General features: G+C 38.1%; 1 long non-coding RNA gene across 1 annotated transcript; it reads right to left on the reverse strand.

The window, feature by feature from the left end:
- Positions 1-41,944: 41,944 nt before the first annotated feature.
- On the reverse strand, positions 41,945-48,742 carry LOC130856525 (uncharacterized). The gene is made up of 3 exons (XR_009054605.1): positions 48,559-48,742; positions 44,140-44,226; positions 41,945-41,993 (listed from the first exon to the last, which is right to left on the reverse strand). It is a non-coding gene; the product is annotated as an uncharacterized LOC130856525 (long non-coding RNA).
- Between the last annotated feature and the right edge of the window lie 23,347 nt (positions 48,743-72,089).

Here is a 72,089-nt window from a genome sequence, read left to right on the forward strand (position 1 = left end):
CCATACAACCAAACCATCATGGGGCTAAAGCATAAACCCAGGTTCAATTCCAAAGTTACAACTTCTTTTCACTCTTTTATTGATTGAGCAACTGAGGAATGCTGACAGAGAGAGGGTTCAGTTAACATTTATTATAGGGATGCTATAAGTTTAAGTCAGTACCAAATGGAGAGTGGAAGGTATTGCTATAGTTTAAGGATTATCCATAAGGAGAAGAAGATGATCATATTCTTTGGGGTTAAAAAAAGTCATACTTATATGGTCATTTAATCTCTTAAGATGAACTTATTAATTATCAAAACTAAATGAATATGATTCGGCATTAGTCCTATGGAAGCCTTTTCGATTTCTTCTTTGCTTTCCCACAAAGCTGGCATAAGTGGAGGCTGCAATTTTACTTTATCTTATTTCTGTTTCTGACAATATTAACATGGGATTTCTCAGGCTAAGCTACTGTCCAATGCAACCTCCAAGATCAATGGTATACCGATATGCAATTGCAATCTTTATACATTTTTACCTTTTGTTAGAATAAGAATTTGGCTGGTGTTTAAGTTATGACTTTTCTCACAAATTCCCTTTATGTTTTTAATTGTGTAGCAAGTCAGTGAGGTAAAAAGCATGCTGAACTTGAAGTGAAAGGGCTCTGTTAGCTTTGGCTCATCCTGGTTGGGTTAGTTGCTTTATAGCTCTAAGCTTCCCTTTGCTGATCTGTGAATAGAATGATCTAGAAAACCTCATTAGACTCTAAATTCCATCACCACTAGGAAATTTTGCTTTTGGAAAATGTATTCTGTGAATATATAATCCAAAATATGTTCATGAATGATAACTGAAAGCCTAATCCCTTAAAGTTCGACTCTTTATTATGCAGAGCCCATGCCTATTATTTTTTATACTTTAATGGGCTTTAATGGGATGCACTACTTAAATTCAGCACCAGCTCTCTGAATGTGATTTTCATAATGGTTTTTATTTAGACAAACTGAATTAGGAATATCTACTCAGCACTATACTCTTCTGAAACAAGCATTTAAAAAAAAAATAAATGCAAGGTTTTTCTGGGGTTGGCAGGCTCATTATGTTTATATTATGAGTTCCACCTACATGAGGAACTAGAACACATCTTCCCAATATGAGATGTTGACATTTCTTCTGCTGTTCCCAACTTCTAAATGACTTCAGATTTTATTTTGTTTATGCTCACTTTCTGGTGATCTCACCCCACCTTTTTTATACCATTTATAATGCTGATGACTCCCACATTCTTGTTTCTAATCCAAACCTCTCTCCTAACTTAAAACTACCTCATTGACATCCAACTGTTTACTAGACTTCTTTACTTGGAAGCTGTTATGGGTTGAATCATCCCCCCAAAATGATATGTTGAAGTACTAAACCCCAGTACCTCCGGATGTGACCTGATTTGGAAGTGAGGTCTTAACAGAGGTCATCAAGTTAAAATGAGATCATTATGGTGGACTCTAAGCCAATATGACCATTTCTCTTTTGAAAAAAGGAAATTTAGACACAAACAGGCATACACACAGAGATAGGATGATGTGACGAGACACAGGGAGAAGATAGTCATGTGACTGGAATGATGTATCTACAAGCCAAGGAACACCAAAGATTGCTGGCAACCACCAGAAGCTCAAAGATGTCATAAAGCATTCCTTCCTAGAGCCATCACAGAGAATATGCCAACACCTGCTTTCAGATTTCTAGCCTCCATATGTGTGAGAAAATAAATTTCTATTGTTTTAAGTCACCCAGTTTTTGGTATTTTTTACAACAGCCTTTGAAAACTAATGCAGTTGCCCAATAAGCATCTTAAACCTAAAATGCTGCAAACAGAGCTCCTGCCTCATCCCCCTCTCCTGCCACTTCTCTTTCGATGGGAACTGTATTTTACCAGTTGCTCAAAGCTCTTTGGAATCATCCTTTTTAATTATCATTTTTATTAAAGTATAGTTGACATATGATTTTATGTTAGTTTCACACATTAAAAAACCATCACCACATCTGTCACCACACAAAGTTATTGCAATATTATTGACTATATTCCCTATGTCATACACTACAGCCCTGTGACTTATTTCGTAACTGCAAGTATGTACTTCTTGATCCCCTTCACCTATTTCAGCCAACATCCCTCCCCGCTGATGACCAACAGATTGTTCTCTGTACCTATGAGTCTGTTTCTGTTTTGTTTCGCTTGTTCATTTGTTTTGTTTTTTAGACTCCACACATAAGTGAAATAATACAGTATTTGTCTTTCTTTGCCTGAATTATTTCACTTAGTATAATACTCTCTAGGCTCATGTAGTTTGTTGCAAATTGCAGTGTTTCATTATTTTCTGTGGCTGAATACTATTCCATTGTGGATAGACAGATAGATAGACCACATATTCTTTACCCATTCATCTTTTGATGAACACTTAGATTACATCCATAACTTGGCTATTATAAATAATGCTGCAATAAACATAGAGTGCATATATCTTTTCCAATTAGAGTTTTTGTTTTCTTTGGACAAATACCAGAAGTAAAATTGCTAGATCATATGGTAGTCCTGTTTTTAGCTTTTTAAGAAAGCTCCATAATGCTTTTGATAGTGGCTGTGCACCAATTTACATTCCTACCAACAGTACACAAGAGTTTCCTTTTCTTCACATCTTCACCAACACTTATTTCTATTCTTTTTGATAGTAGCCATTTGGCAAGTGTAAGATGATATCTCACTGGCTTTGATTTGCATTTCCCTGATGGTTAATGATTTTGAGCATCTTTTCATATGTCTGTTGGCTATCATGTCTGTCTTCCCTGGAAAAATGTCTATTTCAGTCCTCTGCCCATTTTTTAATTAGAGTGGTTATTTTTATATTAAGTTGTGTGTTCTTTATATATTTTGGATATTAACCCCTTATTGAATATATCATTTCAAACATCTTCTCCCATTCGGGACATTGATTTTTTGCTTTGTTGATGGTTTCTTCACTGTTCAAAAAAGCTTTTTAGTTTGATGTAGAACCATTTCTTTATTTTTGCTTTCAATGCCTTTTCCTAAGGAGACAAAGCCAAAAATATATTGCTAAATCTGATGTCAAAGAGTGTATTGCCTATGTTTTCTTTTAGGAGTTTTATGATTTTGGGTCTTATATTTAAGTCTTTAATCCATTTTGAGTTTATTTCTGTATGTGATATGAGAGTGGTCCAGTTTCATTCTTCTCCCTGTAGCTGTTTTCTTTTCCCCACACCATTTATTGAAGAGACTATCTTCCCCACTGTATGTTCTTGGCTCCTTTGTCATAAATTAATTGACTGTAAAAGCATGGGTTTATTTCTGGGCTCTCTATTCTGTTCCATTGATCTATGTGTCTGTCCTTTTTTCTCTCCTTCCTCCTTTTGGGATCCCTATAATGTGAATGTTAATAAGCTCTATGTTGTCTTAGAGGTCCCTTAAACTATCCTCACTTTTTAAATTCTTTTTTCTTTTCACTATTCTGATTAAGTGATTTCCACTATCCTGCCTTCCAGATCACAGATCCATTCTTCCACATCCTTTAATCTGCTATTGATTCCTTCCAGTGTATTTTTCATTTCAGTTATTGTATTCTCCAGTTTTGATAAGTTGTTTTTTGTACTTTCTTTCTGTTGATGTTCTCACTGAGCTCATCCATTCTCCTCCTGAGTTCAGTGAGTCTCTTTATAAATATTACTTTGATTTCCTTATCTGGTAAATTGTTTATCTTCATTGTGTTTAGTTCTTTCTCTGAGGTTTTGTCTTGTTCTTTGAGAGGTATTCCTTTGTCTCCTCATTTTGCCTAACTCACTCTATTTGTTTCTGTGTATTATGTACGTCAGCAACATTTCCAGTTCTAAAAAAGTGGCTTTATGTAGAGGGTGTCTTGTGAGGCCCAGTAGCACAATCCCCCCAGTCACCAAATCCAGGTACTCCAGAGGTATCCTCTTGTGGGCTGTGTGCACTCTCCTGTTGTGGTGGGGCTGTGATTGCTGCAGGCACACTGGTGGGTGGGGTTGGCCCCCACCACCACCACCAGCCAGCTGGCTGTGAAGCTCAGCCACAACTACTGCAGGTATACTGATGTGTTGAGCTGGTCCCGAGCAAGACTACCTCTGAGGCCCAGCCATGACTGCTGTAGGCATGCAGGTATGCTGGGTTGGCATCCCAGAGCAGGAGCTTCTTTGGAGGGGTGCCAGGTCCAGCCAGGGCCACTTGCTAGGTAGAGTGGGGCAGGGGCCACTCTGGAGAGTTGCCAGGGCAGAAAGCAAGGTGTTAGCCAGTTGTGGAGAGTGACAGAAATGGTGCCTGTGAGCACAGGGCCAGCTAGGTGGAAGGAGAGTTTTAAAAAAAATGACGCTCATTAGTGCTTCCATCAGTGGAGGAAATTCCACCAGATCTCTGCCTCTTTAATATATGCCCTAAAATTAGTCAAAGAATCTCCTTCTCGTGTGACCCAGGCACTTCTCAAGCTGCTGCCTCTGTGCTGAAACTCAGAGCAATTGAGTTTGTGTGTGAGCCCTTCAAGAGAGGAGTCTCAGTTTCCCACAACCTTCTATTTCTCCCACTGATTTTGAAAGCCAGACATCATGGGGGTTGTCATCCCAGCACAGGTCTCCCAGGCTGAGGAGCCCCATATAGGGCTTGGACCCCTCATTCCTCAGGAAGGACCTCTTTGGTTGTGATATACCTCTCACTAATAGGTCACTGCACTGGGGGGTGTGTTCTGACTAGACCACATATCTGCCCCTCCTACTCTTCTCAATATGTCCTTTTCTTTATACCTTTAGTTATGGAAAATCTGTTTTGCTAGTTTTCAGGTCATTCTCAGAGATTCTCAGAGATTCTCAGCTCTACATTTAGTTGTAGTTTTGATGCCTCCATGGGAGGAGGTGAGCTCAGGATTTTCCTACTCCACCATCTTGATCCAGACAAGAATCATCCTTAATTCCAATTTTCTTCTCACTGTCCTCATGAACCTACCTTCAAAATACAGGTATTTTATAGAACCTAAGATGCCTTCAATTGTGAGATACATGATTATGGTATTCATCCATAAGAAAGAAAAAAATCTGGCAATATTATGACTCAATGGCATTGCTTAGATTTTTTATTTTATACTTAAAGACCTCCAAACTTACATAGACTTTTTACCATACATAATTCTTGGTAACACTGGGAAAGGAAAATGTATGTGAAATAAGTTGGTTAAGACATGAAAGGAAAATGTATGTGAAAAAATTCAGTTAAGTTTTCAAAAAATATTATAAACTTCAGAACCCATTTTCTTAATTGCTTTGGCTCAGTCACACAAATACATGTTTTTCCACAATACATCATCCATGGTGCCTCTAAGAGTAGAAGTGATGCAATGCTCTACTTCCTGCAGATTTAAAATAGAATCTGCCAAACTGCTAGTAACCTATGACTCAAATAAGGATTATAAAAGCACTAAACCAAGTGTGTTCATGTGCAGATAAATGGCAACTACATCTCTATGCCTCCTGGCCTGTAGAGATGATCGGAGGCCATCAGTTAAAAGACATATCGATTTCAAAGGCATTAACATGTAAAAAAGGTGGGCAAGAATCTTCAGACAAAAATATACATACTCTCTACCACTATCCTCTTGGTCCAAGCCACCATCATCTCCTGCCTGCCGGCTTCTCACAGCCTCATAATTAGTTCTATACTTGCCCTTCTATAATCTATTCTCCTTACAGCAGGCCATGTGACTCTTTCACAATGTGAATTCAATTTCCTGAACACACCAAACATAATTCTCCCTCAAGGTCTTTACTTGCTGGTCCCTCTTTTAAGTCACTGCTCAAATACTGCCTTGTCAGCAAGGCCTTTCCTGACCATCTGATTAAAAATTCCTCCCCCGAACATACTGTTTCCTTGCTTTTGTTTTCTATAAAGGGCTTATTACCATAGATATTTAAATAAATGTTTATATACACACATATGTAAATATTTATGTTTATACAATATATTTATGTGTTGTATCATATTGTATCACATTCTACTCTTTAAACATTGATGATAGATGATAGATAGATAGATAGATAGATAGATGATAGATAGATGATAGATAGAAAAGACATTTGTTTCTGCCTCGTCTCCTCCCACCATAGAATAAGCTCCAAGAGGACATGAACATTGTCTTTTTTTTTTTATTTTTGTTCTCCATGCCCCTAACACTGACTTGCACATAGACAATACATAGTAAATATTTGCTACATTTTTAAAAGTAATAAAAATGAATTAAATATGTGAACTAACTAACTAAATTGCCATAGAAACTGATGAGTGTGGTAAGAGACACTGGGTATATTTCCTTGAATAAACTCTGTTCAAACTGCAACCATGCTATAGAACTAGTGTTGGAGGAGAAAATAAGATGACCATAAAAAAAAAAGGAAAGAAAGAAAACACATCTCCACGTGCTCTTCCCTGCTACTGATTGTTATTAAGAATCTAAGGAGAATAGCATAGGGGAAAAACAGAAATGAATGCTACTATTTCTGGGTATACTGTATTTCTTGTATGATGTTCAGAATGAATGGCTGACAGGGTGTCAGCATTCAGAGTGCTCATGGTAATCAGAAATCTATCAGCACACCAGAACATGCCAAGTATCAGCTTTTCTAGGAAACTTTTCTTGGTCCTTCCAGCTCACAACTTTCTCTTTTTGTGGATTTCAATGGGTTACAGAATACTGCCCACTTGATTCTATTAATTCTCTACCTGCAAATCTTTCTCTCCACCATACTGAACATTTCTGAAGAGCAAGAACCTCACCACCCATCTGTAGAGTGTCTTCCACCACACCTAGCACAGAGCTATATCCATTTGGAAAGGAATAAAGTTTTGGAGAAAAATGGAACATATTAGCATTTAATGAGAGGGTCAATTAGACAGGTCTCACAGAGGAGATAGAGTCTTCACAAGGATAAGCCTTAGACAGGGTATTTGGAAAGTTTACTTGCCAAGAATCTCATTGATTGGAGGCCATAAGCTCTTTAAAAGAAGTAGTGAATGTCAATAAAATTACTTGTGAAGAGTTAAGTCTATCCACATTTGTCTCCCATTGTAGGGTGTTGAGCAAGAATAGAAGCACCTACCTTCAGCACACTTAACTTGGAGGTACTCTGTAGGAGACTATAATTTATGGCTATGGAATAAAGTTGGGTAGGTATTCAATGAAATTTTATTTGCGGGATGCTGTGTATAGCTGATCATTCATTATAGGTAGAGCCAACTTCATTTGGACAATACTATCAACCATAATTCTAGCTCTAGTGAACTTCTCTTTTTTTGGCTTCAGGCTATACACTTAGAGAAATTTCCTAAAGTCCTTCCTGGAACAAGCATCTATTAGCAGTTGCTTACTTTAAGGTACTATTAGCAGTTGCTTACTTTAAGGTAATTTAAGTCATTATCAAAATGAAATATAACTGACATATGTTATTTAATTTTCATTGTTCACTCTTAGTTCTATATTTTATTTTGCTATTGTGCATTTTACCCACTTTTTAAGGATAAAAATATTACAGTTTTAGAAATTATAAACAAAATAAAATTTTTAAGTAATAAGGAAATTATTTGAGAGTCCTATTTGGCTGGAACCTTCCAAAACAATTTCCTTCCTTTATTATGCAACCATATATTTACCTGACACTCAGTGGTTGTACTGAATAGAGATCATCAATTTAAATAATTCATATCCTTGTAAAGGGGTTGGATGATTTGCGATATAAAAAGACGTTGTTTCAATGGTTCAGCTGTGCAGTGACTGAACGCAGGATTAATGTGATCTTTGAAAAAGGAGATTGGCCGATGCAACTATTGTTTTATTCATTCTAAAAACTTTAGAACTCAGTGTACCATCTTTGCAAGGTGGGCAGTATCACTGTTGCACAACTTCAGGGATCATTATTTATATTTACTATTGTGTGTGAATGAAATTCCTGGAGCAGTTGCTTTCTGACATTTACACAGAACACAATTTTGAATAGTGCTTCTTGAAGTACGGCAGCCCAAAGGAATACTGAGGTGGGTTTGAAAAGCCAATTAGAGAGAACGAGAGGGGGAAAGTCTTCCAGCCACCCTGGAATGTGTAGAAAGTTCTCATAGATGCTACCCTCCAATCAGTGATTCTTGCTTGCAATTTTAAAATAAGCTAAATATAAACACAAATAATAAAATCATTATATTCAAGATTGAACACACATGACAAAAATTCTCTCACATGGAAAGGTTTTTTTTTCCAATTTTAAAGTAAATAATGGAAAACTAGATGGCATTAAAAATAAAAGCAAAAGTTCCACATGACCAATAAAATGATAAAGTCAATAACAGTAAAAATAAGATCAACAAGCAGTATCAACATCAAATGGTAAACTAATTAAATGATTAATTAATTAATTTAAAAAGTAGAGTATTGGCCAGCTCGTGGTTCAGGAAGCTCCTAGATTTTGGATTGGCGGCTAGAAGGAGTGGTGACTCATGCCCAGAAAGTTTGCCATACCAGTTTCCTTTTCCTGTCCTGTCTATCTTTTCTCCTTCTCAGCAAATCAGGAAAGGCCAGGATGGAGGAGAAAGCAGTGAGCACTTCTGCACAATCTATTTTACATGTACATGAATTTTTTTTCATGACCATGAGACCTAGGCTTTGAAGTTCAAAAGCCAGAAACTGAAAAAGAAAAAATATTTGACAAAGCTCAATAATATTTATGGGAATACATGCATATATGATAAGCCTTTCAATAAACTAGGAGTAGAAGGGAAGTTCCTCAACCTGATAAGGAACTACTAAAAACCTATAGTGAATGACATTGAATTCTGAAACAGTACAGGTTTTTCCTTTAAGATCAGGAACAAAACAGGGATGCCCACTCCCACCACTTCTACTCAACATATTATATGAGGTTCTAGCTAGTTGAATATAGCAATAAAAGGAGATAAAAAGCATCCAAATTGGAAAAAAAGAAATAAAACTCTCTTTATTAGCAGATGACATGAGTCCCTGTATAAAATCCCATGAAGTCTCCTAAAAAGCCAATAAAATCAATAAATGAGTTTAGCAAGATTGCAGTTTATAAAACAAAAATCAATTGTATTTCTATAGACTAACCATGAACAATCAGAACCTGAATTTTAAAAATTAATAATTTAAATTAGCATCAAAGTGTGAAAAACTTAGGGATACATATGAAAAATTATATGCAAAACCTATAAACTAAAATTGACAAGACATGACTGAGAGAAATTAAAGAAGACCTAAGTAAATGGAGAGATATGCCATGTTTGTAAACTGAAAGACTCAATATTATCAAGGTGAAAATTCTCCCCAAACTTACCTATAGATTCAATACAATCAAAATCAAATCCCAGCAAAATTTTGTAAGAATTGGTCAACTGATTCTCAAAATCATATAGAAATGAAAGTACATAAAATAGGCAATGCTTGTGCACAAGCACACAGCCCTCTGAGCTGAAGTGCCAACACAGCCATTGCGCACTAGGAGCTCTGGTCTGAAGCACCAGGTGCAAGCCCTCTGCGTGTGGCACTCTATGAGCAAGTGAAACTGAATGAAGCATGAAAGAAAAAAAGACTGTTTGGAACTTTGCACATCAGCAGTATGTGGAGTGTAAGTGGTGAAAGAGGACATCCTTCCCTTTTTATTGATCTTAAAGGAAATGCTTTCAATAATTCACCATGAAGAATGGTATACAGAGTTATTCAAATCTTCTGCTTCTTGAAACAAGTTTACACTCAAAACATCTAACTAGAGGCTGGAGAAAAAAAGATGGCGGAGGAGTAGGATGTGGCGATCACCTTCCTCTACACAAATACATCTGTTGGGGGAGTGGCTCCTGGAGAACACCTTCTGAATGCCAGCAGGACACCTCAAGCCATCAAAAAGGCACATATACAGAATCTAAAAATGGTAATGATGAACTCAGTGACAAGAACAAGGATGCAGATACAGAGAATGGACTGGAGAACTCAAGGTTTGGGAGGGGGCGGGGGTGAAGGGGAAGCTGAGACGAAGTGAGAGAGTAGCACAGACATATATATGCTACCAACTGTAAAACTGATAGTCAGTGGGAAGTTGTTGTATAACAAAGGGAGTCCAACTCGAGGATGGAAGATGCCTTAGAGGACTGGGGCGGGGATGGTGGGGGGGACTCGAGGGGGGGGGAGTCAAGGAAGGGAGGGAATATGGGGATATGTGTATAAAAACAGATGATTGAACTTGGTGTACCCCCCCAAAAAAATAAAAAATAAATAAATAAAAAGGCAAGAGAATTTCCACATAATTGGGTAGCACAAAGGAAAGAAGGGAAAAAGAAAGACAAAGAACACTGAGGAGGCTGGCCCCTCTGGGAGGGAGCTGTGACTGGGGAAGGCTCCCACACACTGGGGAGCCCCCTCACTGGTTGGGAAGGAGAGGGGGAGCCTCTGAGACCCCAGGAGAGAGAGCGACTGCAGGACTGCTGAGGGCAGAGTGGAGAGTTCCCCACACAGAAGAGTCAAACAGCACTCCCCAGCCTGAAAAGCTAATCTGCTCACCTGCAGTGGTGGCAGTGGGGGCTGGGCACCAAGGCTTGGGCTTTGGAGAACAGACACCAGGGAGAGAGCTGGGGCTGGCTGCATGAAAACAGCCTGAGGGGGCAGGTGTAAAAGCAAGCTAGGAGGGAGTTTGGGGAAAACCCTGGGCCAAATGAGAGGCAAGGCACTTTTGTTTCAGCGTGCTTGGGAGGAGTTTCCCTCTCCAGGAAATCATGGGCTGTGAAGCAGCACGGCCCATGGCTGCTGGATCAAAAACCCACCTCCTGCCCTGTGCCCCTGACCAGCAGCTCCTGGATCAAAAAGCCCACCACCAGTGGCTGCTGGATCAAAAAGTCTGCTGCCCCACACCCGCACCCCACAGCCATGCCACTAGCCTGCAGCCCAATCACCTGCAGCCACCAAGGGTCCTGTGTGTAAGGCAAGTTATTGGCCACACCCTCCCAGCAGCAGGGGAAGCCCACCAATACCAAGGGTCCTGCTATCAGGACCAGCTTCCTTGGGAGAAGGCACAGCACACATCAGGCTCATGCTGACCTCTGCTGCTGCAAGCACTCCCACAGATTTCAGTTAGACTGCCATATCCCTCCCTACCCACCAACCTGAATTTGCAAGTGAGCTCCAATCACCTACTTTCATTCCCTCTTGCCTGGGCAGAATTGATTCCTGAGAGCAATCCACATGCAAAGTAAGGACCAAAACCGATCCCCGAGGACTGCAGGACCAAAGAAGAGAATGAGAAACAGCCACAGAAGGAGCAGATTTAATGCCCAGAATAGGCTTGAAAGAACCTGCATCTGTGGATCACCTGAATAGAAGAGTGTTTCTACAATAGAAACTGTAGACAAAGGGGACAACTGGGGACTGTGGGGACAAATACACACAGAACTAATACCAGATCACAGTCTGAGCGCTCCACAGTCCTCTCCACAGCAGGGGTAGAGCCATACCTAGAAGTGTTGGAGGACTTCTTGGTATGCTTATCTTGTTTCTGGTTTTAGGTATTTGTTAGTTAAATTTTTACTGTATATATTTGTATGTGGATTTGCTTGTAATTAGTATGAGTACTCACTTCCTTCTTTTCTTTGCTATCTCTTTTTCTCTTCTCTTTGGTTTCTTTTCCTCTTCCCTTTTTGCAAGTGCATGTGTGCACATCTCCTTGTGTGTGATTTTGACTGATTAGAATTGCTTTTACCACCAATCTTTGGGATCTGTCTGTCTTTTCCCCTTCTTCCCCTTTTTCCTTCCTTTTTCCTTTGCTCTCCTTTTACCTCCTTTTCCTCCATGCCATACAGCTTCCAGGGTCTTGGTGCTCCAGCCAGGGGTCAAAACTGGACCTCTGAGACAGCAGAGTGGAGTCCAGGATATTGGACCAACAGAGAACTCCTGACCCCAGGGAATATTAATCAGCAAGTGCTCTCCCAGAGTTCTCATATTCAATACCAATCTCCAAATTCAACCAAAGGCCTGCAAGCTCCAGTGTTTGAAACCTCAAGCCAAACAGAGCAGAGATAAGAGGAATTTCTACTAGGCAGCATAGGGAAAGGAGACGGCAAATACTATAAATTAGACAAAATGAGAAAACAAAGAAACACTTTGCAGGCAAAGGAGCAAGATAAAAAAAACCCACAAGACCAAATAAATGAAGAAGAAATTGGCAAATTGACTGAAAAAGAATTCAGAGTAATGACAGTAAAGATGATCCAAAATCTCAAAAATAAAATAGAGAAAATAAAAGAAACATTGAATAAGGACCTAGAAGAAATAAAGAGCAAACAAACAGTAATGAACAACACAATAACTGAAATTAAAAATACTCTAGATGGTATAAACAGCAGAATAACTGAGGCAGGAGAAAGAGTAAGTGAGTTGGAAGATAGAATGGGGGAAACAAATGCCACAGAGCAGGAAAGAGAAAAAAGAATAAAAAGAATGCAAGACGGTCTCAGAAACCTCGGAGATAACATTAAGCATACCAACATTCAAATCATAGGCATCCCAGGACAAGAAGAAAAAAAGAAAGGATCTGAGAAAATATTTGAGGAGATTATGGTGGAAAACTTCCCTCACATGGGAAAGGAAATAGTAAACCAAGTCAAAGAAATGCAGAGACTCCCATACAGAATAAACCCAAGAAGAAACACAGCATGGAACATATTAATCAAACTAATGAAAATTAAACACAAAGAAAAAATATTAAAAACAGCAAGAGAAAAGCAACAAATAACATTTAAGGGAAAATCCATAAGGATAACAGCTGATCTCTCTGCAGAAGCTCTGCAGGCCAGAAGGGAGTGGCAGGAGATAATTAAAGTCTTGAAAGAGAAAAGCCTACAGCCAAGAATACTCTAACTAACAAGAACCACATTCAGATTTGATGGAGAAATCAAAAGCTTTACAAACAAGCAAAAGCTAAGAGAATTCAGCACCACCAAACCAGCCTTACAACAATTGCTAAAGGAACTCCTCTAGGTAGTAAACACAAGACAAAGAAAAGACCTACAAAAACACAGCCAAACAATTAAGAAAATGGTAACAGGAACATACATGTCAATAATTACCTTAAATGTAAATGGATTAAATGCTCCAACCAAAAGACACAGACTGGCTGAATGGATACAAAAACAAGACCTTACATATGCTATCTACAAGAAACCCACTTCAGACCTAAGGACACATACAGACTGAAAGTGAGGGGATGGAAAAAGATATTCCATGCAAATGGAAGTCACAAGAAAGCTGGAGTAGCAATACTCATATCAGACAAATTAGACCTTAAAGTAAAAACTGTTACAAGAGACAAAGAAGGACACTACATAATGATCAAGCAATCAATCCAAGAAGAAGACATAACAATTGCAAATATCTACACACCCAACATAGAAGCATCTCAATACGTAAGGCAAATACTAACAGCCATAAAAGGGGACATCGAGAGTAACATGATAATATTAGACTTTAACACCCCACTTACACCAATGGACACATCATCCAAACAGAAAATAAATAAGGACATGCAAGATTTAAATGACACATTAGACCATCTCGACTTAATTGATATTTATAGGACATTCTATCCAAAAACTACAGAATACACTTTCTTCTCAAGTGCACATGGAACATTCTGCAGGATAGATCACATCTTGGGGCATAAATCAAACCTTAGTAAATTCAAGAAAACTGAAATCATATCAAGCATCTTTTCTGACAACAATGACATGAAACTAGGTATCAATTACCTGAAAAAAAAACTATAAAGATACAAACACATGGAGGCTAAATAATACACTACTAAACAACCAAGAAGTCACTGTGGAAATCAAAGAGGAAATCAAAAAATATCTAGAAACAAATGACAATGAAAACACAATGACCCAAAACCTATGGGACACAGCAAAAGCAGTTCTAAGACGGAAGTTTATAGCAATACAGTCCTACCTCAGAAAACAAGAAACATATCGAATAAACAACCTAAGCTTACACCTAAAACAATTAGAGAAAAAAGAACAAAAAAACCCCAAAGTGAGCAGAAGGAAAGAAATCATAAAGGTCAGATCAGAAATAAATGACAAAGAAATGAAGGAAATAATAGCAAAGATCAATGAAACTAAAAGCTGGTTCTTTGAGAAGATAAACAAAATTGATAAACCATTAGCCAGACTCATCAGGAAAAAAAAGGGAGAAGATGCAAATGAACAGAATTAGAAGTGAAAAAGGAGACATAATAACCAACATTGCAGAAATACAAAAAATCATGAGAGACTACTACAAGCAACTATATGCCAATAAATTGGATAACCTGGAAGAAATGGATACATTCTTAGAAAAGCACAATCTCCCAAGACTGAACAAGGAAGAAATAGAAAATATGAACAGACCAATCACAAGCACTGAAACTGAGACTGTGATTAAACACAGTCTCCCAAGGAACAAAAGCCCAGGGCCAGATGGCTTCACAGGCGAATTCCATCAATCATTTTGAGAAGAGCTAACATCTATCCTTCTCAAACTCTTCCAAAATATAGCAGAAGGAGGAACACTCCCAAACTTATTCTACGAGGCCACCATCACCCTAATACCAAAACCAGGCAAAGATGTCACAAAAAAGAACATTATAGGCCAATATCACTGATGAATATAGATACAAAAATCCTCAACAAAATACTAGCTAATGGAATCCAACAACACGTTAAAAAGATCATACACCATGATCAAGTGGGGTTTATCCCTGGGATGCAAGGTTTCTTCAATATATGCAAATCAGTCAATGTGATACACCATATTAACAAATTGAAGGATAAAAGCCATATGATCATCTCAATAGATGCAGAAAAAGCTTTTGACAAATTTCAACATCCATTTATGATAAAAACTCTCCAGAAAGTGGGTATGGAAGAAAGTTACCTTAAAATGATAAAAGCCATATATGACAAACCAACAGCCAACACTGTTCTAAATGGTGAAAAACTGAAAGCATTCCCTCTAAGGACAGGAACAAGACAGGGGTGCCCACTCTCATCATTATTATACAACATAGTTTTGGAAGTTTTAGTCACAGCAATCAGAGAAGAAAATGAAATAAAAGGAATCCAAACTGGAAAAGAAGAAGTAAAATTGTCACTCTTTGCAGATGACATGCTATTATACATAGAAAACCCTAAAGATTCTACCAGAAAACTACTAGCACTAATCAATGAATTTAGTAAATTAGCAGGATATAAAATTAATGCACAGAAATCTCTTGCATTCCTATACACTAACCACAAAAGAGCAGAAAGAGAGATTAAGGAAACTCTCCCATTTACCATTGTAACAAAAAGAATAAAATACCGAGGAATAAACCTCCCTAAGGAGGCAAAAGACCTGTACACAGAAAACTATAAGACACTGATGAAAGAAATCAAAGAGGATACGAACAAATGGAGGGACATACTATGTTCTTGGATTGGAAGAATCAACATTGTGAAAATGACTATCCTACCCAAAGGAATTTACAGATTCAATGCAATCCCTATCAAATTACCAATGGCATTTTTCACAGAACTAGAAGAAGAAGTCATGATTTGTACGGAAATGCAAAAGACACTGAGTAGCCAAAGCAATCTTGAGAAGGAAAAATGGAGCTGGAGGAATCAGGCTCCCTGACTTCAAATTATACTACAAGGCTACAGTAATCAAGCCAGTATGGTACTGGAACAGAAACAGAAATATAGATCAATGGAACACAATAGAGACCCCAGAGATAAACCCACATACATATGGGCACCTTATCTTTGATAAAGGAGGCAAGAATATACAATGGAAACAAGACAGCCTCTTCAATAAGTGGTGCTAGGAAAACTGGACAGCTACATATAAAAGAATGAAATTAGGACACTTTCTAACACCATTCACAAAAATAAACTCCAAATGGATTAAAGTCCTACATGTAAGGCCAGACACTATAAAACTCCTAAAGGAAAACATAGGCAGAACACTCTATGACATAAACCAAAGCAAAATCCTTTTTGACCCTCCACCTAGAATAATGGAAATAAAATAAAAAATAAACAGATGGAACCTAATGAAACTTAAAAGCTTTTGCACAGTGAAAGAAACCATAAACAAGACAAGAGGACAGTCCTCAGAATGGGAGAAAATATTTGCTAATGAAGCAAAGCACAAAGGATTAATCTCCAAAATATACAAGCAGCTCATGCAGCTTAATACCAAAAAAAGCAAATAACCCAGTCCACAAATGTACAGAAGACCTAAATAGACATTTCTCCAAAGAAGACATGCAGATGGCCAACAAACACATGAAAAGTTGTTCAACATCACTAATCATTAGAGAAATGCAAGTCAAAGCCACAGTGAGTTATCACCTCATACCAGTCAGAATGGCCATCATCAAAACATCTAGAAACAATAAATGCTGGAGAGGGTGTGGAGAAAAGGGAACCCTCCTGCACTGTTGGTGGGAATGTAAGTTGGTATGGTCACTATGGAAAACAGTTTGGAGGTCCCTTAAAAAACTAAAAATAGAACTACCATGTGACCCAGCAGCCCACTACTGGGCATATACCCTGAGAAAACCATAATCCAAAAAAGAAACATGTACCATAATATTCATTGCACCACTATTTACAATAGGCAGGATGTGGAAGCAACCTAAATGCCCATCAACAGATGAATGGATAAAGAAGATGCGGCACATATATGCAATGGAATATTATGCAGCCATAAAAAAGAATGAAATGGAGTTATTTGTGATGAGGTCTGTCATACAGAGGGAGTAAGCGAGAAAGAGAAAAACAAATGCTGTATGCTAACACATATATATGGAATCTAAAAAAAAAATGGTACTGATGAACCCAGTGGCAGATCAAGAATAAAGATGCAGATGTAGAGCATGGACTTGAGGACACAGGGTGGAGGGGGCAAAGGAGAAGCTGGGACAAAGTGAGAGAGTAGCACTGACATATATACACTACCAAATATATAATAGATAGCTAATAGGTAGTTCCTGCATAACATAGGGAGATAAACTCAATGATGGGTGATGACTTAGAGGGCCAGGATAGGGAGGTTGGTAGGGAGTCGCAGAAGGGAGGGCATATGGGGATATATGTATAAATACAGCTGATTCACTTTGGTGTACCTCAAAAATTGGCACAACTGTGTAAAGCAATTATATTCCAATAAAGAGCTTAAAACAAAACAAAACAAAACAAAACAAACAAATGAACAAAAAAACAAAGTACATAAAATAACCCAGACAACCTGGAAAAGATAAAGTTGAAGAATTTACAGTACCTAACTTCAAGATTTATTCAAAAGCTCTGGTGATTGTGGCATTGACATCAACATAAACAAATGGGTCATTGGAAAATAATTAAGAAATAAGAAATAGACAGCTTATACAGTCAATTATTTTCAACAAAGGTACAAAGGGAATTCAATACAGAAGGATAATGTTTTCAACAAATGGTGTCAAAACAATTGTATAACCATTAAAGAAACAAATTCTTGATCAATATCATTTATTGTTAACTAATATTAACCTGAAATGGGTCATAGGCCTAAACGTAAAGTCTAAAACTTCTAAAGAAAAAAAATAGGAGAATATCTTTGTGAACTTCGTTGGCCAAGATTTCCTAGAAATAATACCAAAATATAATTCACTAAACAAAAATTTGATGAATTGGGCTTCATTAAATTAAGAAATTCTGTTCTTTGGAAGACATTGTAAATGAAAAGATAATACACAGACTAGGATAAAATATTTGCAAATCACATATCTGAAAAAGAACTTGTATCCATAATATAAAAAGAACTCTCAAATTTTATAGTTTAAAAAAATCAAATAAATACTCAATAAAAAAAATGAGCAACAGATTTGAACAGACACTTCTCCAAAGAAGACATATGGGTGGCAAAACACATGAAAATGCTCAACATCATTAGTCATTAGAAATGCAAATTCAAGCCACAATCAGATACTACTTTACCTTTTAAGATGGCTAATATTAAAAAAGGGAGATCTTGTCAAACATTGGCAAATATGTAGAGCCACTAGAATTCTCATACACTACTGGTAGAATGTAAACTCATACAACCAGTTTAGAAAACAGTTTGCCAGTTTCTTAAAAAGTTAAATATACACCTACCACCAAACACAGCCTTGCCATTCCTAGGCATGTATCAAGAGACATGAAAGCATATGACTAGGCAGAGACTTATACATCAGCGTTCACAGCAGCTGTATTTGTAATAACTGAACAACTAGAAACTTATGTGTCTATCACCAGGTGAAGGAATCAACAAATTGTGGAATAGTACTGAATAATAAAGAATATTAATCCATGCAGCAACATGCATGAATCTGAAAATAATTATGCTGAGTGAGAGATGCTAGAGAAAAAAAGAGTACACATTGTATGATTCCATTTATATAAAATTCTAGAAAATACAAATTAATCTATAGTGACAGAAATATGTCAGTGGTTTTCTGGGAATTGATGGGAGATAGGCTAAGGGGTGGGGCTGGAGAGGGGTTAGAATGAGAAATCAGGAAGGAACACAAGGAAACTTTTGGAAGTAACGGATATGTTCATTAACTTGATTATGGTAATGATTTCACAGGTGTATACATGCCAAAAATTATTCTATACTTCAAATATACGCAGTTTATTTTGTCATTTATACTCCAATAAAGCTGTTAACATTTTATAAAAGATATTTAATTAGAGAAGCAGTATGTTCAATTCATTCAGTGAAAACTGATTGGATTCTAACTATAGATCTGGTTTTTAAAAAGGGGAGTTTAGAAAAATTATCTAGATTTGTTACATGCAGATAAATTCGAAGCTGAAGAAACCAGAAAAAGAGTAACTAAAGGAAAAAGCATAGGTTCTGGAGTTAGATGGACATAGGCTCAGATCCAGGCTCTTCTGCTTAACGCCTGTGTGAGCTTTGGAAATTTGACTAACCTCTCTGAGTTCAGTTACTTCATCTGTAGAAGAAGAAAGTGTATATCTGAGAGTCATCGTGATGTTTAGAAATCATGTACACAAAGTAACTGGTGCAAAGAAGTCACCCCTTACAGGAGAGCAGGTATTAATTATATTTGTTAATAAATAAGAGATATATTGTTGTTAGACATGAAGTTATAGAGGCCAAAACTGGGGAAGGGAGACAAAGTGAAGGATGAGAAATACCTTGGATTTTATATAAAAAGACAAGATGTTGTGATTAAGTCAGATTTATAAGCATGGGAAAGGCAAGTATCAATCACTAGAAGAATGATAGCTCCATCACTAGAAGATTTTCTAGTAATCAGGCAGGAGGGTCAAGTCTGTAGGAGGATGATTAGGATAGTATAGACTAGTATACACCCACACAGGTAAATCCTGAAAGTGGTTTTTGATGCAAGTCTGAATTTGAGTCTTTTTTTTTCTCCCAGCTCTTTATTGGAGTATAATTGCTTTACACTATTGTTCCAGTTTCTTCTGTACAATAAAGTGAATCAGCTGTATTTACATATATCCCCATATGCCCTCCCTCTTGAGCCTCCCTCCCACCCTCCTAATCCCATCCCTCTAGGTCATCACCAATCATCGAGTTGATCTCCCTGTGTTATTCAGCAGCTTCCAAATATATACTGTTAATAATTGGAAGCCTCCCTGGCTTCAAGCCTCACCAGCTTCTGTGTTGCTGCAAAGGCTATCAAAGTTCAGTTCCAGACCCAGCATTCACCAGGGCTGGAATCCCTGGGAAAGTGCCTCTCTGCTGGGGCTGCTGGAGACCAGAATCACCACATTCTACTGCTGCCATAGCAACCACCTGCAGCTGTGAGTGAGCACTGCACTGAGGGGACCAGAAGGAGCTTCTACCTTTCTCCTGCCTTCTGACCTTCTCCTAGTGCCTCTACTGCCCAAGTTAACAGCAAGCCAGCTGGCAAGCAAGCTAAAGGAAATGTTTGCTGACTCCCAGCCCTGGCAGCACAGGGCAGAATGTAAAAGTGCAGGACTTAGAGGAGACAGGTAAAAAACCAGCACAGTGTCTACAGGAGTCACTGCAGGGAGAGAACAGGGATGAAGGTGGAAATTGAAGCAGTGAAGAAAGAGAAATGGTTAGAAAGAAGTGAATCTTAAAAATTAAGTGCCCCAAAGTTCCAATGAAGAGAGAGTTTGAAAAGACAGGCATTCAAAGGTGTCCACTGCTAGAGAGAGAGCAAGGTCTAAGAGAAGGCCACTGGATATGAGGATCAGCAGTCCTATTGAACTTGAAAATCTAGTGTTACTTTCTCAGCTCCTGCAGAAGCAGGTGCCAGATTTCAGAACATGATCCATTTCAGCATGTAAGATGATAGGTATAAACTACTCGTCGTTGAAGTTTAGCAGAAAGTGTGAGAAGTCAACTGACTTACACCTTTCTTAGAAATTGGACTCTAGTAGGGTGACAACCTATTTCCATTTGTCTAGAACTTTTGCAGTTTTAGCTTGGAAGGCAGCTGATTCCAGGAAGTGCTTAGTTCCAGGCAAGCTGAGATGGCTGGTGACCGTGTCCCAGAATGTCTTAGAGAATGTGCACAAATAAGCTATATTGACTTCAACAAAGGATGCAGAAGACTTGGTTATGTGTAAGTTCTAATGCATTTCCACAATAATCATTGTTTTGCTCCCTGGTTCACTAATAGTGCAATCATTCCACTTGACTTTAAATGTGATTCTGCTTCATCCAGGTCTCACCCTCTTTAGTCCATCTACTGGCTGCAATGACATCCCAAGAGAAACATTCTCCTACTTGGCTTTTTCCGAGCTCAACCTTTTCACAACACCCCAGTTAATTAATATTTGCCCTGGGTCAGCCTGGAGGGAAACACATTGAGCTTGGAGATTTCCATTTGAACATTGAACCCCAGGAAGAAGCAAGGCAAATTTATACCAGTGGGTCTAATTGCTAGAAAGGTAATTCTGCAAAGATGGAAATCAGCTGAAAGATTAACACTGCTATACCAGCTTGAGTGCCCTGGCTAACAGAGAGAAAATAATGTTTCAATTAAATGAAAGGATCCTGAATTAGGTAGATTACTCAGGAGACTGGTAATGGAATACAGAGCCTTTCACCTCCAGGTCACCATTACCAATCTGGTCCAGGGCAGTTCTAGACCATAGTTTTGAGGAGCTGATGGCTCACCCCAGCCCTTACTGTCTGCAGCACTTGATGAACTGGTCTCCCAAAGCACATGCACCAGCCTCCAAGGTCACTGTGGTTCACTGAAGATGTAAGAGGAAGCAAAGCCCATCTTTGGAGGGGAGGGGCTGGCCCCGAGGATAGCCAAGGGCCGCTGCAGGGAAATTAGGATGGGGAAATGATTCAAGATGGGGAGCCACACAGAAGGGGGCGAGAATCATGTTTCAGCTCATATAGGAGGCAGTTAACTGTTTCACCTTAGAGTTAGGATAGACGTCAACATGCTGATTAAGAGTTTGGTTTTTGTTTATTTTGCGGGGGTGGACGGATGGCAAGGCAGAAGGAGGTTTGCATTAGAAGTCAAAACTACATTAGAGGGCAGAGCACGGTGAGCAAAACTGAGTCATGAAATCACTTGTTATCACCCACGTTTGAATATGTCCCAGGGCTTATCTTATGCCACAAAATATTGCCACAGACAGATAAAGTCTGATACAAGGAGATTAGCTTAATTCCTGATGCCAGTGTAACAAAAATCCTCTCCCATAATGGAACCCATATGTCAGCTGGGGTCTCCCGATCCTTTACAATTCAGATAAGACTGTCTCAAACTTTACATTCTGTACTTTGTAGGAGTCTAAAAAGTCTCCAAGATTCCTGCAAATTCTCGGAGGTTGTGTGCTTATGGTTACCTCTGAATTGAAATTCCTGCTTTTCCTAAATACATTCAGTGGGTATGTTATCTGACCATTTGGGGCCTGCCTTGTCTGAGATGATCTAAATGACAAACTCAGCTGCTTCCTCCATCTCCGTGATCATTGTATTAATATGCACAGAGACTTCAGTCAAAATGGGATGTGGGGTGTGGAGGGGCAGAAGCTGTTTCTATCACAGCAACACAGACCACAAATGGGGCAGTCCCTGATTTTAAAAGTCTCAGAACACCCCCACCACAGGGACCTTCTCTTGGCCCCTTCACTCAGCCTGTTACTATCCAATTGCCTCTCTCTTTCCCCTTGACCTTCAAGAGTGCCCCAGAAACCTCATATTCTTATTTCCTTTGCAATTCTCACTTCAGAAGTGAGACCGCCTTATTGAGCCTCTTGGCAAGGCAATGAGGGCTTCCAGGTCAGGAATTTACCCTCTAGAGGAGGTGATCTAGGTTTTAATAAACACTTTTCTTTCCCCTGCCCCACTACAGAAATACACCAAAGAACTATTTCAACAATAGCCCAAGAGACAAAACTCTAATTTGTAAAGGTAAACACACCCTTATGTTCACAGGAGCACTATTTACAATAGCCAAGACATGGAAGCAACCCAAATGTCCACTAACAGATGAATGGATAAAGAAGATGTGGTGAAATATAACTCAGACATAAAAAAGAATGAAATAATGCCATTTGCGGCAACATGGATGGACCTAGAGGTTATTATACTAAGTGAAGTAAGTCAGACAAAGATAAATATCATATGATATTGCTTATATGTAGAATCTAAAATATGAAATATGACATAAATAAACTAATATCTGAAACAGACTCACAGACATAGAGAACAGACTTGTGGCTGCCAAAGTCGGGCAAGGTGGGGTGGAGGGGTGGGTTGGCAGTTTGGGATTAGCAGATGCAAACTATTATATATAGAATGGATACATAACAAGGTCTTACTGTATAGCATAGGAAACTATATTCAATATACTGTGATAAACCATAATGGAAAGGAATATGAAAAAGAATATATATATAATATAACTGAATCACTTTGCTCTACAGCAGAAACTAACACAACATCATAAATCAACTATACTTCAATAAAATAAAACAACAGCAACAACAAAATAGCTCAAGAAAAGGAACTTCCCAGTTCAGCTCATTTCTTAGGATGTAAAACAGAAATATGGAAATGTAGTAGCATTCAAATATGTTAGCAGATTTAGTTCCCCCAAGTAGAAGGTGTAACTAGAATTTTAGCACCTTAATGAAGACTTACATGGAACACTGAACAGGGATGGGCTATGGCCATGTTATTAGACATACACATGAGTGGTCCTACAGTAATTCCAAACTGAAGAACCAAACCTTTAATAAAGACAGTTTGGGGACATTTGGCTTGAAAGGGACCTCTTAGGGTTGAGTGCCTTGGAATGTATTCCTTATGGGGCGTCGTGGGGGGGAGATGTGTTACTTCACTAGAGAATGCAGGTTTATCATCACTGGCTGCTGGAAAAATCTATAGGCTTCATAGTTGTTTTCTAGAAGTGTAACTGTGATAAGTACATAATTTTTCACTTTCCTATTAAATGTTATAGCAATGTACACTTCAAGCATAAGATACTGCCTAAAATACCTTCATTCTCATCTAATTCAAGCCTTCATTTTACAGATAAGGAAACTGAGGCCCTTAAGAGGCTGGTGGACCTGGGGCAGGAAAAGGGAGCTTTTCTCCTTATCCTCCCATGTTACCATCCCCCGGGTCTCATGCATTAAAGCCTTGTAGATTTATAAGAGCCAAAATGATTTATGAATTCTGGGGAATGACAACAAGGAGAATTTTTTAAACATATGTTTAAGTATTCTGTGCCCTTGATTTGGTGGGAGATGTAAGAGAGCAGGGGGAAAGTTGACCTATAGATCACTGGGATGATCCAGCTGGGCCAAATAAGACAGCTTTTCATTAGCTGGGTACTTTGGAGTAGCTGGGATATTTTTATTCTGGTAATGAAGAGATAGATATGGCCTCTGGGAACACTTCTTGGAAACTGTACTTTCTCCAGATGCTCAATTTGGGTGTGGGACAGATTGGCTTCAAGGCCAAGAGCAACAAACATTACCATGATCCCACTGGTCAGAGTGCTGAGGATCTTCAAAGGTCTGAAGGCTTGCCACGAGACCCTTGGGTTTTTGTCATCAGTCTCAACAGCAACCTTAAAATTCTTTGGACAGCAATAGCCATCAAAGCTGATGGTCGATAGAGCCTGCACAGGCAGGAGTGAGCCATGGCTGTTGAGCTCTGGTAGTTAACGCCCCTCTCCAGACACTCACTCCATCAGGCTTCAAGACAGGCATTGAGTGAGGTTAGTCATTAACCTAATGGTTCCCTAGCATTCAATGGGATGTGATAAAGTTCCTCCTGCCCTGGGCTGCAACACTTACGGGCAGAAAATGGCTGAACAGAAAATATCTGGGAGTATTTTTAAGTGTACAATCTGGTCCTGATAATTAGTTATCCCCACAAACCATCTAATATGAAATGTTATTGAATTTTTTCAAAAGCACACTTAGAAATCTCAAATTTGGAGGTGGGGAGGGTAAGTAAGTCAAGAGATCAGAAATCTATTATACTGGGCAAATATAAATATCAACCTCACTGTAGATATGTTCGAAGGTCCATGCATTGGCAATATAGTATGAAAAGTATACAGTTCCTACCCACATCTGTATAGCAAGTGTGTGGGGAAACAGACTATATGCAAGTTGGAAAGAAATAACTTCTATGTGCAGCAAAACACGTACTCACAAAACATGTCATTCGAGTGTCAGAAAATGTCAGCAGATAATTGCCTCTTTCTTGCCTGACTTTCATATGCATCAAACTCTCATAGTATGTTGGCACTTGCCTTAGTCTGGAAAAATCTGAATTTCAGAGTTTGTTGGAAAAGAAATGCTGTTTTGCTAGTTTAAAGAATGTACTTATCTGTGTATTTCAATAAACTCATTTGCAATTTGAATTTTTTTAAATTGAGGTAACACTGGTTTATATCATTATATACGCTTCATGTGTACAGCATTATATTTTGAGTTCTGTATACACTATATTGTGCTCACCAACAGTTTAGTTTCCATCCATCACCATACAGTGGAGGCCTTTGCCTATTTTGCCCTTCCCCTAATCCCCTTCCCCTCTGCCTATTTTGCCCTTCCCACTACTCTGTTCTCTGTATCTATGTGTTTGTTTTTCTTTGGTTCAGTTTGTTCATTTTTTATTTAAATTCTACATATGAGTGAAATCATACAATATTTGTCTTTCTCCATCTGACTTCACTTAGCATAATACCCTCAAGGTCTATCATGTTGTCACAAATGGCAAGATGCCATCCTTTTTTATGGCTGAGTAATATTCTGTTATGTGGTATATATACATATGGTATATATACATGTGATATATATTCATATACATATATTTATATATACCACTTCTTCTTTATCCATTTTTCTGAAGATGGGCATGATGTAGGTTTTTTCCATATCTTAGCTACAGTAAATAATGCAGCAATGAACATAGGGGTGCATATATGTCTTTTCAATCTAGTACTTTTGTATTAGTTGGGTAAATACCCAGAAGTGGAATAACTGGATCATATGGTAGTTCTAGTCATTGTTTCCTTGAGGAAACTCCATATTGTTTTCCACAGTAGCTGCACCAATTTTTATTCTTACCAACAATGTATGAGAGCTCCCTTCTCTCTACATTCTTTCCAAATTTTCTTTCTTGTCTTTTTGATAATAGCCATTCTAATGGGCATGAGGCTATATCTCTTTGTGGTTTTCATTTGCATTTCCCAAATAATTAGTAATGTTGAACATTTTTTCATGTTCCTGTTGGCTATCTGCATGTCTTCTTTGCAAAAACATCTATTCAGATCCTCTGCCCATTTTTTAATTGGGTTATTTGTGTTTTGTTGCTCAGTTATGTGAGTTTTTTATACATTTTAGACAATGACCCCTTTCTGGATTTATGACTTGCAAATATCTTCTCCCATTTGGCAGGTTGTCCTTTTGTTTCATTGAGGGTTTTCTTTGTTGTGCAGAAACTTTTTAGTTTAATATAGTCCCATTTGTTTATTTTTGCTTGTTTCTCTTGCTTGAGGAGATATATCCAGCAAGATATCTCTATGACTTATGTCAAAGAGTGTACTGACTTTATTTACTTCTCGGATTCCTGTGGTTCCAGTTCTTACGTTTAAGTCTTTAATCCATTTTGAGTTTGGTTTTGTATATGGTATATGAAAACAGTTCAGTGTTATCCTTTTGCCTGTAGCTGTCCAGGATTTTGTAAAATTTTTCCTTTGATTTCTTCATTGACCCAATGGTTTTTCAGTAGCATATTGTTATAGTCTCCACATATTTGTGATTTTTCAAGCCTTCTTCATATAGTTGATTTCTAGTTTTATACCATTGTAGTCTAAATTTAAAAATAAGTTGCTCACCTTGATTTGATGTTTATTCCAGCCATTTTACAATCTAATTTAAATTCTTAATTTTCTTCTCAGTGACATATAAGTAGGTCTCAGTCTGTTTCTTACCCAAAGATATATCAATCCCACTGAGGTTTCTACTGTTTCCCTGCTTTCACTGCAATTCTAAATGGCTTTTATCTTTCTACTTGACTTACTTTTTTCTTTCTTTCCTTTTTTTCTTTTTTGTTTGTTTGTTGTGGTTTTTTGTGGAACATCTTAAAATTGAACTGAGATGATTTAAATGACGAATGTCAAAGCCAATTATGCACTTACTGGAAATAACAACTGAAGATTTGATAGCTATGATGTAATAGGAGTTCTCCCTCACAAAGAGCATGCTTTTTTTCCAATTGTTCTCATTATGAAGAAGGCACAACTTCTATATAATTGACTTATTTTATAGTGGAACAATGAGCTGAACTGAAGGACTAACTGCTTTCATCATCGTCAAGTCACCACAGATGTTCCCCTGAAAAGAGGGAAATAGCCCTGCTGAATTGGTTTGAAGCAGAGACAAATAGGCAATTAGGGCTTGGTCTGGTCTGATGGCCGGTGTAGTAAATGCTGGGACCCAGTCTGTCATAGTAGTGAATGTCCAACAAATGAAATGGTTGCATTACTACTCTTATGCTGTTCATTGAGCTCCATTACCTGCCAGAAACTGAGGGAGAAAAGACCAATGACTGCTAAAGATCACAAACTTTTCGCAAACATGCATGTGTACATGTGACCAAAACATTTTGGCCAATGAGTTCACCTAAAATAGAGCTCCTATTTCATGTACATAGAGTACATTTCATTCACTTCAAAGTTTAGAAAGAGTTTGGGGCTGAGACCCAGAAGACCTGCATCCTGTCTGACCCTGCAATAGCTAGCTGTGTGACTCCTAGTTTGAGGGCATCTACATCTCCAGGAGTTGCATCCATGGCACCACTACTGGGAGAGGGAAGGCGTTAGAGTCTGGGAGGTAGAAGCTTTGATTTCCCTTTTTGGTTGTTTGTCCGTCAGAAAAAAGATGTTCATCATCCTTAACCCTCCCTTGTGCCTCCCTTTCTCTCAATTTCACCCCCCCCCCCAAATCTTTCCTTCGCTATCCATAAACACAGAATTCTAAAGTGATAGGCTTTCAGGATATATTGCACTAATACATCATCAACATTGTCATTATGATGTATTAACACAATGCATCATCATAGACCTGTCAGAGCCATGATTTATGACTCAAAAATGTGTTGTGGTGTAGAAAGGCATCAGGGACCCAATTGACTGAATGCTTGTTTATTTTTACACTTAAGGGCTTTGAAAGTAAGTTTCACACTACTTTTCCTTGAAGAAGAATTAGGGGAAGACTTTGAAAGGAAGACTCCATTTCAAAACACTGGAGGGGCCAGTGGGTCACACTTAAGATATAAAGGTTTATGTTTTCCCAGACCACTTTAAGTTCAGAATCAAACTTCCACACTCTAAGTCATTTGGCTCCCACTGGAAGAATCTAATCTTTTTTCATGCCTTTCCACCCCTCTATTTAGAACTCTCTTAATAGTTAAGTGTGCGAGGTGTGGTAGGAAAGGTGTACATTAGAGGCTTTCTTTTACTGCCAAAAGTAATAAGGATAGTGTTATATTTTATGAGAGTAATAAATGTGATTATGCAGGGAAAATCTGCTTGCAAGGTAGCTGGGTGCTGGCATTACACATTTTCTTTCTGAGCATTAAGTTATTTCATAATGTCCTTCTTAAAGTATTAAGCACATACTCCATGAAGAGCATTGAGCATGCTGCCAAGAGAAAGGTAGAAGAGGTGGAGCCATTGCAGAGAGAGAGAGAGAAAGAAAAAGAAAGAAAGAAGAAAGAAAGAAAGAAAGAAAGAAAGAAAGAAAGAAAGAAAGAAAGAAAGAAAGAAAGAAAGAAAAGAAAGAAAGTAAAGAAAGAAAAAGAAAGAAAAATATTAGAAGGGAATTAAAACTAGCTAAGAAAAAATATCCTATCACTCGAATTATAATAACCCCATGGAAATGACTGAGATGCAAGAATATTCATCAGGAAAGGCTTCTGGAAAAGATAAGTCATAGGTCAAAGTTAGAAGGATGGACATTAGGGAAGAGTAGAGAGGGATGTCTGATTGTCCCCAACTCTAGGATGACAGTTCTTTCTGGAATACAGTAATTCCTCAGCATCTGCGCTGGATTGGTTCTAAGACCCCTACAGATACCCACATCCATGGGTGCTCAAGTGCCCTCATAAAATGATGGAGTACAGTTGGCCATTGGAATCGGCATCTGTACACTTTCCCCCTGCTTGTTCTCCAGAGCCTGCTTTCTTAGGAACTAAAGAGATATTAAATCTGGAGTCCACAAACTTGGATTGACTCAGATCCTTTCGGCCTCCTTTGTAAAGCCCACCTCCACCCTTCAACTTGTCTAGCCAGCAGCATTATCACTTTCATAAATGGCAAAATCTGCAATCATCAGAAAGGTAGAAAGTGCCTTTGGCCAAGTGTTATTATCAGATCCAAGGACCTAAGAGCACAGCCCCAAACTTGGCAGATGAGAGCAAATGTCACCTTAAGGAAAACTGTACACTATGACACACTTTTTCTTATTGCAAAAAAAAAATCTTTAATGTAATTACAGCCAGTCCTGGTTTGTCCAGGCTTATTCATCCCCACGTCTGGGGAGCCGGAAATGTAACTAGCAAAGAATTCACTAACAGGAGAGGCAGGGAATTTGCCAAGAGTTTGTTAATCTAAGGGTTTATTTTTTTATCCAGGCATAAAGGGAGTTTGCAAACTGGTTCAGATTAACCAGGTCAAGTTGTATATTTTATTAACTTTAAAACATTTTTTAAATCCTTTTCACATTAAAAAAAAGTGCTTAGAGTTAGGCAGGGCTGGTGAGGGTGAAGGAAGGTTGTCTGCTTAATAAAAGTTATAAGGAGAGATGTGTCAGCTGCTTCATTTCCACTTTCTGGTTTCAGCCAGAAACAGCTGCAAAATGTCTGTTCTAACTCAACTCTTTTTATGACTTTCACTAACTTCTTATTCAAAAAATGCCTTTTATTGATTTTCTAAGGAATCTTGCCACCGTGGAGAGAAAAAAGAACATATATGAACACTTTATGCCTCATTCACCATCACAGATGAATCAAAATATTCAAGATAATTTGGTTATTGGCTTCAGGCATTTCTGTTGACTTTTTATATTTTCCGGAAAAGCAAAATTACCCAATTTTCCCCTATATCCTACATTCTAATCACTGAAATGGATGCCATGATTGAAATTCATCATTGCAGCCCCATTGTCCTCAAGATAACATCTAAGCTCCCTGGCATGGATTCAAATATCTTCATGAACTAGTCTTTCTTTACCTCTCTACCTGTAGCCTCCATTATTTCCATGCCTTAAGTTCTAAATTCTTGCCATAATGAATTATTGACTGTTTCATACGTTGCCAGCCTCTCTCTTGTCTCCAAGCCTTGAACGTGCTGTTCCCTCCATCTTTCTTGCCACAGTCTCCCCACGTTTTGTCTGGCTTACTCCTCATCCTCTAGGTCTCAACTTGGGCATCACCTCTCCCAGGATGCTTTCCTCATCACCTTAAGACAAGGGCTAGCTGCCCCATCTGTGTGCTGTCATGTCAAAGCTTGCCCGGATGACTGATTTTTCCACAGTACTGACCACACTGTAGTGGAGTCATCATACTCATACTTGTATTCCTGACCACACAATTGGCCCTTCACGTTCAGGTGTATCCGAATCTCAGTTATATCTCCCAGTGTCTAACATGATGCCTGGAATATCCATCCCTTGTATAAATATCGGTTGAATAAATGAGCACAAGTAAATGAATATAATATGCATATCAATTCCATGTCCTGCTGCAAACCTTGCATTAATTTACATGATTTTGTAAATAGATTATTTTAAACCTTTTACACATTAACAAGATCTGTTATCTTCACCCCAGCACAAAGCCTTAGACATAGCACATGCTCAATCAGTATTAAACAATTGACAAATGAACAGAAGCTCTTTGTGCCCAGTGGAATAATTGACATCTTTGTTATGCAGAACCAGAGACCACACCTAGCCTACTACCCAGTGTTGCTGCTATGTGTATAATGTTGGAAATCTTGATCACTGAAACACCAAATTCTTTTTTTTTCCAGTTAAGCCAACTTAAACGTAGGCTCCTTGGGCATTTACTGTCTTGATCAAAAATTGGTTCCTCATAAGGAAGACTTTGGTCTAGTGCAGTGTATATTATAAGAGACCCCAGAAAAAGGCACAGTTATCCCTTTATTGCCCCTTGTAAACTCACTGGTTTTAAATGTCTAATGAGCGTTTTACCATTTGAGTTTAGGGCTTTGATCTCCATAAAAATGTTGATGGCCCCTGGCAGAGAGGTTTTTAGTCTGCTTAGTCACCAAGACTGACACTGGCAACAACACTCTAACCTCTCTTGAAAGATCTTGGGTGGATTTGTATTTTGATTAAGACCCCTGGAAGGCTAGACAATTAATCCAGTAGCAGGCAGTGTTTGCAAAGCCACGACCGCATAACACCATTTGGCAGAAAGCAGAGTCTAAGGAAACAGAATTGGGTTGGGTAAGGTTCAACAGGGGGAGGATTCTGAGAGAATGTTGGGATGACTGCCCTGACCAAATGTGGTGTTGTTGAAGCCCATAAAGCATCTGGTGAGCGGTCTGGGGATACTGATGCCTGGAGTAGAGTCAGACCTTGAAGCATGAAGAAAAAGGAAGAAGGAGAAGGGAGAAGAAAATCAAACACAAGCTACACAAACTTTACAGATTTTCCTTCTAACTATGCCTCACTTAGGGGTGGCATTTGGGAAACACAGCCATGCTAACTCTAGTGACCGTAACCACCTTCAGCTTACTTAAGGGTATCTTAGTATCTCACTGGAAAAAGTGGGGACATTTGAATCAGAAGGATTCAGGCTCCCTTTTGTAGTTAGGTGATCTTGGACAGGTCATCTCAAAGGCTCAGTTTCTTCATCCATAAATAATAATTGAGTGCTTATCATAAGCTGCTCTGAGGATTATTTTTATATGCCTAGCAAACAGTGGGTGTTCAGTAACTTTCCTTCTCCTTCAGTTTGCCGTTTAATTCTTTTATCATTGTCACTGGCCAATAGAATGCTTTTAGAGCCTTTTTATGTAACAGGAGAGGAGAAATAAGGAATATCCATAATTAAAATGTCTTAGATTTAGAGGTGACTGTTGCCAGCACTATAAAGTGAGTTCCATCTTTCTCATGTCCAAGCCACTGAGAAAAAAAAAGGTGAAAATTCAGCCAATTATTTGTAAGTTCTCTCTATCTGCAAATGTCCAGGTATTTAGCCATGTGGGAGAAACAGTATATGACTTGATGACTTTTTCATTTATCCTCCATATAGCTTGGCCATCTAGAGGAAGAGTCATCAATATAGATACCAATGTCATTTTGAGGCTTCAGGTTTTCTGTCTTCATCAATCTAGATCATGGGCCAAATTACTGACTCCCTCAGAAAGTCCAAGCGTATGTGTTTGTTAATATCCTAATGAGTCTTTTTGTTCTATTTCAGAACAGCGTTCTTTGAAAAGAAGGTTTTAAAGAAATTTAAATTTTGTTAAGCTGCAATTAATCTATTTTGCTAACTTCAGTTGGACTATTTTAAAATTCTCTAAGTGATGATTTTTTCACGAATATCACTGTTTTTAAGCTCATACTTTCTCAGCACGTTTGAGACGCCTTCTGCCAAATCACATGTAGAACTGCCAGCAGTTAAACAGGTTTTTTAAGAAATGAGTCAGAGAAAAATTAATCAAGACTTTGAGAAATGACCGAACCTCAGATTTTCTAGTCCAATCCTTCATTTTACAGATGAAGTTGAGATACAGAGGAGCGAAATGATTTGCCTAAGTCACACAAACAAATTATGGCAAAACTGGGGTAAAACTCAGCCTTTTCCAGTTAAGTTTCCTCCTTCCTAAAAAAGAATCAAAAATCTCGAAATTTTCAAAGAAGCAATAGCTAACACAGTCATAACAAGCTACTGAAGGAAACTAGGGCATGGGCTCCACCAAGGAGCTCTCAACAGCAGTTTCAAAGAACATAGAGAAGTTGTTCTTTAATAAGTAATGGTACATGCACCCCAGTGTTCAGAGCAGCACTATTCACAATAGCCAAGACATGGAAACAACATAAATGTCCATCAACAGATGAATGGGTAAAGAAGATGCACATACATATATATGCAATGGATATACATATACACAAAGAAGGAGTGTGTGTGTGTGTGTGTGTGTGTGTGTGTGTATGTATACATACACACAATGGAATATTACTCATCCATAAAAAAAGAATGAAATAATGCCATTTGCAGCAACATGGATGGACTAAGAGATTATCATACTAAGTGACGTAAGTCACACAGAGAATGACAAATGTCATGTGATATCACTTATATGTGGAATCTAAAAAACGATGCAAATGAACTTATTTACAAAACAGAAACAGACTTACAGACATAAAAATCAAACTTATGGCTACCAAAGTAGAAATGGTAGGGGGAGATAAATTAGGAGTTTGGGATTAGCAGATACAAACTGCTATATATAAAACCGATAAACAATAAGGTCTTACTATATAGCATAGGGAACTATATGCCATATCTTATAATAAACCATAATGGAAAAGAATCTAAAAAAGAATATATACATATATATATATATATATATGTCTGAATCACATTGCCGTACGCCAGAAACTAATACCACATTGTAAATTGACTATACTTCAATTTTTAAAAAAAAAAAGTTTTAAAATTCATAAGATAACAGTTGGGAAAAAAATTTTTTTTTTTTAAAAGTAATGGTGAGCTTAAAATAGGAGCACATGTGACAATTCTAGAATTCTTATATCTTACACTAATCCAGTGGTTCACAGTTAGGGATGATTCTGTCCCCTAGGGGATATTTGGCATTGTCTTGAGAAATTTTTGGTTGTCACAATTTGGGTGTATGTTGGGGGAATGCTCCTGGCATCTAGTGAGTGGAAGCCAAGGATGCTGGTAAAGATCCTACAGTGCACAGGATCCATTCCCACAACAAAGAGTAATCTCCCCAAAATATCCATGGTGCCAAGGTTGAGAACCCCTAGGCTAATAGCCTCAACTTTGTCAGATCTAACATCTACTTCTTATAACCAGCTTTACTAGCCTGAAATGAAATCCATAGCAATTATCTGCATCCCTAACTAAATATAAAGGAGAAGTAAAAGTATAATAGTTTATAAGAAAATTATTTATAGTTCAGTTTGTAAAACTCAGAGGCAAGTACACTGGAAAGTGCTTGTACCTATTCATTGAATCATCACCTATGGAGGGCTGCTGGTGGGACATGTACCACAAATGATTTTGCTGCCAGTGACATAACTTTCTGAACTGGTGAACAAATCTTGATAAAGCTTTGAACAAAATACGATAAAATTAAATCTACCACTAATTTTAGTGTCAGTATATGTTAAAACCATGCAAAGATACTTTGTTCTTATATGTAAAACAGAGTAGATAGCTAGTGGGATGTCCAGAAGTCCTGCAGGACATCGGCAAGTGCTTATTCTGCAGGACTCTCCAGCACATCGCAAGGCATGTAGCTTCCCTGACCCCCATCCGATGACTGCCAATAGCACATGCCACACGTTTCAACAATCTAAACCCACACACACGCATTTCTAAAATGCTTTCCGAGAAGGCAACACTTTCCCTTTTAAGAACCAACAATGTGGACAATACTGTAAATAATGTAAACAATATGTAAATGATATAAATAATGTAAACAATAATGTAAATGTAAATGATATATATATATATCATAAGTAATAAAAATTGACTTGAATATAAAACAGCTTTTTAGAGAGTAATTTTACTTTTTCCTCGGTAGGCCCTTCTTTGGTTTTAACAAAAAACCAGATTGACTCCTAAAACTTCCTGTGCCCATATTCTTTTCTTTTTTCTTAAGAAGAAAAATCACATGCCACCTATTTCATAATAATAAAAAATGATGGTTTCTCTGATGATCTTACTTCCTAATATGTATATTTTTTTCTAAAAATGTTTCTTTTTAATGAAAGAACTTCAGATTTTATTTTTGATGAATTCCACACTGCTTTGTTATGGATATGATAAGCAAAACATATAGCAACAACAAAACCAACCATTTTCTGAAAAACTGTTTCTTAAATGAGTGATAAACATAGTAATTTCTCTCCCATTAGAATGGATGTGTGCGGATTCTAATGGTGCAATGAAGAGCTGTATTTCCACACCATAATAAGAGTTTACAACAGCGAAACCTCAGCAGTTGATTACCTTCTGTGTTTTAAGCCAAGACACTATTTAAAAACACCAAATTGCTACTGATTCTCAAATTCTTAACTTATGTATACAAATTGGAAGATTTAAGTGGTCATCTCATAGAATCTAAAGAAATGAGCTGGTGGAAGAGAATATTCTCCAAGTCTTTTACTTATTCTTGACTAGATGGATTTAAATCTTACTAAAAATAAATCATTGACAACATCTTAAACATGGCCAGAGCATGTATGTGTGGTTTAAAGTAGAGGGTGGGGTGGGAAAGTGGATGAGTTCGTGGGTTTGTAGGTTATTTCTACTCATAATCCTTCATGTAGAACCACATCAATTTTATCTGCTTTGTTTGTATGCTTCCACAAGATTTTATTCCAACAAAAGATTTCTCCACCTAAAAAATTTGAAAACCACAGCCCTAAGGGAAATTAGGCAGCAGACGTAAAGAAATATAATATAGGTCAAATTTCATCACAACAAATATTATTGTGACAAAAATCTCTATATAGCAAAAGATTTCTGAGCCCTAGGCAATAACCCATTTGTCTTAAGAAATATGCAGTACAACAGAATAAAAGAATCTGGACAATCTTTTTATTACAATGGCCTTTGACCTGTATTTTTTGCTTGGTTGGAAGAGTGACTCTGTACGTTGGAATTCACTGCTAGTTTCCTTCAGGTATAACCATTTTCTTTTCTAGCTGCTTGATGTTTGCCAAATATTTATAGTGAAATAAAAGATCTGAATGTTTAAAAGGCCACACCTAGAAGAGTGCTCCATAAACCCTAATTACTATTCAACTTTGGTGCGAAGAACAAGAGGAACGATAATCATGAAAGGAACATTGATGCCCAATATGCTAGGCACAGCTGGTTGCCATCCCATGTCCATTTTCTCCTTCTTCCTTGTTCTCCAGTACCTCATTTTTACCTGCATACATCAGCATCCAACATATGGCCTACTTTCCCCAGCCTCCCTTGATATTAACTATGGCTAATGAAATACAAAAATGTGGGGTGGATCTTCAGAGAAGCTCACTTGAAAGGAATAGTCTAAGGAAAGAAGAGCTGCCATCTTCCTTCCTGTTTCTAGAAGTCCGTGATAATGGCTAGAATTTCCTCTGCCATCTGGGAAAATTAGTTTTCCTTGAAGATGAAAGCCACGTGTGGCGAAGCAGAAAAATAGAAAAATCTTGAGTTCACCGTGCTTTTGGACAGCCACCAAACACCCTGGATTGCCTGTCTCTGAACCACTATTGCAAGAAAGAGTAAATACTTGTTTGATTTATCCTCTAGAATTGGGATTCTGTTACTAGCAGCCAAATATAATTGATATATCATCTTATGCTAACCAGTATATCCTTCTTTTCTGTATACTTTGAAATTATATTGCTTCTTTTTGTCTATTCAGTCAAAATATACCAAGTACCTTTATTATATACCAGGACCTGTACTGAGATTTAAGGCTACAGCAACTGAAATAAATAAGACGTGCGCCGACTTCACTGGTGGTCCAGTGGGTAAGACTTTGTGCTCCCAATGCAGGGAGTCCGGGTTCGATCCCTGGTTGGGGAACTGGATCCCACAAGCATGCTGCAACTAAGAAGTCTGCCTGCTACAACTGAGAAGCCTGCATGCTGCAGCTAAGACCTGGTGCAGCTAAAATAAAATAAGACATGCGCCTTTCTTTCATGAAAATATCTCTAATTCCAGTCATTCTAATAGGCAACATGATACCCTTAATGGAGATTATAGGGCTACACTAAAAAATGCCTTATAATTCTAAGAGTTTCTTTCATGCTAGTTTTATTTTTAAAAAATTTACAGTTGTTTTCAGGTTCATTGAGGTATCATTGATACAATAAGCTGCACATTTTAAGGCCATAATTTAATAAGGTTTGAAACACGCATATACCCGGGAAACCATCACCACTATCAAGATAGCAAATGTATCCAGCACTCCTAAACATTTTCTTGTGTCCTTGCAAAATCCTTTCCATCACCTTCCCACCCCTAACCCCATCCTCAGACAACCATTAATCTTCTTTCTTTCCCTATATATCAGCTTGCATTGCACTTTACAAAGTTTCTTATAAATGTGCTAGTTTTTTTCCACCAACAATTCTGATGGAAAGGCATGTGGCTATATATGCGCATGTTTTGCTCAGTCTAGAGAGCTCATCTGTTTTCCAGATTTCAAAGATGACAATCTATTCTGTTATTGTTTGTTTTCCATAATTTACAGGACTATATCTGAGGTTAGCTACATATAGATAAGAAAGGAGAAATCCTTGATGTTTATCCTTTCAATTACATGCATGATCAATGATAAATATTTTTATTTGTAGGTATGGACGGATGCCAGGGTGAGACTTACACATATCATATAATTGCTGGAACAGGGAAGTCACTAACAAGGATTCCCATTTAGTTCTGAATTGTTCCAGGCTTCTAGACTCTCTATTTGTATCTGAGGGCATAAAGAGAGTGTGTGCACATGTGCAGGCATGCGCGCACACAATATTAACTTTTTAAAAAGAATTTTGAATATTATAAATATGAGGAGTTTTATGGTATCATATATTTTTCCATAATGATTTCAACTTGCATCTTTGACATACAAATTAACTCGGTTCAACTGATAAGAAGCCAAATATTTTGTAGTAATTATGGGATAAAATTTCCCAAGATACCTTTGAGAAAAAGTACTTTTTTAAAGAAAATGAGTTCCTATATCATACAAGAAGGCTCTGGAAATTGAAAGACATCTAATACCTATAGGTTTCTAGCTTTGGAGAGCTTGCACAGTGCCAGGTTAAGAAAACCTATTTGAATGGATTTGACTCAAACTCATAAAAGATCTCACCCCATGTGATGGGGGAAGCAACTCAAGAAAGCCTCCTTGTAAGTTGCCAGAGATCATCATGTGTGACCCTACCTCCACCCGATTTCCTGTTTCTTCCAGGTCATTAGCCACTGATGACTGCTACTGATGGCTACACTACGCCAAAAACAGTAGACAAGGGGGGAAAAATAAACTTTTAGAGTCCCTGTTCTCTAATATATTTCTCTTCATATTCTTGGACCCCATTCTGAATTCCTCCAAGCGGTGTTGTTTAGATGTTTGGATTAGACTCCCATACTGCCAACAGCGCATCTGTTTTCTCCCTCCACTAAAGAAATCAAGTGTAGGTTGGAAACAGCTCATTGACTATGTAAGAAGATAGGTCCCTGCAAACCAGGACAGAGCCAAAACTATTAAGCCATTACGTTTTGTGTTCTCATGTTTTATAGCCCTCTTATTCACCCTCTGCAGTGGGAGGTTTTCTGACGTGCTTCTGACCTCTCAGGGGTAAGTCACTGGCACCTCAGCCCTGTGGAGTGAGCACACAAGGCTCTTTGTTCATTACATAGGCTGTACTGCCTGACCTTGTGCTCTGGGCTCATGTAGGAAACAAATTAGATGGTGTGATTTGAGGGGTTCTGGGAAATTCTCTCCCTCCTCCTTTTCCTACCACCCAGCCACCACCTTACCAAATATTTAGAATATCTCCCAGATCACTGATACCTGGTCACCAAGTCATCCTGAACCGTCAAGAGTAGAAATGGAATCCACACACTGGAAATGTTGACCATTACATTAATGTGATGCTACCCAATTAAGTGAAGATTCACAAGTTAGAGAGTGCCAATTGTACCTCTTAAAGCTGTTGGTAGTCTCTCATCCATTGCCACTTCTTTGATTCTTTCACAGTGACTTGCATTTAGAAACTGCTCAGTAATTAAGTGTTTACTTGACAAAAAGGTATGTAAAAAGAATACGTGAAACAGTGACTGGTGAGCTCTCACTTAGTTTGCTAGATACATAGGGACTTAACTATTTCCTGACTGAATGAATGCCCGGTGTGATATTTGACCAAGCTTGCCATAAATTCTCTTCTAGTGAATTTCTAACCCTATGCTCATAGTGTTCTTTCATGTTCTTTCTTAAGAGTTTTATTTTTTTTCATTTTATTTATTTATTAATTATATTTTTGGGGGTACACCAAGTTCAATCATCTGTTTTTATACACATATCCCCATACTCCCTCCCTCCCTCGACTCTCCCCACCCTCCCCGTCCCAGTCCTCTAAGGCATCATCCATCACACATCTCTGAATGTCTCTGGACCCACATGAGCAAAATAATCAGATTCCTATTTGAAAAATAGAGTGTGTTCCAGCTCACTCAAGGAAAGACAGTAGTAGTAGGGTAGATTCAGGGACAGTGGACTAGGAATCGAGATCGGGAGATTTGGAAAGCAATTTTTGCCCTGCTGGTTCTGAGGCCACCACTGACGACAGCCATACAATTTATCATTCCAACAGGACACTTTTGAGTGTGAAGTGAAAGTGCTAAGAAAAATTAAGCTACAGCAACAGGTATACACTGAACCAACCAGGGCACAAGCTCACCTGCAAACTAGGCAAGTTAACTTCTCTGGGAACTTCAGTTTCATTATCTATAAAATGAGAGTCAGATAAGATTACCTGCTTGGTTTCCTCAACTCTAAAGCATTTAGTTGAGAGTCAATCTTCATTTCTTATTCCTAGCTTCTCAGCTGCACTTAAAATAGGAATACATACTTTCTCTGATTTTTCACTTCTCTTCCATGTCTATTCAATGGAAATTTCTGGCCACACAAAATCCTCTTGGAGATCAATTTCAAGGAAGTCAGTCTTCCTAATGGTCTGTCTCTAGGTATACAACAGCTTTCAGCACTGCCAGAAATGTAGTTATCCAGAGAGCCGTGAGGGCCACTGTTTCCATGAACTCTTCCCTGAATGTATTTTTCTTTTAATTATAGCAGGAAAATAGTGATGAAAACAGTGATGGGAAGCCTGTTGCAGAATATTTATTCTTCATAGCTGAGCCCAGTTCTATTTCCTTGGACTCCTGTTTTCTAGAGCCACCTCATTTCCATTCATCACCACCCGTCAGCCACAATGATGCATTATACAACTTTATTCTGAAATAGCCAGTAGTTTACATATGGCCCTTCTTTCCAGCCAACAAGAAAAACAATTTATTCCTTACACATGTATTATTTCACTTGATTCTCACATTGACTCAGTATGAAAATTAGATGATTCGGAGAAAACAAGTGATTTGTCTAAAGGGACACAGCTAGCAGGCAGCAGGCAGAACTGGATCCCAGTCTGATTTTATTATGCTGTATCTCAGGAAATCCTATGATGGATGAGGTAAGAAGACTGATAATGCTTAGTAACTTTTGTTTTATAAAACATTTAAATTATTTTTAAATACCAGAAATATGATAGTAGGAATGGCAAAAACAATATGGTCAGTTATGGTCCAGGTGTGAAGCACTTCTCATTCAGCATTTAATAATTCCTTCAATGTGGCCATCCTTTATCCCCAGCTAAGGAGATGTTATCGATAACTCTTTTCAAAAAAAAAAATCTTGCAGGATATTGGAGTCAGCACTTGCAGATCATCCAATACTGTTGCACCCTGATTTAAAAAAAAACACATTTCTCACTTAACCACATGTAAATGGACAGAATGGGAAAAAGTATTCAGTGTTGTAATTGCAGATTTAAAAGGAACGGGAAGGGTTTAAATCCTCGAACTTTTAAAGGGCATATTAAATACCTCATTTTAAAAATGGTGAACAGGGACTTCCCTGGTGGCACAGGGTTAAGAATGCAGGGGACACAGGTTCAGTTCCTAGTCCGGAAAGATCCCACATGCTGTGGAGCAACTAAGCCTGTGTGCCACAACTACTGAGCCTGTGCTCTAGAGCCTGGGAGCCACAATTACTGAGCCCATGTACTACAACTACTGAAGCCCGAGTGCCTAGAGCCAGTGCTCTGCAACAAGAGAAGCCATCACAATGAGAAGCCCGAGCACCGCAATGAAGAGTAGCCCCACTTGACGCAACTAGAGAAAGCTCGTGTGCAGCAACAAAGACCCAACACAGTCAATAAATAAATTAATTAATTAATTTTAAAAAAAATAAAAATGGTGAACAACTCAAGAGCTTTTACATGCTCATTAAGAAAAAGAAACTTAATGAGACTAAAGACTCCCTGGAACAATCCACTGGGCTATTTGAAAGTATCTTCTTGTTCCCTATTACGACTGCCAAAGAAACTGAGTTAACCACCTCCCCAGAAAGACTTGAGATTGGATTTCAAAATTTAGATGCTTTAAATAATCACTCAGTATGCTCCAATCCACATTAAATGCTGAAGTATTTATAAATATTTCTTTTAAATACATAAATTTTTAAGTTTACCCAGACAGGTGCAGGGATGGATTACATGCCAACAAACTGTCAAAACTCTTGACGAAGAGTCATCAAATGGTCACGATGTTGTTAGAAAAGCACAGGTCTTTGTGTGACATAAAATCCTATGCCAGGGAAAATCACCTCCATCTGCAGTAACCCATTAAAGAAAAAAAAAGATTAAAAAAGAATTTTCATCTTTCTTCAGATGTCATTTACCTTGCCAAGAAATGTAGTCATTTAAACCATTACTATGCCTGACTTAGCCTTAAAAGCCTCTGGACCTAATAAGTGATCGAGGTGTGTGAACCACAATCGAAATTCTGGTTCTCCATGCCGAGTTGAGACTATGACAAATTCAAGTAATCTTTGCCAAAGAACAGTGAAGCCACAAGAGACTGGAGTTAGAAGAGGCAACACACCACTACTCTTTTGAAGAGTCAACTTCAAACAGGAAACTTGGAATAATTGTTTAAAGTGGTATTGAAGCATTAAATTCATTACACACTTGGAAGTGATCCATCTTATAAGGCGTGTTTAGTTTATGGACTGATCTTGATATTGTTTTGTAATTTTCTCAGCTTTAAGCAATAGGTTACCAGGATCAGAAATAGATCCGCTCAAAGATCACGGGTGAGTTTCATGTTTATCAGTCAGCCAATACTTACTACAGACTCAATAAAGGCAAGGTGCTCTGCTAGGAATCAAAGGACTTTTTAATCATATGACACAACAGCAACAGCAACAACAATTGAGGTGTGACCTTGGCCTTCAGAGTCCATCCTCTAGCTGGGGGAGTCAGATACCAACACCTAGCAACAAAATGCACAAGTACAAGGTAATAAAAGGTAAGCACCCAGTGGAACAGCTACGTAACTGGTGAAGGAGTTCCGGTAAGGGACAGGTCACTTTAGGAAGGAGTGATCAACAAACTCTCTATACAAGAGGGAGGATTGAAAGTGTGTAAGAATGTAAATGGAGAGGTAAGAAAAATAAAATTATTGGAGAGGTAAGGGGTACAATTTTGATAAGGGAAACAGCTGGGGTGAATAAGCAGATGTGAGTAATGTATGATTTGAGTGGAGAGTTATGGTAGATGAGTTTGATAACACAGGCAGAAAAGATTGAGAGTCTTTAATGCAAGTTAAGTAGTTTGGATTTTATAGGCATTAAAAGGGAAGATTTTTGAGCAGGAAAAAATATATAAATACATATATTTAATTAGCATATGAGGTTCCAGTTGGATTTAAAATACAAAAGTTAGAGTTGAAGGTACCAGGTCAGAGTTTACTCTGAGTCTTAGTTTGAGGTTATAATTCAAGAAATAAAAATTATTAAACCCTTAGAATTTCTGAAGCACCATAGTAGTTGCTCCAGGACACAGACAACTGAATAAGAAATCACTAGAAAAAATTACCCCAGAATATCAAAAGAAAGAAAATATCTCTGGTTATTTCAGTAAATTTTTATGCTCAAGTACAACAGGACATGAATCCTATGGAACAGGAGAGGAAACATCATACACATAAAATAGAATAAAATGAGAAGGCAGCACAATGGTAAAAAAAAAAAAATAAGAGCAGTATAAGGAAATTAAAAATATTATAGCAGGTGGAAAACACTTTGGAGATTAAAAATATAGGATTATAAAGAAGCAGAAAGGTATTTAAGAAATGGTGGACAAATTTAAGAAAAATTATTTTTAAGAAAAAAATATGTAATATAGATAGTAAAACTTCAATAATATTGATTGGAAAGTCCCGATTATATGAGCAGAAACTAAAATCCAAAAACTGAGGAGACTTGAGAAGAAATAAAAGCTTGACTAATGTTCTCTCTTATATAGAAAGGGATTAAAAACTGTAATTTTTTACTCTAAAACAAAATAGATTAAAGAATGCTTTTGAAAAGTTGAAAAGTAATCAATAGTTGAATTAAAACAAAATATACTCTTCCTAATACACTAGAAATTAATATAGCAAAGAAAGTATGGCTTATATTCTGAATTTCAGAAAATAATAAAATAGTAAGAAAGCATGACTAAAAGAATTATAGAAAATGAAAGAAGTAGGGCCAAATATAAAAACAAGTATAAAAGAGTTAAATATTCCCTTTCAAAAACATTCAGTCTGAAGAAAAAAAAATCTCACTACTTCAATTAACAATAACATACCTAAAAAAATGTAAATAAAATAACAGTAAAAAATTGAACTAAGCAAATTATATAAATAAAAAAATGAAAGGGTTGCAACAGTAACATCATATAAAACATTAAGGCAAAAACACAGAGAGACAGTTAATTCATACAATACAGGTAAAACTTACTATATATTGCTATAATTTTCCAGATAGGTAATTTTATTATATCAAAATATAATATGATATATAAAATACAAAAAAGTATATGATACTCATGAATAAATTTTTTAAAGTCAATAAAAGAGAATTAAGACAATCTTTGACGAATCAAATAGCGAAACATAAATATAAAAAAGGCTATTATAATATAAATACTTAGTTTAATAACTATATCAGGCTTTGTATCCTCCAGTGAAAGAATACAAATATACGTTGCTTTTGTTGTTATTGTTGCTTATGTTTGATTTTGTTTTATTTTTGCAATATCCCTGTAATATTTACAAATTCAATCATTTAATTGGCTGCACCCACCCACACACACACACACACACATACACACACACAACCCAATCTCAGCAATTGCAGATATAGTTCCCAAAGAGGCACATTCTAAGATGGAGATAATCGTTTAGAAGGTTCAATATCTGTGGAAGGTAAGGAAAAGAGGCAGGATTGGATGAGGGAGCAGCAGAGCTGTGAGTTGGAGAACACATATCAGTCATTGGATTTGGGTCACCAGGGAAGGGAGTGTGGCATTTGATGGGGCAGCTTTTTAGTGGACGCAATCCCCTAGTATTATGAGAGCTGAGGGCTATTTACCTGCTGCAATCCCAGGAGGAATAACTATATTTTTCCATTCCCTAAAGAGAGTCTGAACTGTGCATCACAATGTCCATCATGGAAAGTCTAAAAAATTTGAAATAATAAAGGTCATATTTTCCAATAGAAAAGGAATAAAGGTATAGGTTAAAAATGAAAATATAAATTGACTTCTTAAACTAGAGTAATTAAAATCTTATTTCTAGATAGATTTATTCAAAGAGAAAACCAAAATTACAATTATTTCATGTTAATAATGAAAAAGAGTAATCTATAATTCAAAATATAAAAGATGTGACTAAATAACAATGATCTATTTAAAATGTATTACATCAAAATATTAAGAAAATTAATGAACAAGCTGAAGACAGGGAGGAAATATCTGTAGTACATATGTTTGGCAAAGGATTTGTATCCACAATATGTAAAGGGCTCCTACAGCTCAATAATAAAAAGACAAATAACCCAATTTAAAAATGGGCAAAAGATTTAAACAGACATTTCACAAAAGAAGATATACCGAATGGCAAAAGTGCACATAAAATGATGCTTAATATCATTAATCATCAAGAAAATGCAAATTGAAATCACAATTACATATTGTCTCACACCTACTAGAATGGTAAAATTAAAAAGATTGATAATATCAAATATTAATTAGAATGTGGATCAAATGGAATTCATATACATTGCTGGCAGTAGCATAAAAGTCACATCCTCTGGAAAAATGGCAGTTTCTGATAAAGTTAAACTCATTACCTGCCCTGTGACCCCCATTTCTATTAGGTATTTACAGATTACCTTAGGAAAACTTGTACAAGAATGTTTAAAGCAACTCTGCTTATAAGGGCCTAGAACTGGAAAGCAATAATATTCATCAACAGGAAACTAGATAAACAAATCGGGCATATTCATACAATAGACTATGACTTGGCAATGTGAAGAAATGAATCATGAATATATGTAACAACATGAATCTCAAATGTATGATTTAATTTATATGAAGTACAAGAACGGACAGGTGATGAAAATTAAGGCACACGCCTCTCTGAGGTGGAGCTCTCTGGAAAGTCACCCGATAAAACCTCCTGGGATGGAGGAAATGTTTTAGGTCTGGATTTGGGTGTGAGTTACATGAGTGTATGCATTTGACAAAATGAATTGAACTGTACACAAAAGATCAAATGCATTCCATTCGTTGCATTCCACTCTGCAGATCATACCTCAATAGAAAGAAAAACAAAGTGTTTTCAAAACTTTAAGAATTTTATTTCTATGTTATTTAAGTAATTTCAGAGCATCAAAAATATGGAAATCTCTTTATTTTCCAAAGTTCCTGTATCTCTGATTATAAAGCCTAGTATTGTGGATGAAACACACACACACATGTAACCTCTACCAAATCAAATCTATCATTATGCTAAAAGAATTATAAATTATGAGCAAATTACCTCTATTTCTCAAAAATGAGTATAACAGCAAAATCAAAGTATTAACAACACTATCATCTGATAGGTGTTCTAGAAGAACTCAATAATAGTTAACATTCATTCTTGATTTTAAAAAATAGCTAGATAAGCAAAATAAGGCAGTTCCTTAAATGTCAAAAAGTCTATCACAGCACATCTGTACTCAATTTCATAATAATGGGAAATACTAGAATTATTTCCATTAAATTCAGAAATAAGCCCAATTTTTCAATAATTATTTATTTCTATTCTGGAAATTCTATTGTAGTAATACAAGAAAGCAAAAGGAGTACAAGCTTTTAAAATGTGAAAATATGGAATAACTAATAACTTTTTCACGTGTAAAAAGGATGGATTACTTAATAAGTAGATTGGTGTAACTTCCCAACATTTAAAAAAGATAAATTTCATAGCATATTGCAAATAAATTAGAAATAAATTACATTTTAAATTAAAAGCAAATAACCATAAAGCCACTAAAAATAATTATAGGTTAAAATATACATAATTTTACAGTGGTTAAAAACATTGTAAACTTAAACCTATGGCAAAAGCCTTAAAAAGAAAGTTTAAAAAATTTGGGAAACTCTCTTTTAAAAAGTTAAAATTTTCTAAAGGTTTTTTTTTTTTTTTATCACAAATATATAAACAGCATTTGTTTGTAATTGCTGCAAATTATAAGCAAAAAACAATATGAAAAATAGGCAAATGACATGAATAGGAAAAAGAGAAAAAAAACAAAAGTAGTTAAAATTTGTTGCTAGTAAATTTTATTAATGAATTACTGTTTTAACCACACAAATCAAATCAATAACATTTAAAATAAAAATGACCAACTTTTTAAAAGAAAATGAATATCTCTAACCAGGAAGACATTGAACATGGCCTATATGCATAGAAATATATAATTGGCTAAACAAATCATGGTATGACTGTATCACCAATGACTATGCTTCAATTATAATCATATGTTGTATAAGAAAACACCATTGAAAATATAGAGAATTACTGTCGTGAATAAAATATGTTGCCTGATATCTTTGTAACTTGACATCATTTTTGGAAAAATATTCATTTTTAAATAGACTAGAGCATATACACCAAAACATTAAAAACATTATTTCCTCTGAGTAATACAAATAAAAAATGAATACTACATTTGCCTTTGATTTTTTTGCTATACTGTCCAATTTTGTCTACATCAAAAAAGAATTGAAAAGATTTCTTTGCAATCAGAAAGAATATATAAGCAAATGATAAAGAGACATGCCATAAAAGTTTAAAGCTGGACATAGCTCTGGTTAATAGAGGTAAATTGTCTTTGTTATTCTTCAGCTGAGAAAGAGACAGATGCATTTGCTAACTCTCATACACTGTTTAAAGAAGAAAAAAGAAAGAAAAAGTAAAAGAAGGAATACCAGCCTAAGCTCTAACAATAAAATAGATGAATTTTTTATTTCAAAATTTTATGAATTCTGAACACCAAAGATCAGAATGATAGTCAGTGCCCAATCTTAATTACTGCTATTGACACTTTAGGAGAAAATGAGAAAACAGGAAGATAGCTAGCCAGAGATAGATCCTACAGAAACACATATTTCCCTGGAATATAAGTAGCAGCAGGCCTACAATGTAGGCTATTCTCCAATCAAGCTGAGCTTCAGCAGCTGGTGTGAGTGAGAGTTACATGAAGTATAGTAATTTAACATGACCACTCATGTTTTCTGAGAACATTAAGTCTGGATCCAACATGAGCTATCAGCATGCTAGATTCAATTTTCTGTTGGCCCTAGAAAGTAGAAGAATATTCTCCAAAGTATCAGCAGTGTATGCAAGGCAGTAAGTACAGAAAATAGGAAAAAATTTAAAGTGGTTCTAAATGGTACTTGGGAAATGTCTTTTAAAATTAATCCTTTCTGACTCTTCATTGTGTTGCACAAATGAGAGGCCCCAAAATTATGGCTTAATACCCATTGTACATTCAACAATCAACAATCAGACAATGATACTTCATTCTCCCACACATAACGAAACTCTGTTTGAACTCATCAAAGTGAATTTATAGATGTGCTAAACTACCCAATGAGAAGATTGGGTGTAAGTAGGACAAGTTCCCTACTTGGTTTCCTAATGCAAGTAAATTACCAGCCAGGCAGGATTTCACGTGGTATAGAGGGAAAAAGTTAATAATTTTTGTCCCAACCTTGACCAAAATAGAGGCCTGAATTTTTCAGGACAACAAATTTTAAAACCTTGGCAGTGATCATTCAGGGATATTTCTGAATAGGATACATTCACATGAAGCCTTTTTCCCTTTGCCAGCGTCTCTATAACTACTAGGAACTTGGGAGAATGAAAACAAAATATCTGAGTGTAAACTGAACCAGAGTTGAATATTTATCCACTGCAATTTAATCTGAAGAGATGTTCTTCTAGCACTTAGGGTTTGGTTGAATCCCACAAAACCCAGCAATATTTAGAACTAAAATGGTTCTGTGTCCTTAGTTCACCTCTCAATATCAGACTTATGTGGTTGGAAGTGACTCTCATGATGTTAAATTCCCTTTTGACATCCATTCCATTCCAATTGATGTCAAAATGGAATTTAACATCTCCTTTGTGGTTGAAATCATGTTGTATTTTTAATTAGAGGGTTTCTCCTCAATATTTTAGAGGTATGAAGTTATAGAGTCCAAAAGTATTCCTCTCTGAGCATGGAGCAGAGGGGAAGGACACAGTCTTACAAATGAATAGGCAGCCGAAGAAAATGTTTCATTAATCCTTAATAGCAAAACAATATAGGAAAGATTTGAGGATACCCCATATAATTAATAGAGTAGAACTAAGCATACCACACATGCTTCCAAGAAGATCACAGAATGCACTGTGGAAAAAAGCAGTACAATGGTTAATAACTTCAGAGAAATCATGCAGAAAGTACTACACGTACCACATCCAAGATAATGACCAATCCTCTTCAAACTCATCCCATTTGGTAAATCTCTTCCAAAGCTCAAATTGCACCAGGCCGTCCTTAACCATCCTTGACACTTCAGGCACATAAAGCTAGTTTTACTTCCACTGCTTCAGTAATGAAAGCTACATGCAAATAAACAACAACGAAAACCTCTTGCTCATCTAAAAGACTCAAAAATATCTGTAAGCTTAATAATGAAGAGGGAAAACGGTGGCAAACTACCAACTTGGATTTTGAAAGGAGGTGGAGTGAGACAATGGCGTTTTGGGTCATACTAAGAACACACACAAACTGACCTCATGCATAAGAAGATGATCCAAATTCAAATCAGAACCAGGTGGTTCAGAACAACACCCTCAGAGCAACACATGATCTTTTGGAATAATGGGACTAAGAGCAAATGAATTGTAATCATGTTAAATATTTGTGTGTTTAAGAAACAGACTTTTCCATCTAAATTATTGGTAAACCAACCATCCAACTCTGAGAGATTTTATGTCTCTGCTGTAATGCCTGAAATCTGTGCTGCTATCCAGTGTTATCCAAACTCATAGGATTGAGCTGTTATGATTTTAATTAAACTTGCAAAGTGACATATTAAAAGCAGATCTAACCGAAGAGGCAACGAAAAAAGAGGGTGAGGCTTAAAACAATATTAACAACTAGTGTTTTGTGGTTTCTCTTCAAATACCAGAGGAGCTTGAATTGGAGTGAGGGGAATATTGGCTAATAAATTTCCAAAGGAAAAAGAAACCACCTCTATTTTCAATCTGTAAATACCAGGGCAAGGAAGGACCTTAGTTAAGTATTGTTTATAATGTTTCTCTAAGTTCGATTCAGTGTAACAAATTTGGTGACACCCCAAGGAATTCTGCAGCAAGGAAAAATTTTGCACCCAGGATATTTTATGTGTGCAGCATATACTAAGAGCTGAATTTTCTTAAAATATGCATAGAAAAATTCAGGAGAAAATGCCAACAGATTCTTAATTCTTGGAGGGCTAAGGGTATACCACCATCTACTTCAAAATATAGATAGTTGAAAATGTTAAACAAAAGGTTAATGGTCAATTTTACTTCCTTTTTCTTGTAGCTCTTATTTAAACAGTTTGCAAACATAAGTGATGTTATATGCACAGGATTTTGCATTAAGTTTGCAATGTCATGTTTGTTTATAAAAACCATATTTTTAACCACTGGCCCTTGGGGCTCTATTCTGGGCAGTTACAAGTTTCAATCAGCTCAGTGCTGATTTTTAAAAAGACAGCTCTCGTTTCCATGAAATTTCAACGGAGACATTTCCGACCTTGGCACAAAACAATTGGTTTATACTTTCTGTGGCCTTACAAACTTACAATTAAGTTTATTTACTTAGTAGAGGAAGTGAACTTCTGTTTGCCATGACTGGCGGGTGGCCACTGCCAGCCCTGAGCAGACTGGCAGGCTTTTTATTCCTTCTCTCTCTCTCTCTCTCCCCCTTGGCAGCAATACTGTGAAGAAATTTCCTCATAGTGCTTTTTTTTTTTTAAGCTCTTTATTGGAATATAATTGCTTTACACTCTTGTACCAGCTTTTGAGGTACACCAAAGTGAATCAGCTGTATTTATGCATATATCCCCATATCTCCTCCCTCCTGCGACTCCCTCCCACTCTCTCTGTCCTGGCCCTCTAAGGCATCACCCATCACCTCATAGTGCTTTTCAGAGCATTTACCACTTTTTTGTTCCTATTCAGAACTTTTACTCCATTCATAAACCTAGTGGCCGCATGGAGTTAATAAGGGGCAGAAATCTTTATCGTCTCTTCCACTGTGGTTGAAATCATGGCTTCTGTAATTTATGCCCAAGCATGACAATGCTTATAAGCAGTTCTGGAACACAAGACTTCCCATTCCTGGATTTGCTGCCACTTCAAGGGATATGCAGAGATGCTGCCGAATATTTATGAGAAATAATTGCGTGTACTTGCTTTGCAGTTCATTCTAACGTGGCATCATCATGGAGTTTTTGCTTTGGTCTTAACCATAGAACTTAATGTTTTTCTCCATCCATTTCCCCCCCTCTTTTTAGCTTTAAAGCACCAAAGTATAAAGTAAACGTGATCATTATGAGGTTCTAGAAATATATTGTAGCTGGGCTCCCCAGATAAGATGTTCATTAAGGGGCTAGCTTTTTATGTTATGAACACTATGTGAATTTCTATACTATGTCTTAAAATGTCAATATGGGTTGGGGGCCAAACGGTCATGACTCTCACAGCTAATCACTCATACTCTGTCCAGGAAATACTGTTGTTTGCAATGTGGCTTAGGCTTGTATAAACTTGATTCTTTGATATCAGAGAAATTATCCAGGGCAAAATTATGTGTGCAGTGCAACTCCACAGGGTAAGCTTTCAGCTTGGGTTGACCCAGGGAAATGGGCAGAATGGAGTCCTTTCTCTAGGTTGGTGTCTATAATTACATCTCCTCTGTCCATGGACCTCTCCAGAAGCCCATTCAGAGAATTCTAGAATGTTATCTGAGCTGCTACTATTTACACGGCAACCCCTGAGTAAAGAGAAACATCATTTTTACATGGCAGTTTCTACCAGCTCTGGACTGGGTTGAGAGATGTATTTGCAGGTGGTGACATTGCCCAAGGCACGGTCTGTGGTGGTTCATTTCATAACGCGGTAGTGTTGGACCTCAGAGCAGCGTCATAGAATCATAGCAGTGGGGAGGCTGACAGAGGTTTATCTAAATTTATCAGTGCCTCCTAGAAGACTCCCTAAGTGTAAACAGTTTTCTATCATCTTAAAAAAGATCAGAGTCATTATCAACCCCATCACCATTTTCAGCCCCAGCATCAAAGACCATTTGCAAAACATCTGCTTGCCAATAGTACCAGGATAGCCCTCTTATTTAAAATATAAATAAATGAAATATACGAGACTTCACCCTTGTCCATTAGAAAAGCCCAGCCTAAGACATTGTAGTGGATATTTGTATTTTTTGAACTTCATGCCTATTTCCTCTTCTTGGCAGCTCTTGGATTTTCTTTGGGGGAATTAACTCTTTTCCATTGTGATGGTAAAGTGACATTCTGCTAGAGAGTTGAAGAAGTCCTTGGATAGTCTTTCCTCTTTCATTCTTTCAGCTCTTAATAATGATCACATCATGCAACAATCTCCTTCAGTATAAGCTAGAAATTTTGGAGCCATTTTCATTTCCTGACATCTCAATTCTTACAGCCTAAAAGTCATCAGGCTTTTCAATCACAGTCCATAAATGTTTCTTGAATCTTTTTTTCATTCCCATTTCTCCTTACTATCAGAGTTAGGGCTGTTGGCATGGGTCCCCTACCATAATGTGATGGTCTCCTCAGCAGTATAGCCCTCCCATCTCTCTCCACCCCAACTCTTTGCAATAATAAAAGTAACTGGGGAGAATCAAGATGGCGGAGTAGGAGGACGTGTGCTCACTCCCTCTTGCAAGAGCACCAGAATTACAACTAACTGCTGAACAACCATCGACAGAAAGACACTGGAACTCACCAAAAAAAAACACCCCATGTCCAAAGACAAAGAAGCCGCAATGAGATGGTAGGAGGGGCACAATGGCATTAAAATCAAATCCCATAAATGCTGGGTGGGTGACTCACAAGCTGGAGAGCAGTTATACTGCAGAAGTCCTGAGGGTTGTGAGCCCCATGTCAGGCTTCCTAACCTGGCAGTCCAGCAACAGAAGGAGGAATCCCCAGAGAATCAGACTTTGAAAACCAGTGAGATTTGATTGCAGGACCTCCACAGGACTGGGGGAAACAGAGACTCCACTCTTGGAGGGCACACAAAAAAGTGTGCTCACCAGGACCCAAGGGAAAGGAGCAGTGACCCCATAGGAGACTGAACCAGACCTACCTGCTGGTGTTGGAGGGTTGCCTGCAGAGATGGGGGGCAGCTGTGGCTCACCAAGGAGACAGGGGCACTGGCAGAAGGAGTTCTGAGAAGTGCTCATTGCCTTGAGCCCTTCCAGAGTCCACCATTAGCTCCACCAAAGAGCCTGTAAGCTCCAGGGATGGGTCACCTCAGGCCAAAGGACCACCAAGGTGGGAACACAGCCCCATCCATTGGCAGACAAGCAGATTAAAGTGGCACTGAGCTCCACCCACCAAATCGGATTAAAGTTTTACTGAGCTCCACTCACCCAGGCCAACCTACCATCAGTCCCTCCCATCAGGAAGAACCCACAAGCCTCCTAGACAGCTTCCTCCACAAGAGGGCAGACAGCAGTATCAAGCAGTATCAGCAGTATTTCATCTTGTGGAACTGAAAATCACAGCCACAGAAAGATAGAGAAAATGAAAAGGCAAAAGACTTTGTACCAGATGAAGGGACAAGATAAAACCCCAGAAAAACAACTACATGAAGAGGAGATAGGCACTCTTCCAGAAAAAGAATTCAGAATAATGATGGTGAAGATGATCCAGGACTTTGAAAAAAGACTGGATGCAAAGATTGAAAAGTTGCAAAAAAAGTTTACCAAAGACCTAGAAGAATTAAAGAACAAACAAACAGAGATATGCAACACAATCAGTGAAATGAAAAATACACTAGAAGGAACCAACAGCAGATTAACTGAGGCAGAAGGGCGAATAAGTGACCTGGAAGACAGAACGGTGATAATCACTGATGCAGAAAAGAATAAAGAAAAAAGAATGAAAAGAACTGAAGACAGGCTAAGAGACCTCTGGGACAATGTTAAACCCACCAACATTCGCATTATAGGGGTCCCAGAAGGAGGAGAGAGAGAAAGGACCCAAGAAAATACTGGAAGAGATTATAGTTGAAAACTTCCCTAACATGGGAAAGGAAATAGCTCCCCAAGTCCAGGAAGTGCAAAGAGTCCCAGGCAGGATAAACACAAGGAGAAACACACCAAGACATATAGTAGTCAAATTGACAAAAATTAAAGACAGAGAAAAGTTATTAAAAGCAACAAGGGAAAGATGACAAATCACATACAAGGGAATTCCCATGAGGTTAACAGCTGATTTCTCAGCAGAAACTCTGCAAGCCAGAAGGGAGTGGCATGATATATTTAAAGTGATGACAGAGAAGAACCTACAGCCAAGAATACTCTACCCATCAAGGATCTCATTCAGATTCGATGGGGAAATCAAAAGCTTCACAGACAAGCAACAGCTAAGAGAATTCAGTACCACCAAACCAGCCTTACAACAAATGCTAAAGGAACTTCTCTAAGTGGGAAACATAAAAGAAAAGGACCTACAGAAACAAAAACAAAACAATTAAGAAAATGGTCATAGGAACATACATATCGATAATCACCTTGAATGTAAATGGACTAAATGCACCAATCAAAAGGCACAGACTGCCTGAATGGATACAAAAACAAGACCCATATATATGCTGTCTCCAAGAGACCCACTTCAGACCTAGGGACACATACAGACTGAAAGTGAGGGGATGGAAAAAGATATTCCATGCAAATGGAAATCAAAAGAAAGCTGGAGTAGTGATACTCATATCAGATAAAATAAAATAGCCTTTAAAATAAAAAATGTTACAAGAGACAAGAAAGGACACTACATAAAGACTGAGGGATCAATCCAAGAAGAAGAGATAACAATTATAAATATATATGCACCCAATATAGGAGCACCTCAATACATAAGGTAAATGCTAACAACTATGAAAGAGGAAATCAACAGCAACACAATCATAGTGGGGGACTTTAACACCCCACTTACACGAATGGACAGATCATCCAGACAGAAAATTAATAAGGAAACACAAGCTTTAAATGACAATAAATCAGCTGGATTTAATAGATTTCTGTAGGACATTACATCCAAAAACAGCAGATTACACATTCTTCTCAAGTGTACATGGAACATTCTCCAGGATAGATCACATTTTGGGTCATAAATCAAGCCTTGGTAAATTCAAGAAAATTGAAATTGTATCAAGCATCTTTTCTGACCACAATGCTAAGAGATTAGAAATCAATTACAGGAAAAAAACTGTAAAATACACAAACACATGGAGGCTAAACAATACACTACTAAATAACCAACAGATCACTGAAGAAATCAAAGAGGAAATCAAAAAAATACCTAAAGACAAATGACAATGAAAACACAATGATCCAAAACCTATGGGATGCAGCAAAGGCAATTCTAAGAGGGAAGTTTATAGTGATACAATCCTACCTCAAGAAACAAGAAAAATCCCAAATAAACAATCTAACCTTACACCTAAAGAAACTAGAGAAAGAAGAGCAAACAAAACCCAAAGTGAGTAGACAGAGAGAAATCATAAAGATCAGAGCAGAAATAAATGAAATAGAGACAAAGAAAACAATAGCAAAAATCAATAAAAGCTGGTTCTTGGAGAAGATAAATAAAATTGATAAACCTCTAGCAAGACTCATCAAGAAAAAGAGGGAGAGGACTTAAATCAATAAAATTAGAAATGAAGCAGGAGAAGTTACAATGGACACCACAGAAATAAAAAGCACCTTAAGAGACTACTACAAGCAACTATATGCCAATAAAATGGACAACCTGGATGAAATGGACAGATTCCTAGAAAAGTATAACCTTCCAAGACTGAGTCAGGAAGACATAGAAAATATAAACAGACCAATCACAAGGAATGAAATTGAAACTGTGATTTAAAATCTCCCAACAAACAAAAGTCCAGGACCAGATGGATTCACAGGTGAATTTTATCAAACATTTAGAGATGAGCTAACATCCATCCTTCTCAAACTCTTCCAAAATATAGCAGAAGGAGGAACACTCCCAAACTCATTTTATGAAGCCACCATCACCTCTGATGCCAAAACCAGACAAAGATACTACAAAAAAAAATAAAACTACAGACCAATATCACCAATGAATTTAGATGCAAAAATCCTCAACAAAATACTAGCCAACAGAATCCAACAACACATTAAAAGGATCATACACCATGATCAAGTGGGGTTTATCCCTGGAATGCAAGGATTCTTCAATATATGCAAATCAATCAATGTGATAAACCATATTAACAAACTGAAGGATAAAAAACCACATGATCATCTCAATGGATGCAGAAAAAGCTTTTGACAAAATTCAACACCCATTTATGATAAAAACTCTCCAGAAGGTGGGCATAGAGGGAACCTACCTCACCATAATAAAGGCCATATATGACAAACCCACAGCAGACAGCATTCTCAATGGTGAAAAACTTCAAGCATTCCCTCTAAGATCAGGAACAAGACAAGGGTGTCCACTCTCTCCACTACTATTCAACATAGTTTTGGAAGTCCTTGCCACAGCCATCAGAGAAGAAAAAGAAATAAAAGGAATCCAAATTGGAAAAGAAGAAGTAAAACTGTCACTGTTCTCAGATGACATGATACTATACATAGACAATCCTAAAGATGCCACCAGAAAACTACTTGAGCTAATCAATGAATTTAGTAAAGTTGCAGGATACAAAATTAACACACAGAAATCTCTTACATTTCTATACACCAACAATGAAAGACCAGAAAGAGAAATTAAGGAAAGAATCCCATTCACCATTGCAACAAAAAGAATAAAATACCTAGAAATAAACCTAACCAAGGAGGTAAAAGACCTATACTCAGAAAACTATAAGACACTATTGAAAGAAATCAAAGAAGACACAAACAGATGGAGGGACATACCATGTTCTTGGATTGGAAGAATCAACATTGTGAAAATGACTATATTACTGAAAGCAATTTACAGATTCAATGCAATCCCAATCAAATTACCAATGGCATTTTTCACAGAACTAGAACAAGACATTTTACGATTTGTATGGAAATGCAAAAGATCCCGAATAGCCAAAGCAATCTTGAGAAAGAAAGATGGAGTTGGTGGAATCAGGCTTCCTGACTTCAGGCTATACTACAAGGCTACAGTGATCAAGGCAGTATGGCTCTGGCACAAGAACAGAAATAGAGATCAATGGAACAGGATAGAAAGCCCAGAGATAAATGATGGTCAACTAATCTATGACAAAAGAGGCAAGGATATACAATGGAGAAAAGGCAGCCTCTTCAATAAGTGGTGCTGGGAAAACGGGACAGCTACATGTAAAAGAATGAAATTAGAACACTTCCTAACACCATACACAAAAATAAACTCAAAATGGATTAAAGACCTAAATGGAAGGCCAGACACTATAAAACTCCTAGAGGAAAACATAGGAAGAACACTCTCAACGTACATAACAGCAAGATCTTTTTTGATCCACCCCCTAGAATAATGGAAATAAAAACAAAAATAAATAAGTGGGACCTAATGAAACTTCAAAGCTTCTGCACAGCAAAGGAAACTATAAGCAAGACGAAAAGACAACCCTCAGAATGGGAAAAAATATTTGCCAATGAATCAACAGACAAAGGATTAATCTCCAAAATATATAAACAGTTCATCCAGCTCAATACCAAAAAAAAATAAACAACCCAATCAAAAAATGGGCAGAAGACGTAAATAGGCATTTCTCCAAAGAAGACATACAGAGGGCCAAGAGGCACATGAAAATCTGCTCAACATCACTAATTATTAGAGAAATGCAAATCAAAACTACAATGAGGTATCACCTCACACAGGTTAGAATGGGCATCATCAGAAAATCTACAAACAGTACACGCTGGAGAGGGTGTGGAGAAAAAAGAACGCTCTTGCATTGCTGGTGGGAATGTAAATTGATACAGCCACTGTGGAAAACAGTATGGAGGTTCCTTGCAAAACTAAAAATAGAACTGCCATATGACCCCGCAATCCCACTACTGGGCATATACCCAGAGAACACCATAATTCAAAAAGACACATGCACTCCAATGTTCATTGCAGCACTATTTACAATAGCCAGGACATGGAAGCAAACTAAATGTCCATCAACAGATGAATGGATAAAAAAGATGTGGTACATACATACAATGGAATATTACTCAGCTGTAAAAAGCAATGAAACTGGGACATTTTTAGAGACATGGATGGACCTAGAGACTGTCATACAGAGTGAAGTGAGTCAGAAAAAGAGAAACAAATATCATATATTAACACATATATGTGGACTATAGAAAAATGGTACAAATCAACTGGTTTGCAAGGCAGAAATAGAGACCCAGATGTAGAGAACAAACATATGGACACCAAGTGGGGAAAGCAGGGAGGGTTGTGGGGGGAACGAATTGGGGGATTGGGATACCAAATTGTACACTCTAAATATATGCAGTTTATTGTAAAAAATAAAATAAAAAGTTAAAAAATAATAATAATAAAAGTAACTCTCTAAGTAATTCATCCCTTTTGATGGGCCAGACATCATGCTAAGCACTTTTAAAAGTCTAATCATCACAACTCTCCTGAAGTAGGTATTACTTTTCTCACTTTTTAGACAAGGAAACCAATGCTAAGAAATATTAAAAACTAACCCAAGATCACTAAGGTACTATCTATTCTAGGCAAGATTTGAATTCACCACTGTGTGCTCCAAATTCTGTGTTTTAAAGGAGTTAGAAATAATCACCTCTTACAAATGTTATTTATTTCTCTGTTCACAGCTCCAGTGGTTCATAATCCATTGCCTGTGCGATAAAGTGACAAACAAGTGAGGCTTTCCAGAGTCTGCCATGGTCATTTGAGACCCAGACATCTAGCCATCCCTAACTGCTTGGTGTCCTTCAAACAAGTGACATTCTCTTTGCCTCTCCATTCCTTTGCATACACTTCTTCTTCAGCCAGCAGTGCTTGTTCTATTTTCCTCCATCTGAAAAATCCTTGTCTTTAAGATGTATCTAGGATGTGACTTCTCTCTGGGATCATCCTTGGATCCCCTGGCCAAGTTCATGTCTATCTCCCTGGGGTACCCTTCACCCTTTGACATTCCTCTATCGAGTCCTCCTCACACTGTACTCTGAACATTTGTGGGCATGTCTGCTTCCTCATTAGGCTGTGGCTTCTTCAAAGGTCTGAGCTTCATTCATTTTCTGTCCTTCCTGCTTCCACCCTGCCCCACCCTATTCTCCATATATGTCAGGTCGTATCATTCCTGCACTCAAAATCCTCCAACAATTTCCCATTATATTTAGAATAAAATCAGAAACCCTCAACAAGGTCCATAAAGCCTGATGTCTCTCTGAACTCACCTCTACCTTCCATACCCCTCCTTCTCCAGGTTCAGCTACATGGTCTCCAGCTATTTCTTGAACAGGCTAAGGACAGGACTACTCAGAACTCTGGGGTTGACCATTCCCTCTGCCTTGAAGGCTCTTTGCCCAGAGGTCCATCTGGACAATCCCCTCACTTCTTTCAGATCTCTGCCAAATGTCAGCTTCTCAGAGAAACCTTCCCTGACCAATTAAATAAAAGAGTAAGGAGGTTTCTTAAAAAACTAAAAATAGAGTTACCATATGACCCAACAATCCCACTCCTGGGCATATACCCAGAGAAAACCATAATTGAAAAATATACATGCACCCTAACGTTCTTTGCAGCACTATTTACAGTAGCCAGGACATGGAAGCAACCTAAGTGTCCATCAACAGATGAATGGATAAAGAAGTTGTGGTACATATATACAAAGGAATATTACTCAGCCTTAGAAAGGAATGAAACTGGGTCATTTGTAGAGACATGGATGGACCTAGAGACTGTCATACAGAGTGAAGTAAGTCAGAAAGAGAAAAACAAATATTGTATATTAATACATATATGTGGAATCTGAAAAAATTAGTACAGATGATCTTATTTACAAAACAGGAATAGAGACACAGATGTAGAGAACAAACATACAGATACCAAGGGGGGAAGAGGGAGTGGAATGGACTGGGAGATGGGTATTGACATATATACATTACTATGTATAAAATAGATAACTAAGAGAACCTACTGTATAGCACAAGGAATACAGTATAGCTCAATGCTCTGTGGTGACCTAAATGGGAAGAAAAATCCAAGGAAGAGGGGATAGATATATGTATACATGTGGCTGATTCATTTTGCTGGATAGCAGAAACTAACACAATATTGTAAAGCAACTATATTCAAATAAATAAATAAATAAATAAATAAATAAATAAATAAAATATAGAGAATCACAGCCACCATCACACCCTTCACCCTTCTTTCTACTCTTAGCACTAACTATTATGTCATTATATGACAGACCTGGGTGTGTATCTATCTGTCTGCCATGTCCACTGAAACATAAGCCCCATGAGAGCAGGCCTGTGTCTGCTTTCTTCAGTGCTAACTCCCCAGGGCTTTTACCATCCTCTAGTAAGTAAGCATAAATGAATAAGCAAGACTCCTCCCTGACTTTCCAGTGTTTACAACATTGCCAGTTACACTGCAGGGGCTAAAAACATGCTTAGTATGCAATGAGTGAGTTATGGTGTAAATTATAAAGAATTTCTATGGAATGTTCTTTTACAAACTTGGTAGGTCAAAGCTTCTTACATCCAAAGAGACACTTCAGAAGCTTATTAAATGATAAGAAGATACTGATTTGATAGACAGTGGGGCAGAAAAGAAGGCAAAGAGCATTCCAAAATATAACTCATGAAATTTTTCACAGATGTCACATTTCAACATCTTGTGATCCACTCTGTCACAAATGTCTTCTTCATATCTAAGTCCTTCCTGGCATCATCTCCAGACAGAAAGCAATTCCTTCTTGTTAGCTCATGAACCCCTTCATAGACAGGAATGTTCTAAATCAGGAATCCCTAATCCTTCCCTCTCTAAGTGAAACAAAGCTGGCATTTGCATCTGGGACCATGTCCCAGGAGTGTACTTAAGTCAACTGAGGCATAACCTTTGAGCCATCATTAATTCTTCTTGACCTTTAGGAAGCTAGGTGTCATGAGAAAATACCACTTTTACTGTCTGCCATGGTTTTCATGATGTATTAGGAGACCCTAAGATCCCTTCCTAACTTTATTATTTCCTTTTTTCTAAATATCCTGATGCGTGTTTGGTGTAAAATATTAACCCATCATCTGTAAATGACTCGTTTCCTTTTTAGCAACAATGCTACTTACTTGATATTTATTTCTTATAAATAGAAAATATATTCTCTATATTTCATTTCTCAAGTCTCTATCTCTCTCTCTTTCTTTCTCTCTCTCATGATTGATGTTTGGAATCTGGGTGACTGAATGGGATGTCATTATACCAGAAAGTCTATAAAGATTGGGAGGGAGACTATGTTTTGAGGGGAAAGGTGATAAATTCTATTTTGAACATTTTGATTTCAAGAAGGTTTTGCAAAACTAAATTCAACTTCTCCAGAAGCAGATACATGTAGGAGCCTAGAGTTCTGGTCATACTCCCCACCATCTTCCAATTCACCTCAAGCAACAGTGAGGGACATCTCTTGTTCCAACATACCTTGGTAATCTTTCCTCCACCACCAAGAAAAGTAAATTCCCCACCGTTCCAAAGGTAATTCAATCATACCTAATCCTAGGCATTGAGGAGCTAATGCTTTCCAGGCATTGCCCTTAGTTTTTTTTATATATACAAGACCTGACATCGTCCCGAGCACTTAGAGCCACTCAGTAAGTGTTACAAAAGCCCGAGTCTTCAATCCAAAGCCTGATTCTTTCATTGTGTTGAGGATGCGAAATCCTAGCACTTGGTGTTCAACTCTCATACGTTAACAAATCCCTTCCAACTCTTGAGGTTCTGTCCCTGTAGACTTGTGTCACTCTCAGTTTACCCAGCATACTTCAGCTACCTCAGCCTGACCTGGGGTTCTCTCCTTGCCCCCCTCCTCTGTCTAGTCCTCACAATCCAAGTCTCAGCTCTTCCAAGGGACATCTCTGTACAGCCCCACTCTCTCTGATCTTAAAGCGTCCTAAAAGTCTGGCCATGACTACAGCCTTTGAGTATAAGCCCTCACGCACCTTTTGCTGTTTCATGTGAGCTAGTCATCCCTTTTCAACTGGAGGACAAATTCCTCCAAAACAGCAAACCAGTCTCCGACTTATTTTGCGCTGTAGCCTCATTTGACTTCACAGAGCTCCATGAGTACTGTTGAAGTGAGTCACCAAAGTCCCAGTAGAGCCATGTGTATCTGAGAGGACAAAGCATTTATGTTGTGATGGAATTAACCCAAGTAAGCTCTTGTTCTAAGTGAGTTGTCATAAGTCACTCCCCAGACTGGACCACATGGAGGAAGGTGGTGGAATTGCTGGAGGATCTCCCTCTTACACAAACAGCTGAGCCTCCTGCCCATTCCTGTCCAGACTCAGAGACGGCTTGAGCAGCCCCTGGAAAATAGGATATAAGGCAGGTCTCAGCCAACAGCCATGGCAAGTGGTTCTTTGCTACCCCATTTTCAGCTGGGTCCCAGAAGGTTGCAGCGTGAATTCTGACTTACAGAAGGGAGGAGGCCCCTGGAAGAAGTGTTTCAACATACTCCATTTCCTCATGATCTGTTTCAAGACTTGCTACTAGCTCGTTCCCCTGCCCAAGCTCATTGCATGCCCTGTCTGTCTAGGTGCTTCCTTATTCCTCTCCACTCAATCTGGAGAAAAGGCTGCAGGCCACTTTCACAGATGGGAGAAGCTCTGTCCTTCATTTCCACCTAGCCCTCCTGATCAGAATGCTTTTTATGCTCCCTCCTCCTCTCCCCTCCTTTTCCCCCCTCGTCTTCTTTTTCCTCTCCCCTTCCCTCTTCTCTTCTCCCTCTCCTAATCTTTCCCACTTAGAGGAAGTCGTACTTTCTGAGTCCAAACTCAGCATTCTTTCTAGCTCACCTTCAGTACAATGACATCTTCTTCACAGTGGCATCGATAAAATCTTTGTATGTCTTTCCCACCTGTTTGTCAAGTTTCCCAAGCTGGACTGAACTCTCCTCCTGCTTGCTTTTGCAACATTGCAAGACACACAGGGTGAGGTGAATGACTTGGCAACATCCCTTACCACTCAAGGAGGAAAATCAGCAAAGGGGCAGCTCCAACCAGCTACTCTCTGGACTGACCTCATTCACCTTGAAATCAGGGCACTGAAAGCAGAAAGAGGAGAGGAAAACTACATACATGGCTGTGTTGCTACCTCTTCTGAGAAACCATGTCAGTGTACAGTGGGAGTGAGGGAAAATTTTTGTGCAGAGAGGAGAAAGCTATGCAGTGGGATGAGAGGCAGACCCACCTTAGTGGTGGTGACAAAAATCAGGAGAAATATTCTGCTCAAAAGAATTCTTCTGTACCTATACTGGAGGATGGCTAATTCTATCCCACAGTGTGAGTTGATCTCATTTTTGCTGTGTCATAACGTTAGGTATGCGGACATGCAATTAAGATTTTCCTGGAATCACCCCACTTAACCCAATGACAATGGGGAGCAGGATTTCCCCATCCTAACAGCTAGTTCAGAGCCCAAGTGGCAGTCCACTAGCAGCCGATGTGAGGAGAGGCTGAGAGGCAGTCCTAATTGACCATTTCTACCCAGGCTCCTGTTAGGAACGTACAATATGAGCTGTCACAGCCTCCTGCCAATCACAAGAAATCTAACCCAGAGAAAGCACCATCTCAGAGAAAGAGCTGTTTATACATCCAATGAATTCAGTTTCCATTGCGTTATCTTATTTTTAGGCCATGGCAGAGAAGAGCCTACCTAATCATATCATAAAATCATGAATTTAGTAGATGACAGATGATGACTTCAAATCTAAATATGTCCTCTGGCTGCCCAGACAAGAGGCCACTTAGCGTTTGATATCATCAACTCTTAGAGCTTCAAGTTCCTTGTTGGGGGTTACTTGGGAGCTCTTGCAGAGTTGCAGCTCACCAAATACTCAGGAGGCATTGCTGTTTTGAGACACAGAAGAAAAAAAAAACAAATTTGCATTTTGATGCACAATGAACAGAACTTCTAGATGAGCTCTTTTCCTGGAACGCAAGGGATGAAGGCAACAAGGGGAATTTATGCAGACACGTTCCATGCCACATTTGCCTGTTTTTCTCTCAGTCAGTGAGAGATTTTCCACTCTGACACAATTTCGACAACACGTGTCATAAACAATGGGGGCTGGAAAGAAAGAAGCCCACAAAGGCAAACTAACTAGACAGGTAGCAGCTCTTCGGGGGCACCTACGTGTGCTCAGCTCCAGTGGAATGATCTGGCCATAATAAGGCTAGACACATGGATTCTAAATGTCTCTGCAAGTGGTTAGTTAGCAAGGTGGCCACACACCCACAGATGAATTGACAGGGAACCTACAGGAGAAAACACGGTGTTTCCATTCACAGCTGCCATCTCCTCTCCATCAGGGGACACAGTCGGTGTCTTCTCTCTCCAAGTTAACAGGAGGCTGTCGGAAAGATGAGGTTCAGATTCCCCACGCACTCAGCAGGAGGGAAGGGCGGCGGTGACCAGACCAGAAAACACCGTTCTGAATTCTCCATCTTTGAATGGACTCACACAGGTGTGCTTCCGTTTTTCAGGCTTACATCAGTCAGCTAGTTCCTGAGCAGTGATGAATTCTGCAGGAAAAGAATTATGGCAGCTTAAATTATTGTTCCCAAATATCCATGGCCTCCTCCCTGCAGGAGAATCATATTTCAGTCCCCTATGGACAGGGCATGGCCATGCAACCTACTCTAGCCAGTGAAAATTGTGGAAAGTGATGTGCGTCACTGACATGTAGAAGTTTTAGGGGCAGTATGTGGTCTCCAGGCTCTCTTTTTCCTCCTGCTTAATGACCAGCAATGTCCGAGAGAGGAACTGCTCTATCAGCCTGGGCCCTGGAGTGAAGACAAGTGAAGACAACATGGAGCAGTACTAACATGGACTCAAGTTGAGTATGAGTGGGAAATAACTTTTATTGTTGTGAACCACTGAAATTTGGGGGTCATTTGTTACTACAGCATCATAGCCTAGCTAATTTTGAGTCAATTTAAGAAAGCTAAAGGACCATCTGTAATAAATCCAAGAGTGAACAGCATCCTTGCTTGTGAATTTCACACATTTCCTTCCTCTTGTCATGACCTGTTTCTTACCTCTAGCCCATTTGTGTCTGGATTCGTTCTAACCTTGATTTATTTGTCTAATCTTCCTCATGGTGGGTATCAGGCTGGGCAGCTCTCTGGACCTCAGAAGTGGACACCTACAAGGCTAATGATGAGACAGCTAATTCCACTGGAAGAAGCAACTGTGGATCTGACAATCATAGAACATATTATCCTCTTTGAAATCAGTTTATTATCTTTGCAATGGACACATTTAGCCAGTTTTATATGAAAGTATATAGATGCTATCTCTTAATATTAGAAAGATGTGGTCAGAGAGCTACATAACAGGAAGGACCTATGATAATATAACATAATCTTTTGAGAGATTATATACAGAAAAAAGTACCCTAAACTTAAAATAGTTGGGAATCAGGAATGTTCCAAGAATCAGAGTAAATGCATAGTAGGGTGCTTTTATATCATTTAATCCAATTACTCTACATTGATTACCTTCTATGGGCACATCATTATGTTTTTTTTTTTTTTGCAGGAAACAGTTCTGAGGCTCACCCATATTCTTTATGTGCTAGCAAAAGGCGATAACCACTGATATCTCATTCAAAACTCATAAAATTTTATCTTATCCTTCTCTCTCAGATTTTAAGAGCTAATCACCTCAGCAAGCAGAAGATCTAGATCTGAGTGGGTGAGAGTTTCTCAACATTGTCAATTATACCATTAATTATGAAGGGCAAGCAGGGACAGAAAATTTAATGGTTTGACATCACAGTTAGGAAGCAACATTACAGAGCCATAGACTGTTGGATTTGAACAAGAGAAAGCATCTGAAATCCTGAGATCCAGAGAGGTTTAGTAACACACAAACAGTAGATCAGAGTCCTGAGTTTTGGTTCCCTCCCCTGCACATGGGTCCTTTGCTTGTAACTTTGTGCTGAGGATGGGCTAAGGAATCCCATTTGAGATAAAACTTGCTTCAAAAAGACCATAGAATATGGGAGAATTAGGAATATGGAAATTATGAATACCAACAATCTATTCAGAAGAGGTGCTCTATTTAGAAAAACCCCGATGGTCTCAGCCTTTACTTGGATGCCTCCAGTGATCAGAAGCTCCTCTGTTCTGTTGTGGGAACTCGCTAATTAGTAATAAAGAATAAACACCTTCCTCATGAGCATTTCCACAAGCTGGTTGTAGTTCTACTTTGTTCTATAAGATTAACCTAGTCCAGTGGTTTTCAAACAAAGAAAGGTGCCATTTTGTTCCCTAGAAGACATTTGGGAAAGGATAATTTTTGGTTGTCACGTCTACCAAAAATGTTACAACAGGAATACTAAGTATTGTATAATGCACTGAACAACCCCCACAACAAAGAATTATCTAACCCCAAATGTCAATAGTACTGAGATAGATTAACTCTGATCTAGTCCAATCCGTATTTGATACAAAACCCTTCACATATTTGAAAGGGGCTATGTTATTCCTTCTAAGTCTTCTTTCTGCCAAATACTTCACGTTTCTCATCATCCTGCATGTGACTCAGTTTCCCCATCCTGTGGGGACTCTGTTGGACATACTTCAGTGTGTCCTCATTAATCACATCAACCGCAAGGGTGCACTATCTCTAGATCATTCATAGATCCAGGGGATTCTTAAGTCCCATGATCACAGCACCACATGTGCTCAATGCACGGAGAAGTACCAATAAGCTGTCACTGGAAGCCTGAAATGAGTCTGCTGTCTTAGATCAGAGTGTGGACTCCGCAAGACTTCGCGGTATATATTAGATGATGGTAGAAATAGCAGTCATTGCACAAATAACACCCACTATGCATTGAATGCTGATGGCACAGCAGATATCTTCTTAAGGTATTTACAAGCATTACCTTATTTAATCCTCCCAGAAATCCATATGGTAGGTTGTGTCATCATCACTTTTATAGATGAGGAAACCAGTTCCTAGATAGGTTAAAAAACTTGCCTAAGGTCATGAAACTAGTGATTAGATTGCCCAGACCCAAACCCAGACCTGCCTAACTGCAAAACTCAGGCTCTTAATCCCCACAATGTGGTCTAACCCATCCTCCTCAAAACATGGATAAAATGGCACATTTTACGAAAGTAACAGACTACCATGAATTAGCTAATGAAACCATTTTAACATGTATACACATATCTCAGCATGAGGTCTCACTCCTTTGCAACCTAAGACCAGAACATACTTTGCAAGAAAACAAAGCTACTAGGACGGATAGGTTTCATATGTTAAGAATCAAAAGCTTTGTGTGTTTTTAATACTCTCTAGGGTAAAAACAAATCAACAGCAATGTGAAGAAAAGAAAGGTTTCCAACATTTTCATGACCCACTGTTCAAGAAAGTTGTCCCACTCAAAACTGAAAACTCTGGTCTGGACCATCCCAGATTCACGAGTATCCTGGGACCTTACATGAGTGAGTGATGGTTACAAATCTTTGTGTCTTCGACATATCAGGTTTATTTCTCTTTCAAAGGAGTTTGGGTAGTTCCTGCTCTGTGCTTCTACATTTGTGGCTTAAAGACTGGAGCTTTTAGGCTTATGACTCATGGATTTTTTCCTTAGAAAAAGGGTGGATTATATTTTTTCTTTTGACAGCTCTTAAATTAGTCAAGTTACCGTGTAATCTTTGAGTTTCACCAAGTGGATTCAAGGATTAGATACTGAGAGCCCAAGAAAAGTGCTTGGATTACAAACTTTCAATATGTTGCAACTTAAAGTTGGTCTTTTCTTTCTTTTACAATCCAGAAACATATTTCTACCATATTTATATAGGACTTCACTGAAGACAAGGAAAACTCTGCTAGCAAAGGTGAGGGAGGAGTCACCTGGCATTTAGATGGCAAAGCTCTTTCGGCAGGAGAGCTCGCGTTAAAACTCATCGCAATTTCACTTTCATTTTTAAACTTGAGTCTTTGATATTGGTCTCTATTTGTCAGTATAAATATCTCCTCTTTCCTTGCTCTGGAATGACTTCAGCTCTTCTCCTCTGTAGATGAGAACTTCCCTGCCACATAACTTTCTTAGAGTGTACTTGAAAAAGGATGTCTCTTGCTTTCATCACTTATCTACCCCTGCAGCCCCAGATGTCCCTTGAATTTGAATTCTCCCAGTGCCTTTCCACCTGCTCCTAGCAACTGGTTCTTACTCCTCCAAAAGCAAGGCCTGGATCAGCCACAATGGAAGGGATTGCTGAACGAGCTCAGCGCCATTAAAGACAGACAAGAAAATCCACATCCCTCCTAAATAATGCCAACTCTTCAAATTGCTCAAAGGGATTTCAAGGCCTCTAGTAGCAATAAGAAAACCTTCCTTGTAAATGCATGCTGACCATGAGATTGAATAGGTATTGCTCTTGGGTCCCGTAGTCTTCTCTGTCTGACCAGCTATGTCAGATAAGAGTCTGAAATCCCTTTAATCATGGTAGACAGCTCAAAATTCAATGGATGAATATTATTCCTAAGTAGGAAGCCCTGGTCAAAACAAAATCCCCATTCAGGTGGATTTGAAGAGACGGGATGCACCAAACATTCCTCACATCAAACACTATCACTTCTTGGGAACGTTTCTTGACTCCCTCAGACTTCATTAAATCACCCTCACCTGGCTTTTCCCAATGAACTTGCACAGCACTTCTTATGTGTTATCTGTTATAGCAATGATTGGTGATTTTCTCATGTGTTCCCCTATTGGATTGAAAGCTCCTTACAGTGGACAAGAAGCTCATTTTGCTCTATCCCTAGTGCCTAGTGCAGTGTCTGCTACATAACAGGCACCCAACAAATGCTCAATGACTTAATGAATGAGTTGGCTAATTAATAATTAACACAAGTCAGCATATACTAAGTGCCAAATAATAGGCAAAGACACGTGGTTTAGGATTCAAAGCAGGGCTGGAAAAATGCATAATATGTTAGAAGAGTAAAAGAATTATAGAAGAGTTGGGGTTATAAGAAACACAGGGATGAAATTCATCCATCCATCCATTCATTCAGTATGTATTTTATCATACAACAGGCCAAGGAAATGAACAGACCTGGAGATCCAATTTCAGGGAGGGGAGATGGCATGGGGAAACCTTGGAAAGACATAAATATGAATATATTTATAAAGTCAAGAGCAAAGAGTTTTGTCTGGAGTGGAGAAGAGAGAGAAGAAGAGAGAAGAGGTTTTAGAAGCAGGCTGGTGTCAGATGGTGTCAGGTATGTACTGCCTGGTTAAGGAGTTTGTAACTTTCTTCTCCAAGCCATGAGGAGATAGGTTGCAGAAGGGCAAGGTAGACGGGTTGCAGAGAGCAAGGGCTGGAGGCAGGGAGACCTGTTAGGAGGCTGTTATAGAAATTCACAGAAGAGGTAGTATCCACAGTTAGGCTACTAAAGAATTACCCCCAGTGTCTCTCTCCCTGCCCTAATTTAAGTTGTAGATGCTCCTGTGATGATATCATGCTTATGTCGCTTTTAAAGACAGAACCTGGGCAAGAGGAAAAGGAACCTGTGGGTATAAGAGTTAAGCAACATTGAATTCAAGGCTTCGCACTATTTCAGCTTGAGGGCAGCATCACTCAAGTGGTTAAAGAAACTGGTAAATCCTGGGGGAGCTGTCAGCTCCCTCCTCTTCTAGGCTTCCCTCCATACCAACCACGAACATCTTAGTTTGAAAAGACATTTGTTAGACAATGACAGTGCCCATTTACAATTACGTCTTTATTTCAGATTGGAATTAGATTACAAATATTCCCCAATATAATTCATATATTTGCTTACTTATTCATTTTCCACAAGGATGGTGAACGTGAATAAAACATAGACTTCCTAAATTATTAATTTTTCTCTTGAAATTTAAAAGCAGAATTGATCCTCCCAATGAAACACTGACATAATTATCATTACTTGTATCTTACAAAGTTTGTGTTAGTTAAAGTCTGTACCCAAAAAATATTTTTAGGCTGTTGGGAGTCATTCAAGAAGCTTTTCAATATATTTTAAGAAAATCAAATTTTTCCTTCTCTTAGCAATTGGGTCAAGTGACAGAAACACCCAAATCAAATGACAACTTTATCTTCCCAAACATTTTCCAAAAGCCTCTCCCATTTGGGGTCCAACAGCTAGCTGTCTGTGACTAGTTCTCCTATATCATTCCTCAATTCCTATTTTTACTTTAAATGCCAACTCTTTTTGCTGTTTCCCACAATGGTTTTAGCCTTTCTTGGTAATCTAATGCCCCAGCCAATTTCCTGAGGTAAAGATGTGTTTATATAAAAATTGCTATCAGGAAAACAGTTCAAGAATTGAGAGAAGTCAGTGTACATTTTAACTGACAATTCCATAAATAGATGGAGATGGAGTCACATTTCAGGGTCTTGAACTGCTATGTACATTGCCTTGTTCTTTTGCCTGGACCTAAGCATGAATTACATTCCCACCAAAACTTATTCAACAAATCTTTATTAAGTGCCTACTATGTGCTCAGCACTGGGATGGGCCCTGAAGCTGCACCAAGAGGCAAAATTGCAAATTATCATAACGGGTGCTGCTTGCTAACTTATACTTAATCTACTGATACACAGGACTTATATTTTCCCAACTTTTAATTTTAAGCTCTGAGAGGGCAGAGACCATGCTTCATTCATGTCTTATTCACCTCTACTTTTCCTAGACCCGGCATGGACTAGGTAGCAACAAGCAAAATCAGAAATTTTCCTCTCCTAGTGATGTCCCTTGCTTTGAATTCCTCCAGTATGTCTATACATACATGAGTTGTCTAATTTAGGCTTTGACACGCCAGTTCAAGTTGGTTATTTATACACACGGAAGTTCAGCTTTCTGGTCTGTAAAATGGGTCTAATGATCTCTGCTCTCCCACTTAGTGCTTATCTTGAAGTATAAATGAAAGAATGGCCTATGAAAGGTTTTTGTAAACTCTTAATTACATAAATGTAAGAAATTATTTTATTTGCTCCTAAGATGACTCAGAATTGTTCTTTGGTTGTTTCAGAAGTAAAAGTTTGAGCTTTCTAAGTAAAGCACAAAGTTCTTTGAAGACTAGGCTCCATAAAGCCTAAGGAAATGGTGGGCCTATTACAACATAAGGAAGAAAAGAATGAATGGGTAAATGCAGGGTATTGGTTCCATGGCACAGTTGTATCTAGTGGAGAAAGGTATTCACGAAGAGCTACAACAAGAACATGAGTATATTAGGAGAGCAAACCAACCAGGTAGTGAAATCTATAGTCTGTGTTACCTCATATGGTTGCCTTTAAGTACATGTTACATTTGAACCCATAGAATGTGGCTAGTTGAGGAAGTGAATTTTTAACTATTGACTTGTAATTAATTTAAATTTAAATAGCCACCTGGGGCTGGTGACTACTCCACTGGACAGCACAATTCCAATCTTAGCTTGGTCATTTGTTATGCCATTAGCTGTATGACTCCATGAAAATCTGTCACCTTCTCTGAGCCTCAAACTCTAGCAGAGGAAAATAGATTAAATCATCTTCTAGGTATCCCTTTCAGGTAAAATGTTGTGTGAACCAAAATACAAGGATAACAGTTAAGACACAAGAGCTAGTCTCAGCTCCATACAGATTTCATACTTGCATGTAGCACGTGGAAAATCTGTAAATGCTAGTTCTTAGCCTCTCTGTGCCTTGATTTTTTCTTCTATAAAAAGGAGATAGTAAGAGAAACTACCTCTTGGGGGTATCGGGATTAAATAATTTAATAAATAGAAAGTAACAGCACAGTTCTTGGTGCCCAGCAGTGATGAAATATTATAGTGAATATCTAAGTCCGTTTCTCTCTGTCCTGTTTCTTTATTTGATATGTGCCATCTCAATTACACAGGCTTTTATGAGAATAAAATGAGCTGACACACACAATTTGAAATGCTAAAACAATGGACAAATAGTAGTTTTTATCTTATTTTTTTAAATCATGAATTTGGTTAAGCTTTAGATTAAATCCAAACTCTCATCACGCATTGAACCAATATTTATAGAGGGCCTACTATGTGCTAAGGACTGTTTTTCAGGCTGCAGTTTATAGTAGAGAAGAAAACAATGACCCTGCCCTTTGGGAGTTTACTTTCGGGTTTGTGGGCACACGCATACACACACACACACACACACACACACACACACACACACACACATTCTTTCTGTCCTCTCTAGAGTCAGGCTGCCTCAGTCGGAATCCCAGCTCTGCTACTGACCATATGTGTAACTCTAAGCAAGTTGCTTAACTTCTTTAAGCCTCCATTAGCAGATCTGTAAAAGGGGGCTAATAGCAGAAATGTTTAAGGATGAAGTGAAATAATGAGGGTAAAGCACTCAGCACAGTCCCTGGCACTCTGTAAGTGGTAGATAAATGGTAGCTATTATTGTTTTTACTATTAGAGCAGAGAAAACCTGCTTTCCTCCTGAGGCTCAGTTCTTTGCTGGGTCATAGGTGCTACACATGA

Source organism: Hippopotamus amphibius, chromosome 7 (genome assembly GCF_030028045.1).
Source record: "Hippopotamus amphibius kiboko isolate mHipAmp2 chromosome 7, mHipAmp2.hap2, whole genome shotgun sequence".
Lineage (NCBI taxonomy): Eukaryota > Metazoa > Chordata > Mammalia > Artiodactyla > Hippopotamidae > Hippopotamus > Hippopotamus amphibius.